The following is a 72,089-nucleotide window of genomic DNA, read 5'->3' on the forward strand; positions in this document are numbered from 1 at the left end:
AGGAGTAGGAGGAAGAGGTGATTACTACAGCCGAGTGGAAAAGCAGTCAGAAGCCAGTCAACAAGAGGAGAAGGTTTAAATTGGATAGATATTGGGATTTACGTAATTATTAGAGTAGAGTGAAATCTAAATCACACTGACCTGGAATTTTATTATCTAAGGGTCACCTGAAAAGCCATGGGTATCTGCCTGGTATGTCAGTCATGCAGGGGGAAAGAAAAATGGAATTAGTTTCATAGGGTGGAAGAATAAACTTGCTTCCTACTTGTAACTTAGTTGAGCTTCTTCTATACATTGGTTATATTGCCATGAACAATTGCATGCATAATGATACTTTGATGAGGAGGAGAATGATTATATGTTGTAGTTATTTATGATGAGAGTACAAATTGAGAAGGTCCAAGAGAATCTAGTTCATCTCTGAACTTAAGGAATGTTTTGCCCAGAATTTTATAATATTGTGTGCATATAAATATATATATAATGTATAATACATAATATATAATAATGTATAATATAATGCAATATTACACACATATATAGTATGACTATCGTTTCAAACCAGACATTCTGCCCAGTTCCAATGCCTACTTTCATTTCTCTCAGTGAGTACGTTAAATCCCCTATTAAACTAAATTTCTGAGTTGTTTTTGAAAAAATGTGTCAGTGAGAGGAAAAAGCTTGAGGCACAATAATGGATCTCAGACTTTTAGAGTTGAATGTGTTCCTACCGAAGTTAACAACCTGTTGAATAGTTACTTTGAAGTATTCTCCTGTATGGAACCGAGTTGTGTTTAAAAAAAAAAAGACCTGCATGTTTAATCTAGCTCTAAGGGCTTTATGCCTTTGTATTTTTATCTATTATAAAATCCGTTTATTTTGAATCAGTACTGCATTTGTTGTTTACCTTAACCAGATTAAATGTCATCACTTAAAATTGCTAAGACAGAATTTAGTAATATTTTTATCACTTTCCATGGTAGAAGATTTTTTTTTAAGTATGAGGCTCTCATAGCATGTTAGCTTTTATTAGCCATAACAGCAATAAGCACTAACCCTTAATGCGTAATTCCTGTGTGGCAGGCAGACCAAGTACTTTAAATGCATTGCCACATTTAATTCTCATAACTGTGGGGGTAGGCACTATTATTTTCCTCACTTTACAGATGAGAAAATTATGATTTGTAGAAGTTCAGAAACCGGTCCAAGGTCACATAGCTATTTACTGCTTGAGCTGGGATACTAATTGAGTTCTCTCTCATTCTAGAATATATTATCTTACCCACTACAAATTAGTTGCTTCTCATTCTAAGTGGGCAGAGAAGTACTCTTCTTAAGATTCTGTTTCAACTGTAATAATTCCTATGCTTGGTTTATTTAAGGTATAATCAGTACGCAGAAATTTGAAGTCGAATTTGAATAACTCAACGGGAAACCATATTTAATTAATAAAACAAATAAAATTATCCAATGTAAGCAATTTATTTACAGTTTCATATAGAAAGTGACCTCTAGTTTTAAACTGGGCTTTTTCTTATGTATAATCAGATTAATCCAACTTTGTAACAAGCATCCCTAATATCTCAAATGGCTTAACATAACAAAGACTAGTTCAAGTTCTGGTTAAAGTCTGACAAATTGGTCCATTTTCTGTTCTATGTTTTTGTGCCACCACCATCTCCTAAGTCCTTGGAATTCTTCCCCTGTATCCTGTGCATTTGGTCAGACATTAGATGAAAAGAAGGAATGGGCAAGACCAGGCTAGAGAGATCAGGAATTGGCCTATGTAACTTCTGCCTGATGCTGTTGACCAAAAGTCAGTTATATGACCACACCCAACTGCAAATGAGAATAGGTAATGTGGCTTGGCAGTGAGTCTGGAAGCAAGCCCGGGGATATTGGTGAATAACTAAGTGGCTGGTATCTGCCATGCCTTTATAGACTTTAAGATACACTGACAGATTCAGAAAGTATGCAGGTCAAAAAACATCTTCAGATTTCATGTGTTTACTGTTTACTCTTACCTTAGATGATTTGTCCTTAACATGTTTTCTCTCAGCTGTGAGTCTGTAGACATTGCATTCCCAGTAGCTGGGCTGATAATAATCAAAGAATATTTTATAGATTTATTTTGTATTTTCTCCCTTAAAATTACAGAACTTTCCATGTCATTTATCCTTACATGTATCCTCAGTACCTGTCAGACTTTTGTTTTTGTTTTTGTTTTTGTTGTTGTGGGAGCCTGATGTATGGAGTTGAAGTTCAGTGACGTACCTGATGGCTTACTAATTGGGTGTTCGGTGGTTCAAGTTTGTGATTTTGTTTCCAAATTGAATAATGAATATTGTTTAGTATATCAATTTTACAACATACCCTTATGAAGATTTGACAGTAATTAATCAACTTTAATTAACATTAACATACATAAACATACGTTGTTCTAACAGTGAGTTAAGAAACTAGATGTTAAGAATCAAGCTTTTTTTTATTGTTTCAAGACTTAGATTATTTTTATTGTTATGTTAATCACCATACATTACATTAGTTTTTGATGTAGTGTTCCATGATTCATTGTTTGTGCATAACACCCAGTGCTACATGCAGAACATGCCCTCTTTAATACCCATCACCAGGCTAACCCATCCTCCCACCCCCCTCCCCTTTAGAACCCTCAGTTTGTTTTTCAGAGTCCATCGTCTCTCATGGTTCATCTCCCCCTCTCATTACCCCCCCTTCATTCTTCCCCTCCTGCTATCTTCTTTTTTTTTTTCCTTAACATATATTGCATTATTTGCTTCAGAGGTACAGATCTGTGATTCAACAGTCTTGCACAATTCACAGTGCTCACCATAGCACATACCCTCCCCAGCGTCTATCACCCAGCCACCCCATCCCTCCCACCCCACTCGCACTCCGGCAACCCTCAGTTTGTTTCCTGAGATTAAGAATTCCTCATATCAGTGAGGTCATATGATACATGTCTTTCTCTGATTGACTTATTTCGCTCAGCATAACACCCTCCAGTTCCATCCATGTCATTGCAAATGGCAAGATCTCATTCCTTTTGATGGCTGCATAATATTCCATTGTGTATATACCACATCTTCTTTATCCATTCATCTGTCGATGGACATCTTGGCTCTTTCCACAGTTTGGCTATTGTGGACATTGCTGCTATAAACATTGGGGCGCACATACCCCTTCAGATCCCTACATTTGTATCTTTGGGGTAAATACCCAGTAAGACTTAGATTATTTTTTATTGTATACCACAGATACTTTTCCGTCACCACTGATTTTTAATATACATTCATAAAAGACATTACTTATCATATGAAGGTAGCCAGTGTGAATACATCTACCATTTTATTTCTTCACCCTCCCTCAATATCTTTATTCTCATGGATAGTTTATTCTGCAGTTTTGATATGTTTTTGATAAAATTAATCTGTTATTCTTTTCTCAGTGGGTCATTACCATGAGACCTCATAACATTTTTCATTTGCTCTTCTTTGAAATTTTGCATTGTCTTCATTTATTAAGTTGAGACTTGATAACTTTCAACATCTCAAGTGCATAGTATACCAAATTTAGTATAATGAGAAGATGTAACCCTTTTTACCCTATGAAAGCTCTCCAAAACTCTTTGATTTCACATAATATTACCTCTTTCCTCCACAGCCTTGATGTAAAAACTTCTCGTTACTAATGATGGTTTAGTCATAGATGTATCTCTGAAAATTTGACTCTAGTGTTAAAAATTCTACTTTCTGGACTCTTTATCCATTAACCCTCTTAGTGGAAGTTTAAAATATATGCGGCCAAAAGAATAATATTGGAAAAAGTAGTGTCATGTCCTGCACAGAACCTAATGGGCACAGGAGATCATTTGCTTAATGGAATAAATAAGAATGAGGAAGTGTTACTCTGTGTATATTTTATTATCTCCACTGTATTCAAGAAACAAAGTCAATGGGCCACAATGTCCGTATTTAGAAGATGGTGGCTTGACCTTTGATTAGTCACCCAAGGCCAGTTTCTTCTTTATGGCTGTATTATGTATGCCATCAGGTTGAAAGTAATGGACCTCTTTTCTTTTTTTCTTTTTTTAAAGATTTTATTTATTTATTTGACAGAGAGAGACACAGCGAGAGAGGGAACACAAGCAGGGGGAGTGGGAGGGGGAGAAGCAGGCTTCCCGCCGAGCAGGGAGCACGATGCGGGGCTCGATCCCAGGATCCCGGGATCACGACCTGAGCTGAAGGCAGATGCTTAACCATCTGAGCCACCCAGGTGCCCCAATGGACCTCTTTTCAGCTTTTATGTATCAGATGATGCTAAATATAAGAGAAATGGCATACTGAAAATATATTAGAATTTTTTGAGTATGCTAAAATGCTTGAATGTGATGGGGAAAACATACAACCCTCTAAATATTTAAATTACAATTAGAATTTGGAAACTAAACTTAAAACAAAGATTCTCACAGGCTTTGTAGAAGTAAGGACATTGTAAACAAGTGGGGAATTTTGAGTCTACTGAAGCTTAAGTGCTGGTTTGTTTATTCCTCCAGTGATTGCTAAAGCTACCACCACTGTTCTTTACATGACAGGCTGTGAATTTGCTCTAACTAATGGTTTCCAAAGCAGTTTGGAGATGTGACCCTCCAGAGATTTTGAAGGGATTTGATTTTCGATGCCTAAGTACTATTGAGAAAGTTCAGGTATTGAGAGAGTGTATAAGAAAATCTATAGGGGAGATCAATTTCATAAGTACTTTGTAAAAGCATGAGACAAGAGTCTCACTTGACACAGAATATAGAAGTTCTGTGCCAAAAATTTGTCAACACACTTGATCTTGCAGACAAAAATATAGATTTGAATTTACAGAGGATGATGTCCTGTCAAAGCACTGATCACTCCACAACTGAGTTCAACAATAAATTCCAAGAGGCTTGTGTAACCCACCACTGATATGATTCCTGAACATGAATAAACAGTTTGTCCACAGCTCTGCTAAGGTATGAATTGGATCATGACATGGGTAATAAATTAGTATATGAACTATTCAATACAGGATTATAAACTATTAGCCAAGCACTTATGAATACTCTCTTTTGTAAACCCTTCTATAATCCAAGCAGACAGTTCTCTGTCAGTCTAAATGGATGCATTTAGGGTATAAGAAGGACCCTCTAGATCATTAGTGGTGGCAGCAATGCCTATGTTGTGGGGATGTAACGTTTATCAATAACCAGTGTTCTTCAAAGAACATGGAAACACCTGGCAATTTTCCAAATGTATAGGCGAGCAGATTTATACAGCCAATTGCAATGTGGTTATGGGTCAGGCAGAAGACATTTGGGTTAATCAGATTTTATGGCTAGTAGATACCTTGCATGCAGGGGTGATTTTCAAGGAATCAAAGTACACTAAATCCAGTTTATGCAAAAAAACGTTCTAACCATTGCTTAGTAGTTGATCATTTCAAAAGCATTTTGGGAACTTACAAAGCCTCAGGGATGTAACTATGAATCTCGATGATTATCTTACTATAAATATATTTAAGTACTGATTACTGGAGCTTTCCGTTAGATGGCACACTGGACCATCCAACCCTTGTTTACCTTCTGTCATTGATATTTCAGAGGGTGGAGTGAAGATTTTACTAAGGGTTTGATTAATTTTTCAAATTAAAGAAATAATCACAAGTCCAGTGAGTATAGATAAACAAAGTGCTTCCTAGAGAGTAGCTGGGGTAATTTTTCACAAATGACGAGGGGAAGAACATAATTTCTTCTGACTCTTTCTGGTAATATACTAAATATGCAATGATTTAATCCTGAGACAAGGAAAAAATGTTCTTTTCTTAAATAGCCCAGTAAAGAAAGTGTGCATATAGAGACCCGAAATGGCAAATTGATCCAGCGTGTGTCTTCTGACCTATTTCAAATCATGGCTTGTATTTTTTTCTAGATTTTACACAGGTATCAGCAGAGTAGTGATTAAGATAAAAAAAATGTTTCTAGAGTCGGAAAACCTAGGTTCAAATCCCAATTTTACCAATTATTATTTTTGTAACTCTGAGCAATATAATTAAAGCTGTTCCAGTCTCTGTTTCTTCATTCAAAAAATTGTAATAACATCCTTTATTTTTGTGGAGATGAATTGAGTTAGTACCACGTAAAACAGTGCCTGCATATACTAAGTGTTCCATAAGTGTTATTATTACTATATTTATGGCTATCATGGTTCTGATTCTTCAGTGGCAATCCCATCCCATGCCATTCTGTTTCATGCCTCTGTGCATTTGCTCTTGCTGTCCCCCGCCACCCCGAGCTCCTTATCAATAGTCTGCCAGCCAACCTGCTATTACATCTCAAGATGCAGCGCTGTCAAGTCTTGGTTGAGCTATTTCTAACTCTACCAAGTGTTATTTCCTGTCTCCTTTGTGCCTGTATTCTACCTCATCTAATTTTCTATTATTTTAAAAGCAACTTTGTATTCGAAATATTTCTTTACATACCCATCTCTCCCACTGGACAGTGAGCTTCTGGTAGACAGTGAGCCTAGTGTCACATAGAGGAGGCATTTAATATCCAAATGCTTCTTTTTTTTTTAATTTTATTTATTTATTTGAGACAATGAGAGAGAGAGAGAGAGAGCACATGAGAGGGGGGAGGGTCAGAGGGAGAAGCGGGCTCCCCGCCGAGCAGGGAGCCCGATGCGGGACTCGATCCCGGGACTCCAGGATCATGACCTGAGCTGAAGGCAGTCGCTCAACCGACTGAGCCACCCAGGCGCCCCTATCCAAATGCTTCTGAAGGAAGGAATGGGCAAATGGTATGCCCTCTAATTTCATTAACTTCAAGCTTTTGAATCTTAAGACATACGATTCAGATATATAATTTGTAAATGTTGTGGCCCTCATTTTTAAGGATGACAATGACATCTTTTTCTTTTGTAATGGGTATTGGATTATCATTTGCTTTTTAAAGTTTATTTTTAATGTTCTGTATGCATATAAGGGATAGTTAAACACTATAGTATACACAGTGACAGTAGACTGCTTTATCCTTTAGGTATCAGCCTCCAGTCCCCCTTCCCAGAGATATGCCTGCCATGTTCAAGCAAGTGTGTATGGCTGTGTGTCTTCCACACATACCTTTTTCTACAAATATATTCTGTTGTACCATTTTTTGGTGTCTAACAGAGGTAGATTGGAATTTTACCGTATCAACAGCACAATAGATTTGCCTAGATTGTTAACAGCTGTATAATATTCTATTGTATGAGGATTCATTCCACAGAGGGAAGGTTCTCTGATATAGGAGCCCCTGGGGAGGGCAGTGCTTTTTCTAGCCTGACGGCTTTGCTCGGGGCCATCCATGTAGATATTAGTCCATTTTCTACTCACAGTACCAGGCACAGGAAAGCAAGCCCCAACCCCCCACCACCACCTACTCGAAGTCTTAGTGGGAAAAGTAATGAGAGGGGGGAGGAAGGCTCTGACTCCCCATAAATGAATAATTTTATCCCTCAATAATAAAAAAATTCAAAAAATTTTTATGTGATTTGTAAATGTGTAGTTCAAATTTGCCCCATGTTGTGTGAAGCAAAATCTTTCTTGAGCGTGACATTAAACTTGAAATCAGGGTGGCTGTGTCATCCTACTGGGTGAGCAGATAGATTTTTCTTTTCTGATTATGAAATTGGAACATGTGAAAATCAAAGCAAACAATGGTAAAAAAATAGTTAATAATGTCAGAGCAGGGTAACTGAAAGGTAACCTTTCATAGTTTTTATACATTATTATTTAATAAGTTGCTGCTTCACTTAGTAGAATATCCTAAACACTCTCTATGACATTCTATTGTTTTAGCAACATGAATTTTACACTCTAGATATGTGCCGTGATTTACTTACACATTTTACACATAACCAACTTAAAAACTACCATTGTACTTTTTATTTCCAAGTTTTGGGCTATTATTAATAATACTGATATGAATATGTATCTTTTATTACTCTCAGATAAATTCTTTAAGATTATACTCTAAGAACAGAATTTCTGGTTTACAGAATATGAACAACACTGTAAAGCTTTTTCATAGGTAATGTCAAATAACCACCTAGGGAGATGGTGACAAATGAGCCTTCCACTCAGTGCTAGTGTTGAAGAAGATACACATTTCCCTTTGCTAATTGTGGATATCTTGTTTTCTTTTTTAAGTTTACATACTTGAAATGTGGTTCTAACTTTTGTGATGTGGTTCACTTTTCTATTTTGTTGCCATATGGAATGTATGTGTTTTTTTGTTGTTGTTGATCAAGAATACTTTATATCGTATATACACTAACATTTATCTATAATGCATTGAAAATATTACCCCAGTTTTATGTTACTTAGTTTCTTTGTTTTGATATACAAAATATTTAAATTTCTTTGTAATCAAATATAGAAACCTTGTATATTATATGTTTTTCTTTGTTTTTATGTTTAAAACATCTTCCTATTCATAGGTTTTTGGCTTTAATGTACATATAGTTCAGATAAACAATAACTTTTAATTTCATTTTGCACATTTATCTTTTTTTAACCCACTGTATTAACAAGGGACTAGGATGCACTGGTATAACAATGAGCATCCAAAATACAAGAGAAATTAATTCTTTCTCACATAATACTCTGGATGTCGACCAGTAGTCTAAAACAGGGAAGCAATTCAGTGTGTGCAGTGTTCCAGGACCTATGTATTTTCCATCATGTTCCTACTCCATTTCAACTTCATTCATTCATTCATTCATTCATTCATTCATCTATATATTTATTTGTTCTGTTGTTATGTATTTTATTATTATTTGCCCTTACTGACAGAACAGTCTTACCAGTAAAACAGCTACTTTCCAATTTTTAAGAAAGAGAAAGAAAAACAAGACAAGAGTACCTTCAATTAAAACACACACACACACACACACACACACACCGGAAGTTGCCATGATAGTGTCGCTCATGTTATGTGGTCTGGGACTTATTTCCATGACCACAGCTAGCTGCAGTGGATCCTGGGTATATTACTTTGCTAGAGCTGCTGCCATAATGAAATGCCACAAACTGGGTGGCTTAAACAACAGAAATTTATTGTCTCACAGGTTAGGAGACCAGAAGTCTGAGATCACGGTGTTAGCAGGGTTGGTTGCTTCTGAAAGCGGTGAGGAAGGCTGTGTTCCAAGGCTGTCCTCTAGCTCCCGAGGGTACTGGCAATCTTGGGCACTCTTCGGCTTTAGAAGCATCAACCTGGCCTCTCCCTTTCTCTTTGCAAGTGTTCTCCCTGGGTGCATCTCTCTGTACCCCCATTTTTCTCTTTTTATAAGGGCACTGGATATATTGGATGAGAGCCCACCCTAATGACCTTATCTTATCTGATTTTCTCTTTAGTTATCTATTTCCAAATAAGGTCGCATCTGAAGTCCTGGGGTTAGGACTTCAATATATGAATTTGAGGGATTCACAATTCAGCCTTTAACTTTGAAAATCTAGTCTTTACCTTGGCAAAGGGGAAAGTTAGGGGAATATAGAACTGGAAGCTAGTAATCATTGGAACCACATAATTTTTGCCCATTGTAACTTTACAATGTAGAAAACTATTTTAAGTAGTTCAGAGTAGACTGAATCTTTCGTTCTAATTTTAATAACACACACATTCAGGGTTTGCCAAACTCACAATTCATTTACAAAGTAGATACTATGTTTTTTCTATTTAAAGGATGAGGAGAGTGAGGCAAAGAGAGGTTGATTGACTTCCCTAAAATCACAGTTTTTAAACAAGTAGCAGAGCATGGATTGAAATCCAGAGGCATGCGATTTCAGGACCCAAGATCTTAAACACCGTATGATATATCTCATGTCTAGTGGGCTCAAGTATAAAATGAGAGCAACAATATGTATTTAAAAGTTTTCCATTAAACGATATAGATATAAATTACCACCCAGGGCGCCTGGGTGGCTCAGTTGGTTGGGCGACTGCCTTCGGCTCAGGTCATGATCCTGGAGTCCCTGGATCCAGTCCCGCATCGGGCTCCCTGCTCGGCAGGGAGTCTGCTTCTCCCTCTGACACTCCCCCCTCTCATGTGCTCTCTCTCATTCTCTCTCAAATAAATAAATAAAATCTTTAAAAAATAAATAAATAAATAAACTACCACCCAGTATTTTGCATGAATAGGATCCTCAAAAAAACAAAACAAACAAACAAACAAAAAAACCAAAAAACAAAAAATCATCCTTCTCCACTCTGTCCTTCTCAATGGTCAGATCAATTCTCTGGTATGAAAGTATAGAATGTTAATGAAAGAGTTCATAGGTAAACCCAGTCAATCACTATTTCTGACCTCCCATAATTTGCAAAATATTTTTGTATCCTTAATGAAGGCATCGATTTACATAAGCCAGAGTCTCCTGCTGTGCGAGTCATCACATTGGGCAGGTTCACCTTTAAAGTATTAATGAATCTCCACTTTTTCCTCTTTCATACCTCTGTGGGCAGCTTTGTGGCTTTTTGATCAAACTATTCTCTCAGTGAAGGAACTATCAGTGGAATTCATCAATATATGTCTTGTCCAGTGCTATATCCTTTTATCCAAGGACCGCCAAATCCTCAGGTATTACCACGACTGTATATATCATGGTAATATTTCAGCTTATTTATTTGTGCATATGTCACTTTATAACAAGAGAATTAACATATACTATTTATACTATAGCACTTCTTCAAAAGGGGGATTTTTATTATTAGTCAAATGATTCCCTAACTGGCATCCAGTTTTTTCTCGCTAAAACGGCCCTGTGATCTTCACTGGAGGGCAATCGGCAGATAGGAGAGTATGCATAACTAGGATGCACACTCTGTCCCCATTAGTCCGGGACACTGTGCATAACAATTTAAATCTATTATTGAGCAAAGTTACATGTACATATCCATAAACTCAGGCATTATAAAGAGAAACCATGTTTAGAGAATAAATTTTACTGGCTACTATATATCACGTATTATACTAAGCCTTAGTGATACACTGATGAGCCTGAGAATCCTGGCCAACAAAAAGCAAACTGTGTAGTGTGGGAAACAGGTATATAAGGTGATAGGCACAATATGATCAATATAATGATAGAAGAATACACAGGATATTATAGGGACATGGAGAATGGCACATAACAAACTCATAGGGTGCAGTTATTAGACTGACCTCCTATAGAAAGAAATGGCTGAACTAAATCTTAAAGCATGTGCTTGCTATGTATACACTTCATATCACATTTTATTTTAAATATTATCATTTTTATACTATATATTTAATATTGTCATATTTCTTAGTCTACTTTTACATTATTAGGGACAATTTCATACTAAGGATTATACTGAGAAGTAGATTTCAGTTAGTTTATTTCCTTAGACACAGAAGTCCATAATTTTAACTTGTACTGAAAAAGGGAACATGATACATTTTTTAGGAAAGATAATTATTGAAACCATTAAAAACTGCCAAGACAGCCAGATAAGACATCCCTGTTCTATCCCCACTTCAACAATAACAACAACATGATTTTCATCCATGGACAAAAGTTCTGGCACACTGCTTGAGAAAAGAAAAAATGTTAATTTGGACTCACTGGAGAGGGTAGAAGGAACAGTTTGACTTTATCCACATCACTCCTCCCCCAAGTCAGCATAGCTCAGTGCCAAGAGGGCCCTTCTTGACCCACGATTTCTCCTGCAGGGGAAAGTGAGAGCTCTTGAGTAAGTGCTCAGCTTCCCCAGCTGGGGGCGGGGGGTGAAGGGGGGGCACTGCCAAAGAGGCCCATTTCTTTCTCACCCATCTAGAGTGCTGAGTCATGAGCTGCATGACTCAGGGGATGGACAGGGTCTGGAGGGTGAGGGTAAGAGGCTGGAAGAGGGGCAGGTATGGCTGTGAATGTATCAAAGAGGTGTGGAGCCTACTCACTAAGTCATGGACTTCACGGGAAGTCTGCCCATGAGCCACTGGGACACCTTGCTCACAGATCCCCCACGTGGCCCACTGGCATCCCCAGTGCAGGTGAGCACAAGGCAGTCCTTTCACAATATATAAGGCATCAAATCATAAAATGATACAACTTGAACTTGCTCAATTTTATATGTCAATTATATCTCAGTAAGGCTGGGAGGCAGTGCTCAAGGAGTTCTCAAATTCTATGGTAAAATGTAGCACATAGTAGGAGACCACAAAATGCTGGTTAAATCAGTTCATTTAAAATGAGACAAAAATCATGGGTGCCTGGGTGGCTCAGTTGGTTAAGCGACTGCCTTCGGCTCAGGTCATGATCCTGGAGTCCCAGGATCGAGTCCCGCATCGGGCTCCCTGCTCAGCAGGAAGCCTGCTTCTCCCTCCCCCTCTCCCCCTGCTTGTGTTCCCTCTCTCGCTGTGTCTTTCTCTGTCAAATAAATAAATAAAATCTTTAAAAAAAAAAAATGAGACAAAAATCTATCATAAGCACACTGTTTTAAACCAAAGAGACAGAGATGGGAATTATATGTTATGACTGGCAGGACAGCCTTGCCAAACTTTTCTATAGAACATTAGTTCTCTCAAAGACGTTTATTGATGTTTGGCAAAAGAAAAAAATATATATATATTTTATTTATTTATTTATTTATTTATTTATTTATATGGTATTGAAATGATTTGGAGAAGATTAGTTGAAATAAAAGTGGAAATGTTTTCTTTTTGCAAGATATTTTATTTATTTATTTATTTTTCCCATTCTCATTTCTTTTATTTTACCCTAAGAAAACACAGAGCTTCAAACTGTTTAGCGTTAAGAAACTTGCTTTTTTTTTTAAATGTTCAGTGATTCATTAGTTGCCTATATGTTTTTTATTTGATTTGATTTGATTTGATTATGTTATGTTATTTATTTTTAAAGATTTTATTTATTTGACAGAGAGGGACACAGCGAGAGAGGGAACACAAGCAGGGGGAGTGGGAGAGGGTGAAGCAGGCTTCCCGCTGAGCAGGGACCCTGAGCAGGGACCCTGATGCAGGGCTCGATCCCAGGATCCCAGAACACGAACCGAAGGCAGACGCTTAACGACTGAGCCACCCAGCCACCCCTGCAAGATATTTTAGAACTTTAATATTTTACAGTATTTCCCTGAAATTAATAATCAAAGAAATTGCTGCTTTCTCTAGAACGGCTGTGGGTATGCCATAGAACTAATGTTTCACAAAAACCCTGTTTGGGAAAGAATAACTTAAAGAATGCAAGAGAAATTTTGGAAAAGTAAAGTACACAAATGCCAATGACCTCAAACTCTTCTAGACACACATTTGAAAAAAATGTACTCTTTCTTTTAAAAACTAAATTGAATCTCTATCCTGGACTTTTATTCCACTATAAGAGATTTTTATTTAGTCAAGTCCAGGTAGACTCAGTTGCAGGTTCTAATACCGTCGGTTTGAGATTTTCCTCTTCCCCAGCCTTCCTAGGGTGGCGTCAAAGTGCTGATGAGCTTATGGAGGATCTTAGCGTTGAATCTGACATCTGGTTCTCATCTGGTAACTGTCCACACAGAAGTCAGCTGCAGTTTACACAGCTCCGTCTGGTTCTCAGTTGTGTTGTTCATCTCTGAAACGTCTGTCTTTACATCTGGTTTCCCAACCACATGCCTATATCACACCCACTACAACATCACCTCCTCTTGACGGAAAGCCCCCTTCATACTAGCCAGCTCTCTCTGGGCCTTTCTAAAATCATGGGAAAATTAAACTGCTGCACCGTACCATTCTGCATCCTTGGGAAATTTGGTGAGGCTGTGTGAGACCACGTCTGCCCTAAAATTGCTCCCATATTAACTAAAACAAGGAACCACCTGTGAAGATGCTGTCTCCCAGGGCTCCAAAATAGGAAGTCTCCATCTCAGCACTCCCAAATTTACCTGGACAGAAGCCATCCTATCCTTTCAAAGGAAGCCTGGGTGTTCGGAGTGGGGATGTGAAGGGTTTTTGCAGATGATCCCACTTCAGACACCATACTCTGATCAAGAAGAGTGGCTACATATCCACTGATTTTCAACTGAAATATTGTCAGACACTATGGACCAGGTAGAGTGTTTCTAATAGGGCATCTTTACGCCATCAGCTTGAAAAATGAGTAGTAAAAATCAGTGTACTGTAAGCTTTGTGCCCTCCATACTTTATAAAGATTTAATGTATAGTTTATAAAACAATTTCTCAAAAATACAGTGGCATTTATTCTGTTAGATGCCTCTTGCAAATGTGGCAACTTTATCTTGACTTAGATACTTTTAGCAAAAAGGAGAGCCTAATTAACACCAACATAAATTATTCAATCACCACATTAGGAAGACACCATGGAATGGATAACCTTGTTAATAAGCAATGTGAGTTTCCCTCAACACTGAACATGATTTTTTTTTTAAATTTGATCTTAATGCAGAGCAAACAACAAGGCAGTGAGGCATCCTATATTTCTCAAACTATATGTCTTTAGTTAGGATTGAGAATAAAGCAGGAAAATCACAGTACATGTATGTTCATGAGCTAGTTGATAGCAACCCATCCAACAAAAGGACACTAACATGTGTTGGATGTCTGTGATGTTCCAGGCGTTTCCCACATAATAATGGATTTAGGTAGGTACTATTATTACTTATTTTCTGCATGAGGAGACAGAGAATAAGACAGATCACATAACTTGTCCAGGCTTACATCTTCATCCATTGACAAAGCTCATGATGCCTTCCTGATGTTGTTAGACATGTGTGTTCTCCAAGAGACGAAAAGGAAGACGCTATATCACACTGGAAACTAGGAATTTCATTGGGTTGGTTAAAATTGGAGTCAAGGAATTATCATGCATGCATAGTCTTGCTCATCCCTTTTCACAATTGATAGGTTTCAAAGCATATATTTGACCCAGATGAAGGGCTAAGGGTAGTCGTGGTTCCTTTTACTGCTTTTCCTCTTGTCATCTCAGGCTCCAAGCATCCTCCTGTCATCTCAGGGCCAGTGTGGTCCTCCCCTCCCCACCCAACTCCTCAGCAATTCTGGCACCTCGGGTCTTTTCCTCCCTTCTGGAACTATCTTTTTCTGACTTACTTCTCAGACAGTAGAGCCCTCACAGAAAATCTGATACCTTATTCAATTCCTTGGAGTAGCTGGCTTAATAAAGTGTCCCTCATTGGAAAATAGACCCTGATTCTCTGCTCCTTTCCAAGTTTCCGCAGATCTTACTAATCCCAAGAGCAGACTTTGTCCCCTGTTACGGAGACAGCATATCCTTGTCATGCTAAGGCATCTGGAGATTTGTAGTCCTTTGAAGAATAAGGGGAACATGAGGTCAGCTCCCCGAGGGCAGAGATTTTTGTCTCCTCTGTTCCTTGATGTGCCCTAAGAGCCTAGAACAGTGCCTGGCTTATATTTAGCACTTAAAAACATATATTTATTGAATGCATAGTAATAAAAGGGAGGAAGTAATAAAAAACGAATTTCCCTGCTGCCCAGCTCTTTCTCATTTTGCTATCTGATTCTCCAAGGTAGGAACATGGTATGACTATAGATCACCAAGTCCTTGGTTACGGGTCTTGTTGAGTTCAAGTGTACTATTTGGCCATTGTGAATCTGGGAATTAAAACCTGACTCATATCCATTTTCTAACTTCTCTTGCTGCTACACTAACAACTTACTGATTTTTTTTTCTATGTTTTGGTGTGTACATTTTTATTTTCATGGGTGGATGGAATGGGATGTCAGGATGTAGTCTCTGTGATGATAAGATTCAGCCTACTCTCTAACTTATTTACCCAGCTAGGTTGGTTAGTCATTTCTCATTGGATTTCAATCCTGCCTGCTAGAATTTATTGGAGTTCTCACTGATGAACACATAACCTGTTAAGTATCTAAAAGGGGTACTAAACCTATAAAAATTTTATACATCCTGAAGAGTAGGCCTTTTGACATTTTCTATTGTTTGGACTTTAGCCAGTCTGTGAAATTACTTCTTGTCTCAGGATAGTTTTTCCATCCTGCCACTAGATGTCAGGAACAATAAGAGTCAGCTTGTATCTGCATTATCAGAAAAGAACTTTATTCCAGAACTCTGTTCTTTGGTCTTTCTCAGATTTGACATTCATTTATTCAATAAATACTTATTGAGCACCTACTATGTGCCAGTTTTAAGCATTCAGGATATGTCAGGAAATAAAATAGACTGTAACAGACCTAAATGAGAGAGACATGATAGAGCAAGGTGGTACAGACAGATAAGAGGGGTCGAAAAACAGAAAGAGGGTGAGAAATAATCAGAAGGAAGCTTCTGGTAGGCAGTGCTAGGTAAAGCAGAGAAGGGTAGCCGGGTCCCTAATCAACAGGGTCAGCGTTAGCTGGGGTCTTCCCTGAAGCAGACTTCCAAGGCAGGATGAGGTCTGCAAGAGATTAAATGGGGGAAACACCAATGAAAGAAAAAGGTGACGAAGGCGCCTGGGTGGTTCAGTTGGTTAAGCGACTGCCTTCAGCTCAGGTCATGATCCTGGAGTCCCTGGATCGAGTCCTGCATCGGGCTCCCTGCTCAGCAAGGAGCCTGCTTCTCCCTCTGACCCTCCCCCCTCTCATGTGCTCTCTCTCTCTCATTCTTTCTGTCTCAAATAAATAAAATCTTTAAAAAAAAAAAAGAAAGAAAGAAAAAGGTGACAAAACTGAAGAAGGTGTGGTGAGCCTTTAGCCTGCAATGATTTTCTATCCCCGGGGAAGTTGAGGGGAAGGTAGAGCACTGGGGAAGGAGTGCCTTACTTTGTAGTGCATCTCTGATGGCCAGACTGAGGGGGACATTGAGCCTAAGTTGCTCTGGGGAGGAGTCTTGTGTCTTTTAGGAATCCCCTGCATTAGTAACCCTGCTGTGCTGCTGAGGGTATCCTCAGGATTTCTGTGCTCTTGCACAAAGGACATAGTGGATAGAGAGGGGCAGTAGTTGGTGCTGGTCAATTATGTTCACCACGGCAGGGTACCCAAGTGATGCATTTTCATTGTGGCCTCAAAATACAAGAAAGCTAAATGTTGGAAAGTAGAACAGGAGAGACTAGAGAGAAACTGTATGCATGTACTGGGTAAACCATTTCTGTCAGTGGACAGCATATAGTAGGCATTCATTAAATGCTGTTGAATTTTTAAATTATTTTATATTTTAGAATTTCTTTGTTATTTATCCTCAGGGAATAGAATTATATATTCTTGAATAGCAATTAAAATAATAAAATGAGGGACACCTGGGTGGCTCAGTCAGTTAAGCATCTGCCTTCGGCTTGGGTCATGATCCTGGGGTTGTGGGATAGAGTCCCACATTGGGCTCTCTGTTCAGGGGGGAGTCTGTTTCTCCCTCTCACTCTCCCTCCGTACTCTCCCCACCGACTCTCTCTCAAATAAATGAATAAAATCTTAAAAAATATTTAAAATAATAAAATGAAACAAAGCATCTGTTCCTTCTAATGCCAGTCTCTATTTTATTGGACATAAGTTGCAAAGTCTTGTGTTCCATCCTTTATATCATATGAAACCTTAACTAGATTTTTGAACTCACAGACATGCCAATAGTTCCGGTTTCTTATTGTACATATTATTGTTACCTTCCTTTTCCTTCCATAGAAAAAAAGGAGAAAACGACAATCTTTGACTACCATGATATGAGTCTTTATAGTACTTAATGGCTCAAATAAGAAGCAGGCAACTTTATGGTCGTAGCAGAGTTTATCTTCCCATATTTTATCCTTACAGATGCTGCAAGAATTTGTACGCCATAGATAAACCATCATTCTGATATACTAAGAAATTTAGACAAGTTTACAAGCATTTTTCTAGTGAGAAACTTCTATCAGTTTCACGGATTTGGCTTAGCAGTTCCCAAAGTTTGAATGCTTGAGTAAAAATCTCCTATACTCCTATAGTACTTCCTATAAACAAAAGTACTGAACAAATGGGCTGAGAGTCTCATGAGAAGTAAACAGTCGAAATTTTTAATACTTCCTACAGTAGCTCAAGGAGAAAATCCCAACAGGATATGAAATTTGTTTTTAATGTATTGCTATCTTTTTCTTTTCTTTTTGGAAAAATAGTAAAAATAAAAAGGTATACAATATATGATAAACCAAAGATTATGAAACAAGAGTATGCCTATATTCAGTTAGGAAAAGGAAAAATACTGTAAAAATGTGACTGCCTTACTATTCTGATAGAAGCAATATATTCCTTGAATACTTTTTTGTTAAAGAAATAGGAATGTTTATGTTAATTTATACAGCCAGATGACTAATCATTACCATTTCTAGTAGAAAATAATTATGTGCTGATAATATGAAACTGTCAATCCTTGCTAATAGGGTATGAATTGGTGAAAACATGAAATATAAAAAAATTATTGCTTAAGGAAGTGGACCAAGGCAAATTCAAGGCAAATTAAGTGCCACCTAGCAGATGTTATTTCTTCTCTTCTCTCTCTCCCCACCACCCTCCCCCGCCCCCTTCGTCTTAAGGCATAAAAGATTTGCTGCCAAAATTTGAACCTAGCCAATGTTAGAAAATAAATAATTCGTGGTAGGCACTTGTTGACTACTTAAAAATATTTTGTTCTATTGAAGTAGTCAAGCATCAAAATTATACTCTTACTCAGCTCCTCTTCTTGTTGAGCAAGACCCCTCCCTGGAACAAGTATATTGCTCAAAATGAGCTCATCTCAAATATCTCAAATTATAAACTGGTAGAATTCAAAGAAATATGCCTTCAGAGGCAGGAAAAAAAAAACCTTCAAGATATCATATGGGTATAGTTTGCACACTAAGAAACTCGGAGATGTATTCACAAATCCTACAGAAATTGAGGACTCAGAAAAAAGGCCATTAATAAAATTGAAATTCCCCAAAGATTTAATATTGTGAAATGCACAGTGAGTGATTCTACAGCTGTCTCTGATACCTGCTTTTAGGCTTCCATTCAGCTGAGGGAAAACTCTTCCAAAGTTCCCATCCAATCACTTTTCCTGGGGTCTTGGCTATCAAGGGAACAAATTCTCTTCACCTCCACAGTGATACCCTCTCGTTTTTTTTAATATGATGATTGATTCAGAAGTAAATGAGTTCAATAAAGGTCATAGTAGACAAACTCCACCTGAAAAGATGAAAGGAGAATGAGCTATTACACCACCACAGAAATAAAATTAATTGCTTCCCTTTATTGAAGTGAGAATTATTTTTTTTAAGATTTTATTTATTTATTTGAGAGAGAGAGAATGAGAGACAGCATGAGAGGGAGGAGGGTCAGAGGGAGAAGCAGACTCCCTGCCCAGCAGGGAGCCCGATGCGGGACTCGATCCCGGGACCCCAGGATCACGACCTGAGCCGAAGGCAGTCGCTTAACCAACTGAGCCACCCAGGCGCCCGAGCATTATTTTATTTTTAAATACAGCATCATTATATGGAAGTCATAGGGACCTAGCACTGGAGAAGGACTTAGGGACCATTTAAGTCAGGACCTTCATTTTACAAAAATGAAAATGACCTAGAGAAAGTAAATTACTAGACTAAATGTCTAGCTGCAACAGAATTGAGAGATGAGGTAACTAATTATAGAGAAGCCAATATATCTATCATTAAAGTTTCCAAAGGATTCTACATCCAGCTTTGTTTTTCCACCATTTGAAATATTATTATTACTTTTGAATTTAATGGACTTTTAAAAATTTTTTTTATTATAGAAGTAATGCATCAACTAGATTTTTTTTTAAATGCTAGCAATGCAAGGATATATGAAATGTATAGTAAAATTCTTGACCACTCCTAATTCCCCAACCCCCCAATTTCATTCTCCATAGACCATTAAGAATATAAATTTCTAGTTACTCTTGTGGTTATTATTGTAATATTTTACCACATACTTATTTTTATTTTTCTTGATTTATGAAATTTAGAAAGACTCTACTGGTCTCCAATAAAAAATTTCAAGAATTTACTTCAGCAATTGATGTATTAATTATATTCTTATTTATATTTACATTATAATTGATTGTTTTATGTTCTATCTGTTGTTTGACCTAAAATAGAATAAACAGAATTTACAGTTCTGTGATAATGTCAGTTTTTTTTTTTTTTTGGTTCTAAAAGTAAATAGAGTAATTCGACTCGTAAAATGTAAAGTGTAATCCTGTCTTTCTAGTGGTACCAATTAAAAAAGAAGTCACCATGCATCTCAGTATACTGTATCTGCTATTGCTTTCCTTCTAGCTTCTGAGTCAGCTCTACCATTTCTTACAAACCATGTTGCCTCTTTTCTTGAAATTATGTATGTTTTGTTTTTCTTTTTTAAATTGGTGAATTTGAAAAGTATTTTTTTTTCATGTAGGTTGAGTAGTGAGTAAACTTTCTGAAGAATCGTTACTCTTATACTTAATTTGATAATGGCGCTATCCATAAAATTTTGAGTTCAAATCCTTTTTGCTTCAGATATTGAAAATATGACTGTTGGGTCCTCACACCACTGTTCCCTGTCAGCAGTTGGTTGTCAGACTTTGGCTACACTGACTGTCACCTGGTAATAGAAACTGCTAGTTATTCAACAGAATCTGCTTTTCTTCTCCAAGGACACATGGGTAGATTGCATTTGCCAGCCTCCTTCACTTTAGGCCACAGTATATTCCTTTCAGGGGCCAAGGCTTTTATGAAACCACTGTGGCCTCTCCCCATTCTTTTCTTTCAACCAGCTGGATGGCAGATGGCAGAGCCACAGGGTGGACGGATCCTGATTCCCTGAATTACTGTGTGAAGGAAAGCCACCCAGAATGCTACATTAAGCTGTTAAGCACATGAGAAATAAACATCTAATTATAAGATGTTAAGTGTATTTTTACAGTAGCTAACATTCTTCTTTCCCTCTCTGGATTTTTTTAGGATTTCCTCTTTGTCCCTGGAGTTCTGAAATCTCACCAGGATGTATGTAGGTTTGAGAGTGTTTCATGCATCCTGATGAGGACATGGTGGGTACTTTTATCTGAGTACTTGGAAGGGACATTTCTGCAATTCTTTCTCTACATTTTCTTTACCAATATTATGTCTATTCTCCCCTTTCAGAATGCCAATGGGATAAATGTTGGACTTGTTAAAACTTGCCTCCACCGCATACCCTTCTCTCTACTGCCTTCCACCCTTTTGTCTTTTGCTGTACTGAGGATTGACAGATATCTCAACTTGGTCTTCAAGATCACCAACAAAGTTCAACTGTTGTATTCTGTTATACGCCTATCCATTTGGTGAGAGAGAGGGTGTGTGACCACATTGTTAATATCCAGAGCTCTTACCTTCTACTCTGACCAGTCTGTTTTCATGGCAATTTGATCTACTTTTATGTATTTTTAATGAATATACTCTCTTCTCGGATCTGTTTAAGAATTCTAACTTAAAAAAAATTATCTTCAGTTCCAAGAAATATCTCTGTTTTTCTCTAACAGAAGTTTTTCTCTTTATTCATCCTCCATCCTTTCAGTTTTTCTCAAGAGTTTGACAATCCTTCATTACTCTTTCGTGGTTATTGATGAACCAATACGCTGGCGTTTTCCGGAGTCTCAAGGTCTGTTTTAGCCACAACCCTTCCTACACACAGAAAGGCTGGGACAAAGTTCTAGATAATTAGGTAGGTCAGTGGCGTCAACCAGCAGGCTTCCATGTTGGAAAGGTGGACAGGAAACAACCAGAAGGGCCAGGGACCCTGTCAGTAGCTAAAATAAGGATAGAGTTCTTTGGTCTACATTACTTTGGGAGACAAGCCTTTTGTTTTCTGTCTTTTTCCCTCTCGGCCTAATGTGGAAGTCTTGCTTTACCCTGAAGTCTGCACTGCTTCTCGCTAAGGTCCCACACCCTCTGACTAGGCTCCTTTGCTAAGCAGTTCACCTACCTCCCGGAGAGAAGTATCCTCGGGCTTCACTGACAGCAAAAACAGCAGCTTTCCAGCCCAAACCTGAGCGTGAGCGAGAAACAGGAGTGGCAAGGGCCTGGCTCCTCTGACAAGAGTCCATGGTGTTCCAGGTGGCCTCTGTCTGCTTTCTCATCGGTCTTTTCAGTCAGCCATGGAGAGACACTTATCCCACAGGGGAGAAGGGCCAATACCCAGACTGGACTCTGCCACTTACCAGGGATGTGACCTTCACAAGGGACTCATTTCTGTGAGCTTCAGACTTTGCATCTGTGAAGCAAATAATCACAGCATCTACATCAAAGGATTGCAGCCAGGAGTACACTACTTAATACAGGTTGTGTTAGTTTGCTAGAGCTTCCATAACAAATTTACCACAGACAGGGTACCTTAAACAGTGGAATTTTATTGTCTTACGGTTCTGGAGAGTAGATGTCTAGGATTAAGGGTTGCTTTTTTTCTGAGACCTCTCTCCTTGGCTTTCAGATGGCAGCCTTCCTGCCGTGTCCTCCCATGGTTGTGCCTGTGTCCAACGATCTGGGTCCCAATCTTCTCTTCTCAGAAGGAAACCAGTCATGTTGGAATAGGACTCACCCGTATGACTTCATTTTACCTTAATTGCCTTTTTTAAGACCCTATCCCCAAATACAGTCACATTCTGAGGTACTGGGGGTTAGGACCTCAACAAAGGGATGTGAGGAGGATACAGCATATAGTTTGGTCCATAATGCCTGTAAGCCACTGGGAAAGCTCTGCACATAATAAGCTCTGCATAAGTGTGTGATAGGATTATTAATAGAAAGAAGCAGGTTCGGGACACCTGGGTGGCTCAGTCAGTTAAGCGTCTGCCTTCGGCTCAGGTCATGATCCCAGGGTCCTGGGATCGAGTCCCGCATCGGGCTCCCTGCTCCGCGGGGAGCCTGCTTCTCCCTCTGCCTCTGCCTCTCTCTCTCTCTCTCTCTCATGAATAAATAAATAAAATCTTTAAAAAAAAAAGAAAAAAAGAAAGAAGCAGGTTCTCCTTTCTTTGTTCACATCCTGATCATCTGATTTCTCTTTTCCTGATGCTTTGCTATTAGGCAGTGAGCATCAGTACTGAGGGGCTCAGCGTGCCCACCATGACCCACACAGGAGGGGATTCCCCACCTGGAAACAAGGTTCACATATGTGGAGCCTTCTACATGCTCCCCTCACATCTGTTCTCACCCCCAAAATACTCCCTAAAACTAGTCTTTGTGGAGGTAAGTAGGCAGACAGTAAGTTGAGAAGGTTGCATGTATTCCTTCTTAACTTCTAGAGAAACTCTGATAAGATATGGGTTTTTCAGTGAATCCTTATTATTATACCAAATTGGTCACTTTGAATTTTGAAATGTAAATGATCTCTAAATCTTTGCAGTAACTTTCAACTCAGCATCTTTTAACAGAAACACACAGATGGCCAGAATAATAGTAGACTTCAGATTTAAGAAATGTTTGAAGCTGAGGGGAATTCCTAAACCAACATTTCTGAGTAGCTTTTTGCTATGGGTCACCACCATGAGGAAGAACGTAGGTCTGTCAAGAGTGGGAGAGAGAGTTCTCTTGTTTCTGATTCCATCTTGGGTTATACTAAAGGTCCTCACAAACATACATTCCCATGACTGGGCCCTTTGCTGCAGGGTGAAGAAAATATTTGTGAAGCTGCAATGCTCTAAGTTTATGGATATGGAAATATCCATAAGCTTAGAGAGAGGGCAAGGTGGAGGCTTGTTCTTCCGTAGAGGCTCACAACACAGCCAGCACTCCCCACTTCACCAGCTCTAACCTCTTTGGTGGAGGCCAAGTAGCTCTTCTCCACATGTACCTTGAGAGAGAGTCTCTGTGCTAAGTCTTATTCTCTCACAGAGAGATCTTTAGTAATATATAATGTTTTCAAAGTAAAATAATTCCTATAAACAGCTCAGATGGGCATGTGAGGGGCCCCCCAGTGTCTGATGGTGGTTAGGAGTATACAGAATGTTTTCTCTAGGGGAGAGGAGAAGGGGGAAACATGGGGACCCAAGCGCCCCTGGAAGGAGAGAATATTAGGGTTATGTGGGGGGAGGGGAAATAGAGGGGGGGGGGAAGAGGGAAGCTTTACTTTCATCATTTGCCCATGCAGTGCCTGAATATAAAATAAATCAGGCTCAGAATTCACCCAGGTAGGAAATGACCCCAACTTGATACTTCCTCTTAATAAACTCTAGATTCTTGACTGAATGTGGTGGTCCGCCGTAGGTTCAGAATTTCTCCCAGTCAAGGAATGAGGAGGCTTGACCACGTCAGAGGACAAAAGTGTGCACAGGGTTAGGTTTTGTACAACAGGGAGAACCATCTGAGTAGCCAAGGTACCTTGTGTTTATTCTGTTTTCCTTAAAAACCCAGGACATGCGAACAGAGGCATACCACCATTTCTGCCGTGCTCCTCAGCTCCAGGCAGACAGGAGAATTAGTACATGCAGCAGAGAAAGGGAAGTGTAGCTCCAGAAGATAATTAGAGGAAAGAGGCACCACCGGCAAGAGAAGCCAACATGGATGGGTGCGTCAGGTATCCCGGTTTCGCTGCTGCCTTGCTTTTCGCAGTTTTGTAAGAAACACCACAGACAACCAGACTTTTCCCTATCTCAAATTCTCAAAATACCACTGTATTTATTAAAAATGTAAGGAAACAAATCATCGGCTTCTTGGTAAGGTCTGTGGAGAAGTAGTCTACCTCTTTTGGCTGTTGCGAACTTCTCCGTGTCTCTACCTCAGAAATGATGCCGTGCCTTAAATTTCCTTTTGTTAAGCGATTAATTCTCAATGAGCACAGGCTCATGTTGCAAGCACATATGCTTGCTTTTGAAATAAAGTTGTTAATGGCTAAATGTATTCATTGTTCCTGGTTTCACAAGCTCATGATGGCAGGCACCATAATGTTTTCCAAGTACTGGAGACTGTTTTTCTTTGCACGGGGCACTGGCCCGTCTCTCACATTCACAGCTGTGGTACATGCTTTGCATTTAGAAAAAGAAAAGGGAGCAGGAAGGAAAAAAAATCACTTGTGATTGGTGTGTGAACAAGAGCGAGCTTAGAGACTCCCACTCTGTCTCTGGAATGAGAATGATGCTTGATTGATATTGATGCACTTCACTAAGATGAGCTGGAGTCCATGCAGGTGCAGGTGAGCTGGGCTAATCAAGACAAAGTTTCTGTGACTTTAAACTACAGTCTCCTACGTTCAGGGGAGAGAAAGAAAACTCTTTTGCTCTCAGTGGTGAGAAGGAGCTGAAAGGACCAGCCCAGGGGCATTGCTCCTGCTGCTTAGGGACTTCCCCACACTGGTGGCCAATGTCCTCCCAGTCAGCTAAGGAAAACTGACAGCTTTTTTGATGCCATCACTGGTCTTAAAGTCAGAAAGATTTTGTTAAATTGGCTTTAATTGGTTTAATTGGTTTTATATCCTCAGCATTAACCATTCATTCTAAATATACTTATTTCTTAAGAAATATAGACTACATTATTAAATATTAAACATTAACTATACAAACATAAATAGATGTACGCATGCACACACAAACACACCACAGACACTCCCACTCCTACATATAGGCTTAGATGGATATTCAAGAAATTGTGAGCAGCAGGACCAGGGAAAAGATGGAGATTTTTACTTTTTGTTTTATACCCTTCTGTATTGTTTTAATGTTCTGTATTGTTTAAATATTATTACTTTTGGTTTTTTTTCCAAGTCACTATTTTATTTTATTTTATTTTTTAAATTAAATTTAATTTTATTATGTTAGTCACCATACAAAACATCATTAGTTGTTGATGTAGTGTTCCATGATTCATTGTTTGCATATAATACCCAGTGCTCCATGCAGTACGTGCCCTCTTTTTTTTTTATGTTTTTTTTTTTTTTAAGATTTTATTTATTTATTTGAGAGAGAGAATGAGATAGAGAGAGCATGAGAGGGGGGAGGGTCAGAGGGAGAAGCAGACTCCCTGCTGAGCAGGGAGCCCGATGCGAGACTCGATCCCGGGACTCCAGGATCATGACCTGAGCCGAAGGCAGTCGCTTAACCAACTGAGCCACCCAGGCGCCCAGTACGTGCCCTCTTTAATACCCATCACCAGGCTAACCCATCCCCCCACCCCCTCCCCTCTAGAACCCTCAGTTTGTTTCTCAGAGTCCATAGTCTCTCATGATTCGTCTCCCTCTCCGATTCCCCCCCTTCATTTTTCCCTTCCTTCTCCTAATGCCTTCCATGCTATTCTTTATGTTCCACCAATAAGTGAAACCATATGATAATTGACTTTCTCTACTCGACTTATTTCACTTAGCATAATCTCCTTCAGTCCCATCCATGTTGAGTATTCATCCTTCCTGATGGCTGAGTAATATTCCATTGTATATATGGACCACATCTTCTTTATCCATTCATCTGTCGATGGACATCTCAGCTCTTTCAACCATTTGGCTATTGCGAACATTGCTGCTATGAACATTAGGGTGCATATGGCCCTTCTTCTCACTACATCTGTGTCTTTGGGGTAATCACCTGGTAGTGCAATTGCTGGGGCATAGGGTAGCTCTATTTTTAATTTTTTGAGGAACCTCCACACTATTTTCCAAAGTGGCTGTACCAACGTGCATTCTCACCAACAGTGTAAGAGGGTTCCCCTTTCTCCACAACCTCTCCAAAATTTGTTGATTCTTGCCTTGTCAATTTTTGCCATTCTAACTGGTGTAAGGTGGTATCTCAATGTGTTTTTGATTTGAATTACCCTGATGGTTATTAATGATGAACATTTTTCCATGTGTCTGTTAGCCATTTGTGTGCCTTCTTTTGAGAAGTGTCTGTTCATGTCTTCTGCCCATTTTGTGACTTGATTATTTGTTTTTTGGGTGTTGAGTTTGAGAAGTTCTTTATAGATCTGGAAATCAGCACTTTGTCTAGAGTGTCATTGGCAAATATCTTCTCCCATTCTGTGGGTTGCCTCTTTGTTTTGTTGACTGTTTCCTTTGCTGTACAGAAGCTTTTTATTTTGATGAAGTCCCAAAAGTTCATCTTTGCTTTTGTTTCACTAGCCTTTGGAGATGTATCTTGAAAGAAGTTGCTGTGGGCGATGTCAAAGAGGTTGCTGCCTATGTTCTCCTCTAGGGTTTTGATGGATTCCTGTCTGAAATTGAGGTCTTTCATCCATTTTGAGTTTATCTTTGTGTATGGTGTTAGAGAATGGTCGAGTTTCATTTTTCTGCATATAGATGTCCAATTTTCCCAGCACCTTTTATTGAAGAGACTGTCTTTTTTCCATTGCATATTTTTTTCCTGCTTTGTCAAAGATTATTTGACCATAGAGTTGAGGGTCCATATGTGGGCTCTCTATTCTGTTCCATTGGTCTATATGTCTGTTTCTGTGCCAGGACATGCTGTCTTGGTGATCACAGCTTTGTAATATAGCTTGAAATCAGGCAACATGGTGCCCCCAGCTTTGTTTTTCTTTTTCAATATTTACTTGGCAATTAGGGGTCTTTTCTGATTCCATACAAATTTTAGGATTGTTTGTTCCAGCACTTTGAAAAATGTCATTGGAATTTTGATTGGGATGGAGTTGAAGGTATAGACTGCTCTGGGTAGCATAGACATTTTAACAATGTTTATTCTTCCGATCCATGAGCATGGAATATTTTTCTGTCCTCTTGTGTCTTCTTCAATTTCTTTCATGAGTGTTTTGTAGTTCCTAGAGTATAGATCCTTCACCTCTTTGGTTAGGTTTATTCCGAGGTATCTTATGGTTTTTGGTGTTACTGTAAATGGAATCATTTCTCTAATTTCTCTTTCTACAGTTGCATTGTTAGTGTATAAGAGAGCAACTGATTTCTGTGCATTGATTTTGTATCCTGCCACATTACTAAATTGCTATATGAGTTCTAGTAATTTGGGGGTGGAGTCTTTTGGGTTTTCCACATAAAGTATCATGTCATCTGCGAAGAGAGAGAGTTTGACTTTTTCTTTGCCAAGTTGAATATCTTTTATTTCTTTTTGTTGTCTGATTGCTGTTGCTAAGACTTCTAGTACTATGTTGAATAATAGTGGTGAGAGTGGGCATCCTTGACATGTTCCTGTTCTTAAGGGAAAGGCTCTCATCTTTTCGCCATTGAGGATGATATTCGCTGTGTTTTTTCATAGATGGATTTTATGAACTTGAGGAATGTTCCCTCTATCCCTATACTCTGAAGAGTTTTAATCAGAAAATGATGCTGTATTTTGTCAAATGCTTTTTCTGCATCAATTGAGAAGACCATATTGTTCTTCTCTCTCCTCTTATTAGTGTTCTCTCACATTGATTGATTTGCAAATGTTGAACCACCCTTGCATTCCAGGGATAAATCCCACTTGGTCATGGTGGATGATCCTTTTAATGTATTGTTGGGTCCTATTAGCTAGGATTTTGTTGAGAATTTTGGAATTCATATTCATCAGGGATATCGGTCTGAAATTCTCCTTTTTGATGGGGTCTTTGCCTGGTTTGGGGATTAAGGTAATGCTGGCTTCATAGAATGAGTCTGGAAGCTTTCCTTCTGTTTCTATCTTTTGGAACAGCTTCAGCAGAATAGGCATTATTTCTTCTTTGAATGTTTGATAGAATTCCCCAGGGAGTCCATCAGGCCCTGGACTCTTGTTTTTTGGGAGGTTTTTCATAACTGCTTCAGTCTCCTTACTGGTTATTGGTCTATTCAGGTTGTCAATTTCTTCCTCTTTCAGTCTTGGGAGTTTATAGGTTTCCAGGAAGGCATCCATTTCATCCAGGATACTGAGCTTATTGGCAAATAGTTGTTGATAATAATTTCTAATAATTGTTTCTATTTCCTTTGTGTTAGTCATGATCTCTCCCCTTTCATTCATAATTTTATTAATTTGGGTCCTTTCCCTTTTCTTTTCTTTCTTTTTTTTTTATAGCTTTTATTAATTTATTTGACAGAGAGAGAGAGAGACAGCAAGAGAGGGAACACAAGTGGGGGGAGTGGGAGAGGGAGAAGCAGGCTTCCAGCTGAGCAGGGAGCCCGATGTGGGGCTTGATCCCAGTACCCTGGAACCATGACCTGAGCCGAAGGCAGACGATTAATGACTGAGACACCCAGGCGCCCCCCCCCCCTTCTCTTTTCTTTTGGATAAGTCTGGCCAGTGGTTTATCAATCTTATTAATTGTTTCAAAGAACCAGCTTCTGGTTTCATTGATCTGATCTACTGTGTTTCTGCTTTCTAATTCATTGATCTCAGCTCTAATCTTAATTATTTTTCTTCTAATGCATGGCTTAGGCATCATTTGTTGCTTTTTCTCTAGTTCTTTAAGGTGTAAAGTTAGTTGGTGAATTCGGGATTTTTCTATTTTTTTTGAGTGAGGCTTGGATGGCTATGTATTTCCCCCTTAGGACTGCCTTTGCAGTATCCCATAGGTTTTGGACCGATGTGTTTTCATTCTCATTGGTTTCCATGAATTGTTTAAGTTCTTCTTTGATTTCCTCATTGACCCAAACATTCTTGAGCAGAGTGGTGTTTAGCTTCCAAGTGTTTGAATTTCTTCCAAATTTTTTCCTGTGATTGAGTCCCAGTTTTAAAGCATTATGGTCTGAGAATATGCAGGGAATAATCTCAATCTTTTGGTATCGGTTGAGACCTGATTTGTGATCCAGTATGTGGTCTATTCTGGAGAAAGTTCCATGTGCGCTCAAGAAGAATGAGTATTCTGTTGTTTTAGGGTGGAATGTTCTGTATATATCTATGAGGTCCATCTGGTCCAATGTGTCATTCAAAACTCTTGTATATTTGTTGATTTTCTGCTTAGATGATCTGTCCATTGCTGAGAGTGGAGTATTGAGGTCTACAATTAACGTATTATTATCAGTATAACTCTTTATTTTGGTTCACAGTTGGCTTATGTAGATGGCTGCTCCCATGTTGGGGGCATAGATACTTAGAATTGTTAGATCTTCTTGTTGGATAGACCCTTTCAGAATGATATAGTGTCCTTCTGTGTCTCTAACTACAGTCTTTAGCTTAAAATCTAATTTGTCTGATATAAGAATTGCTACCCCAGCTTTCTTTTGAGGTCCGTTGGCATGGAAGATGGATCTCCATCCCTTCACTTTCAGTCTGGATGTATCTTTAGGTTCAAAATGAGTCTCTTGTAGACAGCATATGGATGGGTCCTGTCTTTTTATCCAATCTGCAACCCTGTGCCGTTTTATGGGAGCATTTAGGCCGTTCATGTTGAAAGTGCTTATTGAAAGATATGAATTGATTGTCATCATGTTGCCTGTGAAGTCCTTGTTTCTATAGATTGTAAATTTCTGTTCTATATCACTCCTGGGGTCTTTCTCCTTTTATAGACCCCCCTTAATATTTCTTGCAGGGCCAGCTTAGTGGTCACATATTCTTTCAGTTTCTGCCAATCTTGGGAGCTCTGCATCTCTCCCTCCATTCTAAATGACAGCCTTGCTGGATAAAGTATTCTTGGCTGCATGTTCTTCTCATTTAGTACCCTGAATATGTCTTGCCAGGCTTTTCTGGCTAGCCAGGTCTCTGTGGATAGGCCTGACATTATTCTGATGTTCTTCCCTCTGTGTATAAGGAATCTCTTCCCCTTAACTGCCCTTAAGATGGTTTCCTTGGTTCTAAGATTTGCGAGTTTTACTATTGCATGCCAGGGCATTGGCCTGTTTTCCTTGATCTTGGGAGGGGTCCTCTCTGCCTCTAGGACATGAATGTTTGTTTAATTCCCCAGATTAGGGAAGTTCTCAGCTATGATTTGCTCAAATATATCTTCTAGCTCTCTCTCTCTCTCTCTCCACTCCCTCAGGGATCCCGATAATTCTGACATTGGAACATTTCATGGTGTCACTTATTTCTCTGATTCTGTTTTCATGGATTTTGAGTTTTCTCCCTGGCCTCCTCTTTATCCTTCTTTTCTATCAGTTGGTTTCTAGATCACTAATTCATTCTTCTGCATCGCTTACCCTAGCTGTTAGATTATCTAGATTAGATTGGATCTCACTGATAGCATTTTTAAGTTCTGCCAGTTCAGCTTTCATTTCTGCCCTTAGAGACTCTATGTTGCCATTCATTGATTTCTCCATTTTAGCTATTATTGTCTTCACAACTGCTACCCTGAATTCCATTTCCAACATCTTGGTTATATCTGTATCCATTTGTAAATATGGCAAAAGTCACAGTCTCTGAGTCTTTGTTATTTTGGGGGTTCCTCCTCCTAGTCATTCTATTGAGGGGTAGTTGAGGGAATGTACAGAGTCTAAATTATTGACCAGAACCCAAGCAAGATGCACCTGTTTTCCTGGGACCTTAGGGTTGCTGGCCTCTTGTTTTCCCAGCCTGTCTTCTGGGGGAGGGGCCTGCTGTGCTGTTACTCAGGCAACCCTGTTTAGGCAGAGTTGTCCTGCCCCCTGTGGGGGGGATGGGCTCAGTGAAAACCAGTTTGGGGGGGGCTTTTGTTCTCTGGCAGCTTTCCCTGGCGTCTTTCTGTGTCTCTTCTGAGAGTCAGAGCAGAAGAGACCATTTCCAACCCTCTGCCTCAGAGCAGAGAGATTGCAGTCTGTTCTTCAGTGAGCTCTCCAGGCCACACCATCTCCGTTTCTGTCTGTGCTGCTATAAACTGCAGCATCCTGGGTTGTGCGCCCCTCCGCAGGGCTCCCAGTGTTCTCCTCCAGGTCAGGGCACATCTCTGCCCTTTGTGCCTCTAAAACCACCAGCCGCCCCCATTTCACATGCGCGACTCCGCCGCTCTGGGTTTCTGTCTGGGGGGCTGCCCTAAAGTCCTTTCCCCACCACTACCGGTCTGGGAGTCTGTGCCCCGTCCCCAGCACAGGAGGCTATCATTCACCAGTGGTGTAGGATCCCCACAGCTCCCTCCCCCTTTGGTTTATCTTCCAATATCTGCCCGCGGAATCATGGGTCCCCACTTCATACCTTGAAACCAAACACCTGCGTTATTCTGTTTGTAAAGATCCAGATATATCTTCTTACATATCAGGCTGATTCTGGTGTTCAGAGTGGTCTGGTAGATAACCAGCTCAATTCCGGGGACCGGTTCGAATAGGGTCCCCTACTCCTCTGCCATCTTTTCCTCCCTAAATATTATTACTTTTGTAATAAAAGGCAAATGGTAACATCCATGAGTTTCCCTTTCTAATATCTATATACTCTAAAGTGATGCACATGATCAGAGTTGTATTTTATCAGAATATTCTAGGCAGGGTTTCACAAGCCATACTATGAAGCACAATTTTGAGGGAGTTGGCCATGCCTTGCATGTGCAGGGTGGAATGTCTGCTAATTGCTTTTGAACATCATCTCTGCTAGGCAGTGAAGGATAGACAGGGTGACCACACTTTCCAGTATACACCCTTGTTCTAATGCTTTCATGGGCTTAGAAGTCTCCTGATCTTAGGCGCGCCTGGGTGCCTCAAGCAGTTGAGCATCGGCCTCTTGGTTTTGGTTCAGGTCATGACCTTGAGGTCATGGGATTGAGCCCCATGTTGGACTCTGCACTCAGTGCAAAGTCTGCTTCAGATTCTCTTCGCCTCTCTCTCTGTCTCTCAAATAAATAAACAAAATATTTAAAAATAAGTAAACAAATTAATTAATTTTTTAAAAAGTGTCCTGATCTAGACAATTAACTTTATGAGCACTCTAGTTATGGACAATCATGTGGGCTGTTTGTTGTGCCTTTCATCCACCCTTGAAAATCATACTTTTGATTAAAAAGTCACTGTGATTGCTGCTTTATAAGCATTATTTAATTTAATTGCAAATAGATTTTTGAAGCTGATGAAATTATTTAGTGATGAAAAAATGGTTTGAGAACGTGTCCCCGATTTTGTTTTAAACAATATCATGTTGATTTTCTTACCCGCCGATTTCACAAACTCAGTCATGCCCTGTCATTGACTATGTCTGGCCTTTTAAAACATTCAGATACACACAAACTCCTAATGTTGGTGTAATACACCCCATTTACTCCTAGCTTCTTTGAATAAAACCCTACTACAATTCATAGAGCTAACGCAGATATCAGAAATAGACTTTGTCTTTGTTTTCAACTCAAAATCCATTCTTGTTGGGAAATCTTCTTGTCCCCTCAGCCTGGATCCCGTTCACTTCCTGCACACTCTCAAAGCCCCCTTTTAAACAGTTACCAGTTTATAAAGATTTATCTGAGGAAGGTCTCTTTTCCCAAATAAGCCAAGTTCCTTGCAGGTAGGCAGCACTTTGTTTTGTCTTTCAATTATTTCTCCACCAAGCATATTGCATTAGTATTGCTGTTACGTTAATATACATTCAGTAAGTATTAGTTGGGGGACACCTGGGTGGCTCAGTCGGTTAAGCATCTGACTCCTGGTTTTGGCTCAGGTCATGATCTCAGAGTCCTGGGCTTGAGTCCCATATCGGGCTCTATGCTCAGCAGGGAGTCTGCTGGAGATTCTCTCCCCCTTGTTGTCTCCTACCTGTCCCCCAGCTCGCGCTCTCTCTCCCTAAAATAAATAAATAAATCTTTAAAAAAAAAAAGTATTTGTTGGAAGACTCATTGGCAGTATCTCTCTAGAACAGTCAGAACAGGAGCTCTAGCATCTCCTGTATATTTTGAAGAATCCTGCAGAAACAAGGGAGGGTGCCTCTTTTTCTTCAGAGGGTCAAACCCCACACTCACAGAGCCAGAATACCTCTGGTTTTTGGAAGCAGGTATAAATTCCTGCTTCAGATGAACTGCAGGTATCACTCCTGAAAAAGGCTTCAGTCTATCACTTTGCTTTAGCCTAGCAACCTTGCTGTGGAGCTGAACCCCCACTGAGGTCCTTCCTCATTTCTCAGTCCCAGTACCAATGCTTAACCTTTATAGCAATGGTTTTGTAATATCATAATTATTTTAATAGCTTTATCACTGTGTGGTTTATGAATGGCCACCTGGAAAAACACACACACATTCAAAGCTCCTTTGGGAGAGCAATTATTCACATTGAATATGGGGTAGAGGTGGGCATGACGGAGAGCCATCATGAAGTAGTAAAATGCCTCCCACCCCCAAATAGCCCCTTTTAATGTCCATAGTGGTCTGAATTTAAGTGCTATTGTTATTATTCTCATTTTATAGCTGCATAAATCATCTCACATTGAAATAAAGGGAATGACACAACTAAATACCCTCAGTGGTTAGAATTTCCCTCTCCTTTGAAATAGCCAACTACCTAAGCAACTGTTTTAAATCAATGCAGAGAGTCTAATATTTCTATTTCAGTCCTGACCCTAAATGAGGGAAGTGTAGATGAGTGTTGCCTCAGGACCAAAATTCCATCCAAATTTTTCTTCCTCTAATGGTATTAGACTTACAGTTTTAAAAAATAGGATGCTTTTCAAAACTTACAGTTTTTAAATTCACAAATTTAAATTTTTAAGATTATAATTATACCTCACTTTTTCATTGTGCATACAAAGATATGCACAAACATAGTGCCTAATAAAATTTTTCCTTTGAATTAGATGGTTTTATATTTAGCGGCAGGAAGCAAGGGCATATGGCATAGGTTGCTTTGGGCATTGTTATTAGATTTGATTAATCCATAAGGATGATTTAGTGCTAAGGAGTCAGGTGACATATAGTTCAATTAAGGGAGTGATATAAAACAAATATATCCAGTGGCTAAAAGTCCTTCCTCCTTTCCATCATCCAATTATTTACGCAAACAAGAATCTCCATTATATATGATTTGGTCACTTCATATCTTTGCAGCTTTTCCTTGTGGGTAGGAAGAGGGCTGAACTTGGTAACTGAGCATGTATATTTCAATTAAAAAAATATTGCTTTAGAAGACACAGAGCACCTTGTATTTGAGTCACAGATGGACCAAATTAAAAAAAAATAAAATTCTTATTACTTACAGTTTTCAACCCACGGAGACGACATTAAGTATGCAGAGAAAACAAATGTAGCCTCTGAATTTAATTCTAGTTGCATTATCTCTTGTTTTTATTTGTATGTCACAGCCTGAAGCTTTGACATTGCTTCTGTATTCATCTATGAGGCAAAGTGTCTGGAGGAAAGGAATCACAAAGACCCATAAGAAAACTCATATTCAACTACTGAGACTTGTAGGTTAATTTAATGCAGGGAGAAAATTCTATTTTAAATGTGATGATATACTGAAAAAATGAGATGATTTAGCATTGTATTTTCCCTCCAGCAAGGCAAAAGGGCACTTGGTCCTGTGTTTTCATTTCTTTTCTTTTTTAAATTATTATTTAAACAGGACAAAAATAATGTAGTGCAGAACACATGTCATTAACTCCAGAAAACTAAATAGCAAATGAACCCATTTCAATCAAATGCCTAGGATTCTTTTAATCAAGTATTTATTGTTAGCAGGTCAGTGCTATCTGGCCTCTGTAAACTATCCTGGACCCATTACGAACCTCTATTTTACTTCTCTAAGAGATTCTGTTACTTCTGTGTACTATTTTTTTCCCTATTAATGTATACAAGAGAGAACTTGGCTTAGATTTGTGTGTGTTTCTATTTTTTGTCCTGTTTTACCACTGGATTGACAGTTTCCCAGAGAGGTTAAGTAAGTAACCTCAGGCATCTCAGGATTTGAGGGGCTGAGCAAGAATTAGAACTGAGGAAAATGTTAGCGCCCAGCTTTTCCCTCATCATGAGAATGCAGGGCTCGGGTGAAGAACGTATCAAAAGAAACTGAAAAGTAATCATGTCTTTGCTTTGAACTGTGTGAGGTGGAGGGAAGGATAACACTTGAACTCGCTCCCTGGGCCAAAGTTTCAAGCCAATATATGATCCCTGAAGATGAATGGATTTTAAAATATTTCCCTAATTGGCAAATGCCTGTGGTAAGTGTCCATTCACCTACAGCCAAAGATCACAAATCAGAACAGAAAGACCTTTAGCGTTTACAGGGGTGCATTCAGAGACTTGAGGGAATCCCCAGATCTCTTCCAATTATGATTGTGACAATGTCCTCATCTGTAAAAGAGAAATATTATTATCTACTTCACATAACAGTTGTGAGGACCAAACTAGACAATACATGGAAGGATGGCAAGAGAACCACAAGTAAGGCCCAAGCTCTGGGCAACTTGTGAGTGTAAGTCAAGGAAACCGTGATCACTCTGCCTCTATCTAAATCTAAGGCCAGATCTTGGAGTTCCCTTAAAAAAGAAGCAAAACCAAACCAACCCAAAGTGTTATTCTCATAAAGTATGCTGCGCCATATTGTTATTGGTCAATAACACATGAACTAATTTGACCCAACCACACTTTCCTTTATTCTCCTGATCCGCATTTACTAAGTGGAAACTGCCTTACCCTGCTCTCTCCCACTGTATTCTTCTTTTCTGTTCAGCCTCCAACCTGCCCATCCAGCAAACCCCACCTTTTACTTAAAAATAGATTTCTAGGCCAACATGATTTGCATCAAATTCTATTTTTCTCTCGTGTCTTTCTTTACTTCTGTGCCCTCTCCTTATTCCTATAGCTGAGAAAAAAAGATAAACAAAAACAGATCCTTGCCAATTTACCAAATTCAACCACCATTTGTTAGGCTCTGGGCATAGTGCTTGGTGCCAGGCACATCTCCCCATTGACCCATTGCCTCTGTTCACCTGACCCGGCCTCCCGTCGACATAGGCTCTGTACATAGCCACTCCTATACTGGAAAAAGACCTACTCTCTCCTCTATTTCTCTGTGCGGTCAGAAAGTCTAGGAAACATAGCCTCAATTTGCTACCACTTATCCCTAATAAATGAGCACAGCTAACACTTTCTATGCAAACACTGTGCCTGACATTTAAGCCTCACAGCCATATGTGAAGTCAGTGCTATCCTCATTGTACAGATGAAGAAACTGAGGCAGAGAAGTTGAGTGGCATGCCCAAGTCTGACCACCAGTAAGTGAAAGAGCAAGGACTCAAACTCAGTCATTCTGGCCCTGGGACCCCCTCCATTAACCGGAAGCTATACTTACGGCCCTCTAGTACTAACTTGAATGCTGAGAATTTCTGAAATTCTTGTACCTAGCTTTGTCCCCACCTTGCTTCAGTATCATCAGTAACTTCAACATAGCTTCCTAATGTCAGGGGAGAGAGACCCTAATTAGTATTCTTAAGACACCTACCTTTGTCTTTGCTTCATCGTGAGTGTTTGAACACCGGCGTCCTGGGGGAAGTTGGAAGGGATCACTCTGGGGGTCGGTGCAGTGATTTTGAATGGCAGGATGCAGCCACCTTTCCTGGCAGTCATGAGACAGAAGGAAGAATCAAGCGAGTTCATTGTCAGGGGAGGGAAGGTGTGCTGCGGGGGATGCTAGTGATGGTCTGACTGGGTGATAGGAAAGCAGGGGGCATCCGGGCGAGATGTGCTTTCTAGATGAGACAAGCCCAATTGCCCTGCGGCCACTCATTTGCAGCCAGAGGGAATGAGGGAGCTGCCTTTGGTCACCATCCCCAGAGGATGCACGGAGGTGTACTATGAACACAGCACTCCAGGAAGGCAATCCCTCCCCTCACATCAAATACATTTCAAGTTCACATACCCTAGGAAGGGATACTCCTTAAGCTGTGTCTCCTAACATTTAATCATCTCTAAATCCTTTTGAAAGGGTTTTCTGACACCTAAAAGAAATTTAGGAATAAAAATTTATGCTTAATCATAGCCCCTCAGGAGACGTCCCTTGCTGGAGGAAACATGACTATGGATTGCGAGAGATAAAATGGGACTTTTTCTTGTTGCCCTTGTTACCTCAAGTCCTAGGTTGAGGAATGGCCGGCGATGGGGAGGGCAGGCCCTCAACAGGGACCTGTAGCACTATCTGGTTAGGAATGAAATGCATAGATCCTTAAACCACAGCTATGACTAACTGAGAAATTCTATGGGATAATTAATAGATTGCACAGTTTGCTGCATTTTCTGTTGTAAACAGAGAAGAGAGGGAGAAAAGTAAATTTGGAAGAAAAAGTAGACCCTAAAAGTACAAATTCAAGGAAATTGCATTTTTAAGAAGTGAATTGAGTCTACTTTCATTAGTTTAATTTCCAAATGTCTGTAGGATATTCAGTGGACAATATCCTGTGCAAAGTAAGAATTAGAGGGTAAGAGGTCAGGGATGGAGATGTCAACCCCATACAGAGCATAATTGAACCATGTGTCTCATTGAAAAATTGTTTAGGTCTCTAGTTCTAGCAGCTGTGAGAGTTAAAATTATCCTCCTTATTCCACTCAGTGTATTTCATTATTTAGACATCATATATTAGACATAAGGAAGAACGTCTTGAGTGTAAGAGTGATTAAACACTGAAACAGAATACCAAAGGAGCTTGTGAAATTATCGACTCTAGAACATTTTAAAAATAGAGGCAGCCATCTGTCTTCAGTGATTTGGGTGGTAATCTGTCTTGGAAAAGGAGACTGGACAAAATAAACTTGATAGGGGAATATTAAGTAAATAATTTTCTGGACTTTTTTTTTCTAATTTGATGTCCTTCTATATACATGTGTTTCATGGGGTTTTTTTTATTGTGAACTATTCTGATTCATAACTCTATCATTTTTTACAGTGTTGGGTTATGTACTACTTTAGGACTAGTCCAAGCAAAACTTGTTACATCTCCTATGTTTTGTCTTTAATCTTATTGTCCAATGTCTGAATTTTTCTTAGAGAACATTGCATGCTATGTACAGTATACAGACTTTCTGGAAGTGAGTAGGTTTGTGAAATAATTGTTTCACAATTTCTTACTCAAAGTGTGGTAAGAAAAGTGCCTGGATTTGGGAGACAAAACTAAAAACACAAAGGAAGCAATGGATAAATGTTATGACTAAAAAGGAGGTATTTAATCAAACATAATTCTAACCTTGAAGTAGAACTGGAAGAGACCATTTTGATTTGTATCCCCAAATCTTTTTAGCCAACCCCCCTTTCCTCCAGGGCTCTTGAACAAGAATCCATGTACATAAGAACAGTGCCAGATGAAAGGGGATAGAAGTACCAAGTCATGAATAACTCTTCAAGGGCCTGATAACCCCCAAAAGAGAGCTCCATGGAAAAAGCATCAGTGAAAGATAGAGCTTCAGCCAAAGCACCACCTCCCCAGAAGCTACAGTTCTCAGCCTCCCAGCTGGAGAGAACAAACTCCTGTCTGATTTACCTCCCAGTTACAGATGGTCCTTATGGAACAGAAAGTGCATTGCAGATCTGTGCTTGGGGGCAGAGGGGCAGGGGGGCAGGTTGTCCCCGCCTTGGGGAACTTCTCTGAAAGGAGCAAGAAAGGACGACTGGGGTACACTGGACATAGACACTGTCCTTTAACACACAGTGACCCTTCCCACTCCAAATGTGAGCCACTAAATGTCTTGGTCTCTGACCAACTAGATTAACAGTTTCTCCTCCTTTGGGAAAAACAGAGGGATTCCCTTTCCAACAGATGAGAACATGAAAGTCTAGAGCAGGGATTTTTAAGCAGAAAATCCACAGAAGAATTTCAGATATCGAACTGGATTTTCAGGGAAACATTTCCATTTATTTCTTCCTAATACTTTAAAGATTTGTTACATGTGGGGAAACCACAAAAGAACCTCAACTCTAAAAATTAACCTTGTTCAGTTTTGCTCTTAAGAAATTGTTTTACTCCGGGGCACCTGGGTGGCTCAGTCGTTAAGCGTCTGCCTTCGGCTCAGGTCATGATCCCAGGGTGCTGGGATCGAGCCCCGCATCGGGCTCTCTGCTCTGCGGGAAGCCTGCTTCTCCCTCTCCCACTCCCCCTGCTTGTGTTCCCTCTTTCGCTGTGTTTCTCTCTGTCAGATAAATAAAATCTTAAAAAAAAAAAAAAAAAGAAATTGTTTTACTCCAAACAAGTATAGGGATACACAAGACATGCACTGGGATCACCATGTTATGCTGTCTAAAATATTTTGATAGAAATAATCCACTCTTATTATTATTGACATTTCTCTTTAGTTTACATCAAGTCTAGATTATCCAGGGCAATTGCAAGGAAAAACAAATACAATGAATCTTATGCATCCTTGGTTAATCTGCATTGACAAACATGTTGGAATACCAAAGTTTCCATGTAGCTTATGTAAAAAGATTCTTGCTAATTAAAACATAAAACCAAAAATAAAACTATAATGATTCCACTACACACATAGTATAATATCTAAAAAGATTCACCATACCAAGTGTTAGCGAGAATGTGGAATAACTGGAATTCTCATACATGGCTGATGGAAATTTAAAATGGAATATGCATTTTGGAAATAGTTGGGCAGTTAAATGAAAACTGAAAAAATAAACCTATGCTATGACCTAGCCATTCTACTAGTAATTTACCCTGGAAAAATGGGAGCAGGTGTCCATACAAAGACTTACAGAGCAAACTTCATGGCAGCTCTATTAGTAATAGCTGGAAATAACTTAAGTGCCCATCAATAAATATAGAATACTACTCAGCAATAAAAAGAAATCACTTACTGATACATAGAACAGGATAGGTGAATCTCAAATATATGTCAATTATAACTCAATAAAGTTGTTTACACACACAGCTAACAAAGCTCAAGACCCTTATATCTATCCCTCTTTCACTCCTTAAATAAAATAGCCATGGGGCTCTCTCTTTCTTTCTTTTTCTTTCTTTCTTTCTTTCTTTCTTTCTTTCTTTCTTTCTTTTCTTTCTTCCTTCCTTCCTTCCTTCCTTCCTTCCTTCCTTCCTTCCTTCCTTTCTTCCTTCCTTCCTTCCTTCCTTCCTTCCTTCCTTCCTTCCTTCCTTTCTTTTTCTTTCTTTCTTTCTTTCTTTCTTTCTTTCTTTCTTTCTTTCTTTCTCTCTCTCTCTTCCTTCCTTCCTTCTTTCCTTCTTTCTTTTCCCTTCCTTCCTCCCTTCCTTCCTTCAGGCAAGTATTTAAAGAGACTGAAACAAATTTAATTTGCCTGATTTCAAAGGCCTAATCTTGAAATACTGTACAAGGTTGCCTTCCAGAGGACAAATCTTGAAGCCCATGATTGAACAACAGGCGAAAGTTCTGTTTGCTTTTAGAGGAAAAAGAAGCCCTTTTCAGAACAGTCTGACAGGAAGGAATTTGTTCCTGACTTGGGTATTTGGCTGATATTTTCAGCTATAAGAATGAAGTGAAACTTTTGCTTCAAGTCTCTAAAGTCACTATTTTGGATACTGTTGAAAATCTACCGTCTTTTGTCCCAGCTGCCTCTCTGGAAGGAGAGATTAGAAGTGGAGAAAAATGTAAACTTTTCAGTGGTGAAGGAAGCATTTCTGGAGGCTGGTGTAAAAAGTAACCTAGCCTTTCAATTTCTCAGCAGGCAGAAATCTGCAGAACTTTTCTGAAGGTTACTTCTGCTCAGAAGGCTTTAAATTGAAACACCAAACTGTAATCCTTCTGCTGTGAACACAGACGGTTTCACTGATTCAGCCTCGACCACAAGGTCTTCTTTGCCTTGGACACAAAGGAAATGATAGGCTAGGTATTCTTACACTCCTTGACAAACCCACTCCTCATAGGACAAAGTAAGCCATGTGAGTTGGGATTCTATTTGCTACCACATTCCTTCGTGAGCACCAGTTGTCTTCACTTTTTCTCTCAAAGCCAAAATCCTCAATCAGTTGGCTTTCAAAGATTATTTACCCATTTCCAGTTATGCCACAATCACTTCTTATACAGAACCAAACAATGAACCTCTCTGTTCAAAGTTGTTTTGAGCAGAATTGAAGCGTATTTTGTTTTAGTTGCACAGTTTGGAGCCATTTCCATTTTATGATTAGTAAGTGATCATTATGAAAATCAAGAGAGAACGTGACTGATGCCTCAAAGGATTTTATAGTCTAGCTATGTGGTGGAAATGAGCATGGCATGAAGGGAGATAAACGTTCGAAAATACTTGCACATGTATTTATGTGTATTTTTTTAGAGCTCTATAGGCTTTACCAGCTTTACACTCAAACCAAAATAGTTTAAGAATCATTGGTCTAAAAGCAACATTGCTTTGTTAGGAAAAACTGATGAGTACAGTTGTACAAAAGTTGTACTTGAAGTGTTAACCAGATCCTAGAATGGAAACATGCAGTATGCATCGCTGTATTAAAAAAAAAATTAAGCATTACTGCCAAAAGAATTTTAAAAGAACATAATATTTGATATAGTCTAAGAAATATTGAAAACCAGAACTCTCTTGCTTTTGTGTATTTTAATGGATTATTTTGACTTACACTGATGGGAAGAGGACCATAAACTTTTCTTAATCCAGTTCTGCCAGTAGGCCATCAGGAGATCACGTGAACATGGGGAAAGGGATTGGCACTGGGGATAAAGACCCAGCAGTATATATTGATGTGATAATTGAAGCCATGGAAAATATTAACAGTAACTGATCATTTCTTTCCAGTTTCCTTGTTGGGTATTAGTTTAAATCCTTAAACTCTGAATTGGAGTTAATTGTGATAGAGCCACCTTCTAGTAATCGCAACACGGTGGTCATTAAAATAAATAGAAGGGTTACGGATAACTCTGCGGGAAGTTTTTGTTTTTAAGTAATGAAATTGATAATAGCTGCTTTGATTCCTCCATTTATCAGCGAATACAAAAGTGATAACCTAATATGGTAGCTGCTTCCAGGTGTAAGAAGTATCCCTTTGATTTATTCATTCTAGACTGAGAAACCATGGCACAATTTGAAAATGGGAAAACTTATTCTTTTTACAAACTGTGAATAAGCATGATGAATGCAATAAAGTGTGAATTATCTACATGCCCCAATAATTTAAGTTTTTCATAGTCACGCAGCTGAAATTTTCTAATTAGTCTTTATTTCTTCCAAAAAATAAAATCCACAATGTGCGTTTAAGAATTAAAGCTAGCACTTTTTAAGTTATGCTTGAATTGTTGAAAAAAATGGACCAATCTCCTCAAGTCAGTGGTCACTTCTTGAGTTTCCTGTTACCTAACCTCTCCTCAGGATTAGCCCTCCTTTTTCCTTCTTGAAATGTTTCCTTTTCTAGGTGTTCCATACAAAACACCCTCCTACTTTTCTTTCTACCCCTCTGGTCACTCCTTCCCATAGCCCTTTTCTGGGTCACTTCTGTCTTCCAGATCTTTCAGTGGAGGGGAGCCCCTGACCTCCCCACTTGGTCATTTTCCCTACATCATCTCCTTCTCTAATTAAGCAGCCTTATCCAGTCCATGACCAGACATGCTACCGATATGTGGGTGATTCCTAGGTCTATTTCTTAGTGCTGATCTAACTCTTCAACTAGACTCACATGTGTAACTGCCCAATAGATACTTCCATTTGCTTAACCATTAAACATCTAAAACCTAACATGGCTGAACGGAATTAATACCCCCTCCCCCCCCAACAAACTTACAAAATATGCTTCTCTGAAGCTTTTCCCCATCACAGAAACTGTTGCTTAGGCCATACATGTGCCATGCCAAACTTGATTCCTTTCTCCTTCATCTTCCAATTTAGCAGAGAGCCCCATGTCTCTGTGTTCAAAATATATACACTGCTTCTCCTCTTGAAGTCCAAGCCACCATAATCTCTCTTCTGAACTACCGAAATGTCTCACTGTTTTCTCTGCCCATTTACAGTTTCACTCCATCTACAGCTCTTTAGTCTGCATATCTAGAGTTTGATCTAACACCTCACTGTCTCACTCATTGTCTAAGCTTTGCTATTCGGAGGGTGGTGTGAGGACCAGCAACATAGGTTTCACCTGGAAGCTTGTTAGAAATGCAGGATCTCAGGCATAATGAACCAAACATGGTTTTCATAAGATTGCCCCAAGACATATGATTTGAAAAGCAATAGTTTAAAAGGCCCTATAAGATATGGACCCAGACTTCCTCTCCAAACTTACATGTTCTACTCTTTCTTCATTTCCCACGATCCCCAGCCACAATGACATTCCACCTTTTAGTCCAAGAGAACAGGTGCATTCTATCTTGAAGAATTTTTCTTTGCTCATCCTTCTGCTTGAACTCTGGTCTCCGAAATCTCAACATGACTGAATCTACCTGTCATTCAGGCCTCAGTTTAGATATCATTGCTCAGAGAGTCATTCTTGGCCACTTAGGGTAGAATGTTCCTATCACAACACTTGATCACATTGCCTATCTTTTCCTGCACTTACAAAGTATTTGAAAATTTCTCTTATTTGTTTGCTTTCATGACTTTCACTATCACTAGACTATAAGCACCTTTTTTAATGATTTATTTATTTATTTATTTGAGAGAGAGAGAGAGCGAGAGAAAGAGCACTAGTGGGGGCGGGGTATAGAGGGAGAAGCAGGCTCCCCATGGAGCAGGGAGCCCGACACAGGGCTTGATCCCAGGACCCCGGGATGATGCTTAACTGACTGAGCCACCCAGATGCCCCAAGAATGGCAAATTCTTAAACAAACTGTATTCATTTCTTTAGGAAAATAATCAGATCCAGTCTTACTATTTAATGATAGAAGTCACTTAACTGTAAAATTTACTCATATTAAGTCTTTCCTAAACTGTGTTTGCAACAGGGCATGAGCATGATGCTAGATTTAATCTTAAGAATGACTGACAACTCAGGGCTTCTAACTTTGGGAGTAGAAGAAGACATCAGCACCTCCTTTTATATTATATTCCTCTTTATCTGTTTCTGCTAACATATCTATATATTATCTTTTATTAAATTTCTGCCTGTTGAGGAAAGATATTTCTTTTTCTTTTTTTAAAGTATTAGCATAGCTAGGGCTATATTTTAATCCTATTTAAATATTCCTTAACAGTTGTCGATAAAATATTTTAGTTTGTCACATATTGCCTAATTGATATACCACTGAGTCTCCCTGGAGAAAGAGCATTGTAAAATAGCTTTCCATTGGTTCCCTCAATAAATCAGTGTTCCTGTTGTGTTGAGACACACTGGGAAGAGCTCAAGCTGTAGTTTTGATTAACATAGAGAAATCCAAAACGTTTCTCAGTTTTGAATGTTTCCATTAATCAATAATTCAGCTCCAGAGTTGCTATAGAAGGTTACAGGAAAATCCTTTTGCTTTCCAATGCCAGACGTGGGCCATTATGGAAGGCCATATTTTGCCAGCCTGCTTCTAATGTTTATCACCTTAAGAATGATATTGATAAGCTCCAGTGATAGATCAGGGGGTGACATTGGTATTTTTCTATTGGTTGTTCCCCAGCTAAGGTTCTTCTCTGGAACCTTCTGGCAGACATATGACATAGTGGGTGCATCAAAATGTTTTGCTAAGGTACTCCCAGAGATTCTTCCTCTATCATTAAATAGAAGAAATGCTAATGTTCTTCCCCTTTAAAGATTGCTTTTTTAGGAGCATTTTTTAAAAGGATAAATTTTTTTTTGTCATTTTATAGGACACAATAGAAAGATACGATGACAAAAGTGAACATATGAATTTTAGGCAAAAGGTTTCGGAAACTGCCTAAGTTATATTTATTCTTTCATCAAAGGGCCAATATTTGACATATCTTGCTTTTATTATTAAAGAAGCATAAAGAAGAAAAACTAAGAGGCCATCAAAATAGAAGAGATTATATCTTGCAATCACACAGCCATGAAATTCTGACCAGAATGAAAATATGAGTATAAAGAGAGTAATCATTTGCTTATTAATTCAAAGAAAAATTTGCCATTTTCCAAGTATTACGAAAAGAAGAGATTACAGGACTCTGTTTTTAACTATGTAGGTTTTTCAGATGTATATATAGTAATCTCATTATACCAGTGGTGCAAATTCAGATAAAAACACATTTTTTTCTGTCTGCTTTTGCATGCACTGCCCTTAAAAACAAAAACAAAAACACATATTAACCAGTGGACAATTTCACTACCTGAAAACATTCATTCATCTCTATTCTCTCAGTGACCATGGTTGAAAGGGACAAGGTAAAAGGTTATGTAAACATCCAGGCAGGGGCAAAAATAGCTAGTTATCCCCAAATCCTAATAAGCACATAGGAAGAATATTTCTACCAAGTTAAGAGAGAATGAAGGCATCACATTGAGTGGAGATGCCATATTCAAAGGCCTCATTATGTCAAGGCACCCCAGCTGAATGAGTGTACCATTATTCCCTTCATTATGAGCAAACACCAGAGATACCACACAAAGAGAGAAGGTTCCAGTGGATCACACTGTAATGCTAAGTGCCACATTCAAATATGGGACAAAAGCAACAAGAGGGCACTGTAAGCTCAATGGTTAAGGATGGAAAACAGAGAAACTTGTTCAAAAACCACAGTAAATCCCATGACCCAGTCCTTTGTCACAGGCAAATTATTAAGTGATAAATGTGGTGCTGTGGCCCAGCTTGTCACTAGTTACATAATTTGCACACATCCTCCTACCACTGAAATAGTCCTGTTTCCTACACTACTCGATTTATATACATAACCAAGAATGCTGGTTGCTTCGTGCATAATTCGTCCACCATTGTGTAAGTAACATAGCTCTCCCACCTTTTTTTTTTTTTTTTACCTCAGTATTCATTCCATTTGGGCAAGGCTGTTAGTAAGGTGTGGCAAGAAATTTCTTCTTTTCTTCTCCTTCTTCTTCTTCTTCTCTTCCTTTCTCTCTCTCTCTCTTTTTCTGTCAAAAGTGTACTCTTTAATCCCCATCATCTATTTCCCCCCATCCCTCACCCAGCTCCCCTCTGGTAACCATCAGTTTCTTTCTCTGTAGCTAAGAGTTTGTTTCTAAAACAAGATCATCTTCATGAGTAAAGAATTTGAATTATTGGACCATATGTGCACAAGATTGGGCAATGTTTTATTATACTTTCCTAGCATTTATCTACTATGAATTTGTTATTTATTCCTTTATTTACTTATCGATTGCAAAAATATATTAACTCTCATGAACACACCTCACAACTCCAGACCTAGACCACTCAGAGTAACTTGTATCTACCCAGGAGTTCCTTCCCCATCCTGAATCCTCTGCCCTCCAGACCAGAGGAACCCCTCTTCTGAATCTTATACCATCTTCCTCTTTCCTCTAACCCAGAAAATTGTGCATTAAAAATCATACATCTTTAGTTTTGGTTGTTTTAAAATGTATTGCATAGCTATGCTGAATGTCATCTCCTACAACTTTTTTCATTATTTTATTGCTAAGATGAACTCATGCAGCTCCTTGTTGCCATGATGCAATAATTTTGACTGTAGTATAATATTCTGGTGTGTGAATATACACTCAGTGAATTCATCCATTCTTCTGCTATGGGCAACTGTGTTTCCAAATTCTTGCTATTGCACATAATGCTGTAATTTACATTCTTATTTACCAGGTCTGCCTCTAAAATGTGAGGGCTCCAGAGTAATAGTACAAGTGGAATGCTATAAACTCAGCTATATACCCCCTGCCTGACTCATGTCCCCACCTAAGGACCCACAGCCTATTCCTCAGGAATGGACCTCCAATCCAGAGGCTAAAGGAAATGTACTGTCCCATAGGTCACCATGCCTTTGTGACCTGAGGGGGCAGAGTACAAAGAAGATATACCTGGGCCAGCACGCCTGGGAGGTGACAGGACCAACCTGAGCCCAAGTTGGAACAAATGCAGCTTCCCTGGCAGCAAAGGCAAGAAGTCCTCCCTCTAGCTCCTGTCTTCTCTGACTTGAGATCTCCAGACAGTTCTAATTATCTCCCCAAACTCTACCATCCCAGCAGAAGGGAGGCAGTGTATAGTTATCGGGGAACCTGACTGGCAGACCCAGGTGCTGGGGATTTGGGGAGGCAGCCACTCTTTCTCTGGTCTTCCAGGACTGTGGCTGAGATCCTCCCACTGTGACCACGTCCACACATCCACACTCTCCCTCTGACATGCACCCTTGACTTACGTGGGTCTCTCACCTCTAATTCTCATCAGGTCAGCTGTCACATTTTCAAGAAAATTTCTTATGTTACTCAAAAGAGAAAGCAAACAAATAAACAAACAAACAGCAACAACAACAACAAAATACAAAGAACACACACACAAAACACCAGCTTGTGTTTCCATGTTTGTGATCTGTAGGAACCTCTAAAGGCTGGAGCCCAGGCAGCGGTCCCTCTTGCCTCTGTCTAAGAAGAGGACGTCTGGTGTATATGTGTAAGAATTTCTCATTGGCATGATACCTACATCAACTTCCTAGGGTTGCTGTAACAAATTACCAGAAACTGGGTGACTCAAAACAACAGAAATTCATTCTCTCACAGCTCTGGAGGCCAGATGTCTGAAACCTACATGTTGGCAGGGCCTTACTCCTTCTGGAGGCTCTCAGAGGAATTCCCTTTCATACCCTTTCTTCTAGCTTCTGTTGGTTCTAGCGATCTTTGGTGTGTTCGTCTACTCGGGCTGCCACAACAAAACACCACAGACCTAACAACATGGTGGCCTAAACAATAGAAATTCATTTTCTCACGGTCCTGAAGGCTGGGATTCCAGGAACAGGTACCAGTAGGATTGGGTTCTTCTGAGTTCTCTCTCCTTGACTTAGATGTCGGTCTTCTTGCTGTTTCTCCATTAGACTATCTCTCTATGCTTGGAGGCCCCCGTCGTCTTTTTTTATGCCCTAGCCTCTCTTCTTCTTGTAAGGCCACAATTCAGATTTGATTAGGACCTACCTTAAAGGCCTCAGTTTAACTTAATGACTTCTTTAAAAGCACTATCTCCAAATACGTTCACATTCTGAGGTATTCGGGGTTGAGACTTCCAAATACTAATTTTGAAGAAACACAATTCGGTCTGTAACACTTAGCTTGTAGAACTGTCATTCCAATGTCTGCCTTGGCTCATATCGCCTTCTTCCCCATGTGTCTTCCCTTCTAAGGACATTTGTCCTTTGATTTAGGGCCCACCCAAATCCAGGATGGCCTCATCTCAAGGGTCTTAACTTAATTACATCTATAAAGATCCTTTTTCCAAATAAGGTCACATTATTTAGGTTTCTGGTAGACATATCTTTCAGGGGCCACAATTCAATCTGCTATAATACCCTTTACATAAGGTGAAAAACAACTAAAACTAAACAATATTTTTTAAATGGAATTGCTAAGTAAAAAGATACATAAATACTCAACTTTACGAGATAAAGTGTTTTCCAAAGTAGATGTACCGATTTATACTCCCACAGCAATGTAAGATTCTGTAGATCCACATTCTATCACTTGCTAAGAAGTGTTCCTTATTGAGTACTTTTGCTAATCAAATGGAGGTAAATGGCATTTTATTGTTGTCTCAATTTGCATTTTCCTGGTTCCTGCTGAGGTGATTGCTTTTGAAGAGATTTTTATTTTCATTGTAGTTAGTATTAGGTATTGCAAATCATCATTTGTACAAGTCTTTTGCCAAGATTTTTTTGAGTCATTAGTGACAAGTTTTATATTAAGTGTAACCTTGAAATGAAAATTCTACATCATCAGCAATTGAAATATCTTTAATATATGCCAAAGCCATCTTGTGAGATGCTAGGCAAGTCATCCACTCTCAAGAACTGTTCTTTTCAAAGCTTAAAAAAGGAATAAAAAAAGAGAGACAGAGAGATTGAGAGAGAGAGGTGAAGGGAAGAGGTAGCAGAATTGTACTTGCTATTCCTTGCATGGTACTTCTACAATTCAGGGTTGCATTTTTTAAAGACTACATTTCAACCTCTCTGGTCAGCTTCTGACACACAGATACCACCATAAGAGCTTGCTATTAGTCCTGAAGTAAAACTCATCTGAAGAAAACTCATGTGGCCACATGTCATTGTTATATTTCAGCTTAGTGCATGTGCCCCACAGTGCATATGCTTTTGATCACCAACCACATCTTCTGCAAACTAAAGTTAGAAATTAAAAAAAAAAAGAAGAATCGCAAGTGCACAATAGGACCAATCAGTGGTTGCTCATTCATCATGCAGCCTTCAACTATGTTGCCTAAAGGAGGATCAGAAACTGCAAATATGAGCAGTGCCACCTGCTGAAATGGCTATTTCCTGCTCCTCTCCAAACGTTTATTAGGGATATAACCAGGCTATCTGGATGACTCAACATGAAACTCCTAGGAAATGAAGAGGCTCTTAATGACAAAATGCCATGGTTGTTGAAATTATAGCAATATTCATTTACTGACTCTATATGGAGCAGTAAAACTTTCTGATTTTCAGTTGAGACAATCAGCTGATCTTGCATATATCATGACGGAATCATTGAGAGCAGAAAACGCCAATTGAAGATCCTAATACATCAATAATTGTATTGTTGGAGGGTCTATGGAAGTGATGAATATGAAAGAGAATTGTAAACCTTAAAATATAATTTAAATATTTAATATTTTATTATTAGCCATTTCAGTTAGGACTGGTTTGCTGGCACCAGAGAAATCTACACTCACATAGGAAGAAGAAAGTCAACGATGCCATCAGCATGTTCCAGTCTCTCACCATCCTGAGCAATAGTTAGGTTCAAGAAGAAAAGCAAATACAGCTCCAGTGGGCATGGAAAATTAGTCCCTAAATGCTTCCTCTAAAGTTTCAGTAAAAATGATATGAAATATCATAGAAATAATGAAATATTAAAGGGCTTCCCATCCAGCTAGCACCTACTGCGTGCAAGGAACTGTAGAAGCTGCTTTGATAAGTATAAAGGAGCATAAAGATATAATGCCTGCCTTCAAAAATCTTAAAACCCATTGGAAATAAAATCATAGAGAAAATATGCTTTCAGTACTAGCTTCAGAAGACAATCTGACATCACTAATAAATTGCATGAAAGAAGGCTAGAAATAAAGATGACTTCAACTTGCCTAAAGAAATTTCTATTGTGGTTAGTGCTTTGAGTTGCCTGCTCCTATTAGGGTTACAGTAAAATGGTAGTCTTCATTGAAAGAGGGGAAGGCCTGTATAGATATTTGAAAGATCTTTTTTTTTTAAGATTTATTTATTTATTTACTTGAGAAAGAGAGAGAGATAGTGGGGGGGGGTAGAAGGAGAGGGAGAGAGAGAATCCCAAGCAGACTCCCCACTGAGCACACAGCCTGACGTGGGGCTTGATCTCATGACTGCGAGATCATGACCTGAGCTTGAAATCAAGAGTTGTACACTTAACCAACTGAGCTATCCTATCTTTGAATGATCTCTAATGGAATACAGTGATTTCTCTACTAACAAACAAGCATTCAGAAATGGGGGGGCATGGGGCGCCTGGGTGGCTCAGTCGGTTAAGCGTCTGCTTTCGGCTCAAGTCATGATCTCAGGGTCCTGGGATTGAGTCCTGCATCAGACTTCCTGCTCAGCGGAGAGCCTGCTTCTCCCTCTACCTCTCTCCCTGCTTGTGCTCTCTCTCTCTCTCTCTGTCAAATAAATAAATAAAATCTTTAAAAGGGGGGGGAACAGTACATCAGAAATTTCACTGTATATACAGAAAAAAATTTAGGAAACATTATGCTATCTTAACAAAATATAAAAACTATCTCCTTATCATTCCTCAGGAGGGCACCTCAGTAATCCTCACCACCTCCCTTCAGATAGCAGTTTTCCTGCTTTGAGCCCCACATGGGATTTCCTGCAGGCCCCCAGAGACCTCATATAGTGGCACACCCAAAGAGTGCCCCCATTCCTAGGAGTCCAAGCAATGTGTGGTCAACCTGACCCATGTCACTACCTTCCCCACTGCCCCACCCTTCACACTAAACGTGAAATGGAAAGAGAGAAACTTGTACCCCTACCCTGGCCCTGGCTAATGTTGTTGAAAGGAAATTTTTCCCTAAGAATTTTTTAATCAATATCATGTAGTAAATGGCATATTATGATTTTATCATAGGATTTGAAATTCCATTGTAATAATATAATATAATATTATATATATATGTACATATATATATTTTTTCAAATGAAAAAATATATAAGAATAATATATTCTGGTAAGAATGATATATGCATAACATTTCATTTCCCTGCATTTTAATCAAAATTCTGGTCACGGTGGTATGGAGTTCTAGTTCTAGTCCCATGACCTAGGAAGTGGCACAGAATCAGCTTATGGCTTCTGGATACAAACTCCCTGGGTCAGACTCCCACGACCCTGCCATCATAACCTGAGCCAAAATCAAGAGTCAGTCCTTAACTAACTGAGCCACCCAGGCATCCCTGTCTAAAGTGTTTATTAAATAATGACTTATTATTACCATGGTGTAATAGAGTCATGCAATCTTAGATTCACCATTTGGCTTGGGATAACTTGAGATTAAAAATACTAGACTAATGTACAATGGTACATGAACCTATAAGATTATATGATAAGCAAAAAAATACACAAATGAATGAATAAGAAAACAAGTAATCCAGTATAGGATAAGATAATTATAGTGAAATCAACTCATCTTCTTAAGCATAAAGGAAAGAATATAAAGCAAGAGTACTAGAGAGTATTAGAATAGAATCAAACTCATCCTAGAAATGGTATTTTTGGAACGTTATTATAATCTAATAAGTGGTAGCCTAATTGTCCAAAAACAAGTTAGCAGTTAAAATCTTTTGATAGTATTGGGCCTATGGGATTTGAGCATAAGTTGAATTTTTGACTCAGTGTTTCCTCAGGGCAATTTCTCACTTGAAGAATGTAGAATTCATTTTCAGATTGCGTTTAATTTGGACAGTCCACATTATCTTTTTCATCAAATGACTCAGGTACCGTTCTGCGTGCCATTCACTCTTTTTTCTTCCTTCCTCAGTGCCTCGTCTTGGTAAATGCTTTGACCACCTACCCAGGTGTTACAACCAAAAATCTCGATTTCAAGTCCTCTTGATTCTACCCTCCAATTACATCCCACACCCCCCTTGCCATTGTCCCAGCCCCATCCACCATAGTCTTCACCTGGGTTTCCTGACGGAACGCTGTGTTGCCAGTCTCGTCTCCCTCCAGCTAATGGAGCAGTCAAAGGGATGCCACCCTCCCGAACAGTCACTTAATGCTTTCTCATTTCTTGTGAAATAAACCCCAAACTTCCCACCATGTCTCTGCCCCTTGCTGTGCCACTCCAACCAACCCAGCCTGTGACTCTTCAGCCACCCTTCTTTGGTTCCTTCAGTTTGTCAGTCTCTTCCTGCCCCAGGACTGTTGCAGATGCTCTTCCTGCTTCCAGGAATGCTTTTTTAAATCTACTCGATACAACTTGGAGGTCTCAGTTATATACTGTGTGCAGGTCTATGTGTGTGTATATATACTCACTGATGAGAGAGAATATTGTGGTCCAGATGGACACAGAAAGAATTGTATCAATCTGGTAACAATCTGATTTTGAGCATGCATGGATCCAGTGCCTTACACGTGTCCCCAGAAGCTGGTCTCTCATCTCCTCTGCTTCTGCTGTCCTCTCTAGAGCCAACAGTCACAGACAGCCCTTTGTGTAGTAAGATTGTTGCCAGTCTCAAGTGTCTTCTCCATGTTTCTGGTTTAAGGGGGGGTACATCTCCTTCCTAGTCACTCAAGGAAAAGGCCAGAAGGACCTCTAATGAGATCTGATGGGCCAAACAGTTTTAATCTATTACTGTGGCTTAGGAGTTGCAACACTCCAGTGGACCAGACCAGGGTCATTTCCTGGAGCCAGGGGTAGAATCAGTTTTACCTATAGCCCTTGGCTGAGCAGAATAGAAAGATGATTGCTGCCATTAAAAGCAAGGGTGGATACTAGTCAGCCAAAAGCACGAGTAAAATGAAATAAATCTGCCCAGGTACATACAACCAAGTGAGCTAAGATGTTCTCATCTTTCCTTTATGCTTTGTGCTAATGGAAAGGACCCACTCTCAGCACAAGTAGGAAGAATCACAAACTGATCTTTTGCATTTGTCCTGCCTGCTTTGGGGCTGTTTTCCATCTTTTATATCAAGAAGATCCCTGTGTGTAGACCGCCAGCCACCCTTCGTCTGGAACATCCCATATTCTCGAACATCAGTGTTGCCCAACAGAACTTCCTTCTGTGATGGGGAGGTTCCGTATCTGTGCTTTCTGATGAGGTAGTCACTAGCCACGTGTGACTATCGAGCACTTAAAACGTGACCAATATGATCGAGGAGACGAGTTTCTAAAGCTGCATTTAGTTTTAATTAACTTGCGTTGTGGCCAGTGGCTATCGTGTTGGCTCGCACAGCCCTAGATCTTGCCTGCCGTCTATCCTCACGTCAGAACTTCTCAAGGTAACTGCCAAACTCATCTGCCAAATCAATTCTATATAATGAGTGAAAAATGACTTAATTTATTAATACTTTCAAATTAATTGCTTATATTCTATCAGGAATTTTCAAAGCCTTAAAGGGAAAGAGTGACAAACGGTGGCATTTGGAAGGTGTTTCTTTGATGCGAGAGTCTTCTTGGTACCTCTCAAATAATATCAGATGTTTTGCTGCCTAAAGATTATATTCCCAAGTTAATGACTGGGCAGCTGCAAGTGGGCGTGTAGGGTATGAACACATCTAATAATTTGTCACTGCCCTTCTTTAGATTTTATAAACTCTTGTTTCTTTAAACTTTAGCCTTTATAACCTCAATTTCTACTTCTTAAGTGAGAGGGAGAGAGAGAGCATGCAAGCTGAAGAATCTTTTTAGAGGACTTTGAAAGTACCTTTTAAGAGATGAATGGGCACAACATTAAAGTAAACATGCATAATTTGAAAATAATTTGGGGAATTTGCATTGTTTTGACAAATTGAAATCTGCCCCTCTCCACAAGGTTCCAGGGAGACCAGATGGTAGTGTAGCATATTGGAGGGGGTCCAAAATTGCTTTTGTGTTAATTGATACAGTGTGCTAAGAAAGGTCTCTGGGGAAAAGTACCCCCAGGTAGTTGATTGCTTCGGAATTCCAGCCGAGATGAACTGTGTCAGATGAGAAAGGAGACAGAAGTTATTGAGGACTAATGCCTCAGATTGGACCAGCTAATTTTATCACTGGGAATTCAGGACAATGTTTCAAAAAAATATCAAAAAGATATTTCTAGACAGGGATAGGAATTGGTAAAGAACTGAAGTAAATTAGCAGCATGCAGGCCCAGTTTGACTTCCCTTTGGTGTGCGGAAGATCCTTTAATGTTAGCAAGTGTGTATATAGCTGTGACAAGGGGTTCAAGGGCTTCGTTTTCTAATTTTAAAGTGCTGACCCTAATCAGCTGAGCGAAGAAAGGTAGTGGATGGAGATGGAAGCTGACATCTTAGTAGTGTCTCAGAAAGCACTTGCTATTTAATTGGAACATTCACACTTGCTAAAGAGCAGCTATTTAAAATGACACATTGAGAAAGTGATCAACCATTTTGGGGTTTCCAAAGAAGAGGAAAATTCCTGCACTGCTCAGACAACTCTGCAATTTAACCCATTGGGAAGTTGCTGTTTTGTTTCCATCTTAGGGGAAGGAATGCTCATCCTTCAGCCTGCTTTTTTTGCAAACCTTTGCAAAAAAAAAAAGGAGGAGGGCGGGCAGGTGGGGGGCAGGCGGGCTAGGAATATAGTGTGAATGAAGTCCTGAAGAAGAGGGAGGGGAAGGAGGGGACCTTTTTATGAGCTCTCATTTCTTCTCAATTTACACTTTCTATGGTTTTCCGCCTATCAGTTTATTTTCTGTCTACTTCTTTTTCCATAAGGTTGGATGGAAATGCTTATTGCTGAAAAGAAAATAAGACACTTTTTTCCCTAATAGTCAATGAAGAGGGCTTTTTTTTTCCCCACATCGCTCCACGAGCTGTTTAATGCAATTGCCTAATACACTGCCTAGGATATATTGCAGTTTTCTTGCATTTCTCCTTTAGCCCTTTTAAAAGAACAGTCGTCTGACCTTTTTTTCTAGGAGGTTAATAAAGAATGCACAGCCTCATAAGGCTGATTCAATTTCCTTTATGTGAACATGCTGCATAAGTGACCATAATGGTGTTTGTCTGGTTCGCGTTGCTTCATCTAGCAGTGACCAGCCTTTCATATGAATGACCACATATGTTGTGCATTTGGCCACATAAGGTGAGAAAAAGCAAAATAGAGTTTCCTGAGCATTCAGTCAAATTTCCACACAATGGACTCTCTAATGTGGACTTGAAATGTATCTGGTCATATATTATTTAACCGTATTGTATGTTGTGTTTTAAAATTTTCTACCACGTATTCAATTTTAACAAATGCACAAGTAGATGCAGTATTTTAGCTCTCTATCTCCAAAATTCAACACTTTCAACAGATTCTTCTGACTTCAAAGAATTTAATATTAGTATCATAAAAGGTCTTTTGAAGAATAATACTGGAACATAAGAAAAATGACTGCCTGAGCGTGCCCTATCATTTTCAAAGTGTTTTATTGCTTTAATTTCCTGTCTTAGTAAAGTAACAAGCGGCATAATAGAAGATATATTGTTACAGAGTTTGCAATTTATTAGAAGGCTTGAGCTAGTTGAAGACTTTATGTGAAGCAAAAAAGAAAACCTCTATTTAGCTGAAAAATGCAGACGAACCACAGCATCAGTGTTGCTACAGCTTTAAATGGAGTCCTATCTTTGATAAGTTATCTCTCCACGCCCTGCATGTTTGCATGAAATAAATCTGTGGACACAAGCCTCATTCTGCACTAGCTGTGTGTCATTAGGTTCCTAGAAACCTAATGTTATTGCATTTGTGAGGCGTGTATAAGATGACTGTTGCTATTTGGCTTCTATAGCACAAAGGTGCTATTAAAGCAGAAATGACCCATAACATACATTTTCATTCATTTATTACATTTTTTGCATGCGTGACTGAATTTTAATCCTGGGCTCTGTCAACCTAGTATAGTTATATTAAGCTTTTTAACCTAGTTTCATGTCCCTCACTTGGCTGTGTTTTACACAGTAGCATAAAAGCATCGAAGAGAAGGCATTTATCCCGTGGAAGAACAGAGAGACAATCCATTCCTGCTTCTAAAACTGTAGAAATGAGGGATGTGACGCTATGACTAACCTGTAAAAATACGTCACAAAATCACCTCATAAATAACTGCAGGGAAGGGAAAACAGTGAGGGTAGCAGATTTTGTTGTGTTTCGTTGTTGTTTTGTTTTTGGGGGGTTTCATACACTGTAGGGACTCGGGTATATGGACATCGAGCAGCTCCCCTGACATGGAAGCTACACGTTTAGCAGGGCAGAGCAAGAAGTGCAAAAATCAGAAGGACTCCTCAGTCCTGTCAGCGCAAGACATCTGTTCCGAAAAAGACTGTTTGGTTTTTCTGCGCAACAAAACCAAACGGGATACACTGTCATGTGGACAGCTCATTTGAAAGGACCAAAAAAGGCCAACCAATCTCATGCTTTGGTGAATGACCATAATCTTAAACAAATGTGTAGGTCTCATGAATCAGGGAATGATGTTATTGCTATTGCTCGTATTTTGGACACATCCTAACCATTGTGCTTTGCCATGTTCATCAGCTAAATTCATTGGCCGATGGCATCCTCATGTGAAACAGGTTTTATGACATTTCAACTAGTTCACTGATACAATCCTCACCCATGTTTAGGCAGCAGAGCTAGACTACCTGCAGGCTGAAAGAATAGTACAAGGGCGCGGACATTTCTGGTTTCCTCTGTTATCTGTGCTCATCTTTGAAAGAATAATGATTTCCAAGCTTTATTGCTAACTGAAACACAAAAGATTTCCTGTGGGCTTGCCACACACCATCCTCAGGCACATTAGACGAGTCAACTAGAGTTAGTTCAAAGTGAATTACTTCATTTTAATCATGGTGACTTTACCAGCTCAGTCAATATGTTGTAATGGCATATTGTCAAGCTTTTATGTTCACCCCCTTCTTTTTTTTTTTCCTTTTTCCTTTTTCCTTTCTCCTCTTTAAACGATAACCAGGTCACTTTATTTTCAGGCATATTTTTGAGTCTGTTCAAGATTTATGGATTGAACAGCACTTCAGAATGACTCATCTTGTTTTACAACATTTGAAGTTTTGTTTGGTGACTCTTTTTCCTCTTCATCCTTGGCTAAAATCTGTTGAGAATTTTTTTTTTTTTTTAAACAACCGAATGAGTCCTTAGTAAGAGGCATTGCCAATTATAGAGTTATAATGAGTGCAAACTTTAAAATGCAAATAAATAAAATGTTGCACCAAGGATTACTGGTGACTAAATATTTACTTCATCCTCATTCCCAACTAGGAAGCTGAGGTACCAGAGAAGAGGCACATATGCATATGATAGTCATTTAACTAATTACAGGAGGAATTTTATCCTTTGAAATTCGCTGTAAAGGCTGTACAAAATCCTTCTGGAAACCTCTGACTGCAGCGCTACATTTTGCCATCAGGCACCCTATAGAATGCATCTTTTTTTTTTCTTAGTTATTTCCTCATTTACTTATTCTTGTCATGAAGGTTAATGATAAGCGTGGCTCTGTTACTTGAAGGGGAAAAAAGATTTTTTTTTTTTCCTGACACTTCTCAGGGACTGGGCACTGTTTTCTGTTCCTTCTGTACAGAGCACTCATTAGTCCCCAAACCTCCAGCCTTTGTAGCACCAGGGAAGGCTCTGTGCCATGGTTTCATTCATGATTTCTGAGTGTGAGGACCCCCTCGCCCAGCACACGAAAGCACTCTAATTACTTTCATTTCTTGGTTAGCATAGGTCACGGAACTAGTGTTAATAATAATCTTTCCCTCTGGACTTCTCTGTATTTATATATCTCTGATGAAATAACCATGGGGACCGTAGAGGTGTATTTTATCTTCATTTCCGTCCTCTTGGTATTGTTTTAGCCCAGGGGGGAAATCAAATGAGGTACAGAACATGGTAAACTCACACAACTCTGAGGTCATTAACACCTAATTAGAAACAGCTTAGAGATCGAAATGGTTCTTTGGTTAAGATGTGAGGGAGAAAAAGAGAGATCAGACGGTATTTAACTTCTTCACTGCCAGCGTTGTCTTTATCACCTGTGACCATGTTGTACGTCATTGTGTTCTTTCAGACTTTAAGAGGGAGTATTTGTGTGTGTGTTTTCTTTTTCTCATTTTATTTGATAGAAGAAGCGTTCTGTTAAAATGCTGAATAGCAAGAAGACTTTGCCCAAAGGCTTAACATCCTCATTGATCTTTCCTTAACTGAACGTCATAACATTCCTTCAGCCTAGGCCTAGATAACCTAAAGATAAAGTGGTTTTTTGTTTGTTTGTTTTTTAAAGATTTTTACTTATTTATTTGAGAGAGAAAGAATGAGAGAGAGCACAAGAGGGGGGAGGGTCAGAGGGAGAAGCAGACTCCCTGCCGAGCAGGGAGCCCGATGCGGGACTCGATCCAGGGACTCCAGGATCATGACCTGAGCCGAAGGCAGTCGCTCAACCACCTGAGCTACCCAGGCGCCCTGTTTGTTTGTTTTTAATATTGTGTGACAAGAGGCATATTACTTGGCGAATAAAGAAGACACCTATTTTAGGGAAGTTAAATCACATTTTGTCAAGGTCAAGTAAATATTTATTTCTAAAAATATTACAGCCATGTATTTTTATTACATTTTTAATAGATTTTAAGTTTTGCTACAGGGCAACTTTTTTAAAAGTTTGTCACATCTTATCTTTTACAAAGGTATAGTCATTCTAATTTCTATCATGCTATTTGGTAGGTTAAAAACCAGGGACGGGATCCATGTATTCTTGTACGCTGGTCTTTGTTTTCTAGAAAGGATCAATGTTGAAAAGAGAGAAATGATATGTGGAAAACACTCCTACCTCTAGCATAGGTGGGAAACAAAGAAGAGACCGTTCCCTCTCCTTGTTCCCAGATCTGCAGCTCAGTGCTTTTAAGTATTTATGACTCGCCTCCCACCAAAGTATTCCTTCACCTCAGGACCCGAAGCCACACTGGCAAAGCTGAGTTGGTCCAGTGGAAGCCCAGGAGGTACCGGCTGGGGGAGGGGGGATGGTGAGGGAAGCCTGGCCTCTCTGTCCCCCAGTCACCTTGCAAGCCCCTGCTAATGAGTTCCATCATCACGGGCGCTCTCAGTTCCGGAAGGTTTTTGCTGCTTTACCTGAATGGGATTGTCTGCTGAGAGGACATGGCTAATTGCTCGCTAGCTGTACGAGGCAGCCAAAGATCCCCACATCAGAGTAAGTCATCCTTGTTGATAAATTGGCTCTAGACTCACCCTGTTCTGCCTGCGGGAATCATAAGGGCTGCGGTCTGTCACAGGTGTAGGTTCCTTAGATAAGGAGCCAGCTACACTCAAGAGGAAGTAGATGTCAAAACTTAAGCCAGTGACTGCAAGCTAAATTCTCATTTTGGATGTCCTGGGAATATGCCTGCCCTCAGCTTTCTAGATCTAAAAGCAGTATAGCATCAGGGGCAAGGTCTAGGGTGCTGGCCTTAGACTATTGGCAGTAAGTCCAGCTGTGACTTCTTATAATGCCTCTCGGTCCCAGTTTCCTCACTTGTGAAATAGGGATGATGGTCATAGTACGTCCTTCACAGGTTTGTTGTGGGGGTTAAATGATAAAAGGAACTCAGAACTGTGGTGGCTTCTTAATGTACACCATCTATTCTCAAACTATGGTGGAGGAGGAGGGCCTCGGGGAGGGTCCTTGAGATCCAGTCCAGTGAAAACTATTTCCATGAAAATGCTGAGATGTTATTTGACTTTTCACTCTTATTCTCTCAGGAATGGGCTGAGAGTGTACAGAAGCCACGTAACCTATGATTTCACGAGAGATTGAATATAGAAGCAGGTTGGAGAATCCAGCCAGCTTCTGTTATGGTAGACAGTAGAGATTTGCAAAACCAGAGAAGGATGCCACTCTTCTCTCTGTATTTGTGGTTTGAAAAATGTAATTATTTTTCATTAAAATCTGTTATTTTTGTTAACATATAACGGGTCTATTGTTATTTTAAATATACTCATAAATATGTGTTAAATTTCTCATTTTAAATTTCTAAGATGATAAATATTGATAGATAAAACACACATTAAAAAAAAAGCCTTTTGGAGTCTGTAAGGGTTTGTTTGTTTTGTTTTGTTTTTTGAATGTAAAGGAGTTCTGAGACCAAAGTATGTCAGAACCACTGATATGAGCTGCTATTTCTTTTTTTTTTTTTTAAGATTTTATTATTTATTTGACAGAGAGCACAAGTAGGCAGAATGGTAAGCAAAGGGAGAGGAAGAAACAGACTCCCCACTGAGCAGGGAGCCCGATGCGGGGCTCTATCCCAGAACCCTGGGATCATGACCTGAGCCGAAGGCAGATGCTTAACCAACTGAGCCACCCAAGCACCCCTATTTCTGTCAGATTCTCCCATCCTTATTTGGGGTTTTACCCTGCAAACTTGCTAGGGCCTAGTGGAGTGCTATCTTCACAGCTTTCCCTTACAAGAGGAGCTGATCCTTTTTGGAGGGGATTTTTTTTTTTAATTACCACACACAACCTATCAAATTTATTTAGAATGCTGATTCCTGGGCTCCACCCCCAGAAATTCTGGTTCCAAAGTTTAGGTGAGACCCAAAAATCTTCTAGGAGCTACTTATATTGGTTGTTTGATGTACCCATTCTGTTTTGCTTTCCTCTGAAATATTTCCCAAGGAACTCCTTTTTCATTCCCTCAGATTCAACATGGTGTCTGTGTTCAGCTTTTTCCCTCACATTATGGGTGCGTCACCTTTTGTCAGTGAAGGTCAACTGGACCTTTGGTATTCTCGGAGGAAAGATGTAATTGTTATGAGCAATTGGTGTCTCGCAGACTTCTGTGGGTGGTTTGTAATTCTGAGGATTGAAAAAAAAATATATATATATATATCAGTTTTCTGGGCCTCTGCATAGCTCAGCAGTAACTAACCTTGGGGCGGTAAGTAGCTCCTTCAATTGTGACTTTCTAGGGGCTAATTAAACTGTGGATTCCGGAGGTGAAGGAGAAGCTATGGGGAAGGATGGGCTGTGGAGAAAGGGCGAGGGAAGGGTGGGCGTGGACCAGCTAGCTGGTGGATGGAGTGAAATCATGCTGCTGGCCTGAGGTTCTCCCAGTCAGACCTTTGTTTATATTTTGGAGAAGCCATGGGGTAGAGAATACACAGTCCAAAGCTTGCTGCTGGATTTTAGGTGCCCCAGGATTGTAACTGTTGATTGCTTGTGGAAATGTATCTTTACATTCCTTACATCACTCCTCTGTGATCAGAGAGGTTTATCTGTAATGCTTATGTTTTCGAGACTTACCAGAACTGGGATGTGAGTGTCTATGACTTCAATACTGTTCTCCAGTCTCATTTTCTTTTTTTTTTTTAAAGATTTTATTTATTTATTTGACAGAGAGAGACACAGTGAGAGAGGGAACACAAGCAGGGGGAGTGGGAGAGGGAGAAGCAGGCTTCCCGCTGAGCAGGGAGCCCGATGCTGGGCTCGATCCCGGGATCCTGGGATCATGACCCAAGTGGAAGGCAGACACTTAACGACTGAGCCACCCAGGCGCCCCTCCAGTCTCATTTTCTAAATAGCAGCTCTTTACCATACTCTGAGTTGTGACTGGTTATGAAAGATTTGCGAGAGAAAGATACATTAACCCCAGATAAAACTTACAAAAAGAATCCTGACCACAACTCAGTATCTTTCAAAAGAAAAATGTCATGAAGCCAATGATCACTTAATGAATACCCCAACCCCCTCGCCAGCCCCCATGCACTACCCCCTACCTTCACTTGCTAAAATTTTCTCTGCACCAATCCTTCAGTTATAACCATGTGCCCTTGGATGTATTACCATTTTTATTAAGTATTTTCATGATTCCATTTAGGAGGCAAATGAATTATTTCAGAGGAAAGCAAAACAGAATGGGTACATCAAACATCCAATATAAGTAACTCCTAGCAGCTCAAACTATATTCTAAGGGCTTTATAGACCAGTCATGCTCCCACTGAGGCTTAGAGAGAATTTTTCTCCTAGTTTAGTATATACTATTAATTCCACAAGGTCAGAGGGCACCTCATGAACAAAATATGTTAGTTGATTGTGTTCATAGTGATTGTAGCAATGAAAAAGACCTAAGAATGTGAAACCTTTGAAAAATCTGCCTGTAGGGAAGATATTTTACCATCTAGGAGGGACTAATACTTCTTATTTTGAGAAAGTCATTTTATTATGCACATAAAGAGGGAAGTTTACTGTGAGAAAATTGAGGCAGGAAAATTTTAAGTAGTTTTCTAGTAACCAATGGTAACTAAAAGTCCCATTTCTTGTGTTAGTTTCATGGTTATTAGAGCAGGTCTTCTTGATTTTGGCTAAGAGAGAGAGAAGGAGGACTTGTCTTTTTTTTTTTTTTTTTAACTTTTTCCTTTGGCAATGAAATGTAAATAACAACATGAATAAAGATCCATAGTAACAATTATTTTCCAACTTGGTTTGGGAATTTAGGTAATTTCTACTATGATGTGAACTGATATTAAAATAAATATATATACAAGCTTAAGGGTGAATTAGTATATTTCATATGTTAATATTTCCTCAAACCTGAGAAGGTTTCTAAAAACAGGGACATATCTTTAGCGTCTTCCGTATTTCCATCATCTTTCTATTCATGTGCCCACGACCACACACATACACGCAAAATAGTGCAAACTAATCCACAGGCAGATGATGGTCAGTCCAGTGGAATTAGACTTAGGGAAATTCATTCAACAAATATGTATTTGGCAGGCACCTGGGTGCCGTAGTTGGATAAGCATCTGACTCTTGGTTTCAGCTCAAGTCATGACCTCAGGTTCATGAAATCGGGCCTCTAGTCGGGCTCTGTGCTCAGCGTGGAGTCTGCTTGAAACTCTCTCTCCCTCTGCCCCTCCCCCTGACTCTCCCTCTTTCTCTCTCTCTCAACTAAATAAATACATCTTTAAACAAATATGTATTTGGTACTATGTGTTAAGAACTGTTCTAGGAATGGGGATTCTGTAGGGAACAAAATAGAGGTGGTAGACAATAACAAATAAAATGTTTAAAAGCTTATTTCAATTTTAGTAAATTGTTATGAAGTAAACATACAGGATGACATAATAGGGAGTTACTGGAGGTCAGGGAATTTTCTAGATTAACTCTGAAGAGGTAACACTTCAGAGAGACTGGACCTGGAGAATGAGTCAGGGGGTTAGTTTCCTGTGGTGAGAACAGGAAGCACAGTGGTCCAACGTGGGGCAGAACTGTAGCTGGAGGGCAGACAGGGTGGGAGGGGAGTCAGACACAAGACATAAACTTTGTCCACCATAATTATGGGTTGGTGATTTCCTCTCTTTACAATAGAAAGCCTTTGGAAGGTTTAAGCTAGAAGTGACATGATTGTCAATGATCTAGGGAGCAATGATTAAAAACAGGAAACACCTAATTACAGTTGTGCCAATTACCCTAAAGAAGAATCTCTCCTTGTCCCCTGCAGCTCGTTTGTGGGCTTGTGGAACCATCATGAGTAAGTGACATACTCTACAAACCTCCACTAGTCAAGCCAGTCGCGCCATTGAAAGGATTCCTACAAAAACATATCCATCAGCAAATGGTAGCTCATTTGGTGGGCTAGGGAAATAAGGATTCTGCGGTTCTGTAACTAGCGGCAGCCACCAGCCGAAGGGCAGCATTTATGAGTGCACACTATGATTGAACCTGAAGTCCCGCATCAGGGTTTCCAGCTCCCTACACCTGTGCAGCATAATCACCATCAGCGGTGTCATCGTTGAAAACTAAGTACAACAATGTGAAGCTTGCAGTCACTGGCTTCGGTTTTGACATCTACTTCCTCTGAGTGTAGCTGGCTCCTCATCTAAGGAGCCTACACCTATGGCAGACCATGGCCCTTATGAGTTCCCGCAGGCAGAATAGGGTGAGTCGGGAGCCAATTTATCAACATGGTTGACTTACTCTGATTTGGGGCTGATCATGGATCTTGGCTGCCTCATCCAGCGAGCAAGCAATTAGCCATGTCCTCTCAGCAGACAATCCCATTCAGGTAAAGCAACACAAACCTTCCAAGAAAGAAAGAGTTCCATAGAGCTAGGACTCATCAACAGACATAACCACCCTATTTGCCCGATTGCTTCTGGGAAGGGGTTGGAGGGTGTTGGCCTATCAGCAGCCCACCAGAGGATGATTTAATTCTCTGGCAGTGTCTGTTTTAACTTCCTACAAGTTGCTGATGTCTGCAGCTGCTGCATTGTAGTGGGAGTCTATTTTTGACCACAGATTTTGGAGGCAATGGTAGTTTTGAAATGCCTAAGGCTTCTAAGCCAATTTGGAAAATTCAGGGATTTGAATTGAATAAAGTTCTATAGATAGAACTCATCCCACAAGTATTTTCATTGCAAAGGGAAGGCTTAAAACCCATTTCAACTGGGGTTTTCTTGTCTGGAACATGTAACGAGTTATTCATTGGTCCGACGAGTGTCCGTGGATGCAATTTTTACACGAGGGATCTCTGCAATAAGAAACTGGTTAGGAGTTTTGGGGTGAACCGGGTTCCCACTTCAGTGCCTTGCTTCTGGAAGATAGGGGAAGAGAACAAGAGAATTGATATCATTGATGGAAATCAACTCAACACAGAGAGTCAAAGCAGAGAATTCAAGGCAAGACAAACAACTACTCATGGTGATGGATGTTTTCTGGTCTCCCTTTCTGCACCCTGCTTGGTGCTGCGGAAGGCTGGCCTTTATGGATTCCATCAGCAGGCTCCCTTGATCTCTGGCTTCCAGTTGAGTTTAGCCAATGGAAAACCAGCAGGAGATCCACAGGGTTCGCATAGTTATTCCCCAGGACCCTCCCAAATGGGCTATGGGGTAGCACCCTCTGTCTGCTAAAGCCACAGCTACTTCTATACTTGCAGCTACTTTTTCCTGATGCCACTAAGGACCCCTCAACTTTTTAGGCCTAGGACGGGTTTCCCTTAACCCTGCTCATATCTTGATAAATAGTCCTTTATCAGATTCCTCAATTACCCTGCGTAATCCATTTGCATTTCTTATACATAGAGGTAATTCCCATCTAAACAATCTATGGCCAATATTTACAGAGGAACAATTTTATTTTTTTTTAAGATTTTATTTATTTATTTGAGAGAGAGAGAGAGAGAGAAGGGGGGGAGGGGCAGAGGGAGAAGCAGACTCCCTGCCAAGCAGGGAGCCCGATGCGGGGCTCGATCCCAGGACCCTGGGGTCATGACCTGAGCTGAAGGCAGACGCCCAGCAACTGAGCCACCCAGGCGCCCCTACAAAGGAACAATTTTAAACAAGTCACTGTGCAGGTAAACCTCAAATTAAACCCCAAATACAACTGGTAGACTGTAAGAGTCCTTTGGGGAGTGAGAGGAGTTCCAGCCCAGGGCATGTCCACCTTGGCTGTTGCTGGCTCTAAGAGCAGTCATGTTACTCGGTCACTGTCATCGTCAATAGCCATGTCCATTGTGTGTCGGTCTGGAAATACAACTTCATCCTAACCTGATAGTTTTTTACCTATGTCAGCATTTTACTCATTTTTGGTACCTTTTAGGAACCTGATTGGCAATTTTGATTTGATATATAGCACATTATAATTTTTATCATTTGAAATAGGTAGAAATGGGCTCTTAATGTTTCCATGCAGAAAGTCTGTTTTTCAGGAATAGATTCCTGACATCAGACAGGTAATGCTTACATGAAGATAAAAGAAACAGTTTATAGCAACGAAACATCTAAGTTTCATTTTTAAGATGTGAGTAATGATAATACTTAACTCATAAAATTATGAGAATTAAAAACAAGCAGTGTGTGCCGGGGACACATATAACACCCACAAATGTTAGTTGTCGTTTATCCTAATCAATTATTTTCCCGATTTATCAAATGGAAATTGTTATATTACCATTTATGGGAAAACAAAGTGAGGTTGCCTTAGTAACTTATGGATGGATATTGTAGAATAAATAGAATTAAACTGCCCTCTTGATTTCTGCAGTTAATTAACTCGTTTGGCATAGATGAACCTTGAATCATTTTAACCAGATTTTTTTTATGTGGGTGCATATTAAAGAGATGGAAGGAATAGGAGAGAAGGAAAAACAAAAATAGGCCCAGTTTATAATAATCAAAGAGGTCAAATTGCTAATATAGCTAAGATATTATGGTTGAACTTTAATGTGGATGAAATTAATAACAAAAGACCCAAATGTCTTTGAGTGCAATGAACTCTTTCCTAATCAGAAACCACCATTTCAAGTAAATTTGCACCCTTCAAAGTGCTTATAAAATGAACGGGCAACTATTTTGGGGGCCTTACCATACTGTTTAGGGAAAAGGCTAAGGCCAAAGTCAAGGAAAATATTTGATACCTTCATCATAAGTATATCTTTATTTCTTTCAGTTTTGATACAGAGAAGAACAATTTGACAAGTTAACAGTCATATTTTCCCCTATATTTTAATGCTACAACACAGAGAACAATAACATATCAATTAACTTTAATTGCCCTCCGGCTCACTTCCTCAGATACCTGCCATTGTAAGCAGTGTGCTTTTATGAATAGCCTCCTGGCAGTGAAAATCTCTCAAGGTCTATAACTTGTTCTACAATCTCTGTCCAGGGTCTCACAAAAAAAATCATTTAATATATTCTGTATGTTGTCTCATTTCTCCAATATTCTCAAAAGTCAGAATCTTACCATTTATAACTGGATATTAAAGATAGACTCACAGAGTCAAGACTGGAACAGATCCAACAACAGTAAAATGAACTCGCTTTGCCCACTCAAGGAACTGTGTGTTCCAACAACTCTTAAAAGTCTGTGCTTAACTAAAACAGTCCAGGGTAAGAGGTTCTGTTAGTCATGGTTATAAAGCTCAGGCAGCTGGGAGGCAACCCTAAAAACCAAGTGAGTTCTTCTCCAGTTTTCCCATTTTGGATCAAACATGCAATACCCTCCACGTTAATTCAGCTAGCGTATGTAGACACTCATTTACAGTAAAATGTGAACAGTGGATGCAGCCAGCTTAAAAATATCACATGCTTGGAATTACGTCCCCTCTAAAGTGAACTTTGATCAGTGTTAGACATGGGCTCAATTCTCCCTCCATTCCTGCCTCTGATGGGCTTTTCCAAGATGGTGATTTTTTTTTTTTTTTCCATATTAGCCTCTCTAGAGATGTCCTGTGTGGTCAACCAGCTGTCTAGAGACCAGCTGTAAAGCTGTGGTCAGCGTGGCATTGCATCCGGTGTGTGCACACCCCCTCCTTCCTATATCATCCCCTGTTCCCTCACTTCTGCTGCTCTTGGGGTGCATTTGCCAAAGAAAACATTAGCAGTCAGCCGGTCTATAAAATATCAGGTGTCAACACGTGTTCCTTGAATCCTTGTTCTTACAATAAATACTTAGACACAGGAATGATATGATACGATATGGGAAGAGATGTTTTCTTTAAATACAGAACGAGCTCTGAGGTAAAGGACATATAAATTAGATTTTGCCTTTGATGCCCACCCTCCCACACTCCCCATTCTTTGATCCTTTCCCTTTTTTGTTGAGTCTCTGGCTTTTAGACACCTTGTGACTTCATTCTGCCTCTGCCTCTCCCAGAATTCATTTGTAAGTTAGTATACCTTAATAATCTTAATCGTTTAATGCACATTAGTAATTCAGTGAGTAACCCCTTTTAGTAGCATTACATTTCTTCAAAAGAACTAATCGAAAGGACAATGATAAACCCCAGTAGTAAAATTTCAGGCACTGTGGTACATGAATCATTGTGGTTATATGTTTGGATGAAAAGAAAAAAAATGTTTTTGAGGCAACGTAAATCATACCAGATTGATGAAAAAAATTCAGGTTCCAGAACCCACCAGACCTGGGTTTGAATATTAGCTCTGCTCTTTACAGGCTGTGTGACATTAGACAAATCACTTAACCTCTCTGTGTTTCATCTATAACATGGTGAAAATAATACCTACCTCATAGGTTCATGATGTAATTAAGTGTGTTAGCAGCATAAAGACTATGTTTATACCCTGGAAAGATCCCACAGTCAAATGGAGAAACAGATTGATTTCACAGAGCAATGTTAGTACTTCCCTAATAGGAGGGGGTGCAGAAGCTAAAGGAATGAGCAAGAGGATTAGGCTAACCGTTGCCTGTGTGAAAATCAAGTATTTATTTTGTTTCCTATTTGACAAAACTCTCATGTTATCAATTTCTAAAACAGGCAGTGGTTCACAGAGACAATCAGGGTAATGACTCCTGAAACGCAGCCTCTTTATTAAGACACCTGATGTGAAAATCATTCTTAACAATCTGCAGAATCATAGTTTAAAATCACCAACTCTCAGGTTTAGGAGCCATTGTTGAAATCATTCAGTGAGATAGGCTTTCTTATGCTTTGTAAACAGTTATTTGTTATATTCCTCGGAGGTTAAATATAAAGTTACCAGCAAGAAGATTTCATGTACAAGCAGTAATTTTGATGACTCCGGGATATAGAAATCTTCATTGAGATGTTGAGCAATTTTATATTTGAGGTACGAAGTTAGCTTAAAAGTGAAATATGATGCATAGGAAAATGTCTACAGTCTTAATATTTGCATAATATTTTACAGGACAGAGTGATAGAATACCTGCAATTCAGTGTTGCTCTTTTATTCTTTTCAACAAATGAATTGCTCTGGGTCTCTTTTGAGAATAATGTTCAAAGAGGAATAAATTTGTGTCTTAAATATTCTGAGCAATTTGGGGGGGGGGGGGCAACAGTGCTTTTGGCAAAGTAAATATCCACCCCATCACCAGTCTAGAATCTACTACCTGAGCATCTTTATCTGGCAAGATAAGTGAGTTAACAGCGGAGTAACAGGCCCCAGCTCTCCAGCTGCGTGTTCATCCCAGATGAACTGGAAACTCTGTAGCTTGTCCTCCCTACAGAATACAGGCTGATGGAAGAACCACCATCTAGAGCATGGCCATCGTAGTATAAGAAAAGAGAAAGGTGAGAAGTGTCTGGTCACTCACTGACTCTTAGGGCTTCCTCTTGAATTTCAGTGGCCAAAGTAAATTCCATGGCACACCTCACTTTGAAGAAGCAGGGTTGCGATATTGAACCATGTCCTGGAAGAGAGAGAGAACTGGAAAAATTAGGGAATGTCCTCATGAATGCATTGATAACTGCTTTCTTCCATGAGCTCATTTTCTCTGATTGGGCCAAAGACGTGTAACACATCCAGGATCTTTGCTGTGATAGAAGCAAACGACACCATGTAAAGTGATTCCACGGGGCACATGGGTGGCTCAGTCGGTTAAATGTCTGTCTTCGGCTCAGGTCGTGATCCCAGGGTCCTGGGATCAAGTCCTTCATCGGGCTCCTTGCTGAGCAGGGAGTCTGCTTTTTCCTCTCCCTCTCCCTCTGTGTTGTCTCTCTCCATCTCAAATAAATAAATCTAAAAACATTTTAAAAAATGAAGTGATTCCATGAAATTAAGGGGAATATCCCACTCAAGGTTCAAAGATCTTGGTAAATATCAGATGGCATTCATATGTGCCTTTGTGTATACTTTTTCCCTAGGCATCTTCTGCTGCCTAATACACCACCCCAAAATGTGGTAATTAAAACAGATACCAATGATTTGTTTATGATTCTGCACTTCGGATTGGGCTCTAGTCTAAGATGGCCTCACTCATTTTTCTGACCAGTGGTCTTAGCTGATGGCTGGGCCTCTTTCTCCAGGATCTTTTCTTCCTCAAGGAATCTAGTGCAGTAATGCTAGACTTTAATCTCAGGGTAATAGGAGGGCAAGAGGGAAAGCTGGAAGACTTCTTGAGGAGAAGCTAGGAAGTCCTACAACAACATCACTTTCTCTGCATTCTGTTCACCAGACCACATCAAGGGGAGCAGAGAGACTCTTGACAGAGGGGGTGGGGGAGGGCAGAATCACATGGCAAAGGAGCATGACCCAGGGATGGGAGAATCTTTATGTCCATCTTTATGAACAGTCTAACCACACCTCCATGCATGGGGATGACCAGTAGCATTATGGACTGCCCAGAGAATAGGCACAGAGCCCAGAAAAGATTCTGCAATTTTCCAGAGATTTCTCGGTGGGTTTGTTTCTGTTACAAATGAACTGGAGTCTGGAAAATAACTGAAAGATGCAATTTCCATTTGTGGGAAGTGAGGAGCTTTTCACTTGATTGTTTTTATATGTCCTGCCCGTCGGAGCACTGTTGCTAACAGCAGCTCTATTTGCCGTTGAGGGTAGTGGAAGAGTCATCTGCCCTTGGCCATTTCTTTTTTTTTTTAATTTTTTTTTTTTAAGATTTTATTTATTTGCGAGAGAGACAATGAGGGACAGAGAGCATGAGAGGGAGGAGGGTCAGAGGGAGAAGCAGACTCCCTGCCGAGCAGGGAGCCCAATGCGGGACTCGATCCCAGGACTCCAGGATCATGACCTGAGCCGAAGGCAGTCGCTTAACCAACTGAGCCACCCAGGCACCCTGCCCTTGGCCATTTCTCATTCTGTTTTGCTCTTGTAATACTCTTGCATTTTTTTTTTAATGGTAAAACCTCGAAAATTTTGTAAAAGTAGAGTGTGAATAAAATTCTCTCCACCAATCCAGTGGTCAATGTCACCTATTTCAAAGATTTTTACTGTGGACATTTCTAAATTCTACATGTATAAACTTTATAACAGTTTTTAAGAGTCTGCCATCTAATCTCTGTGATCAGGTAGGAGTTGAGGAGAAAACAATTTATAAAATAATCAGGCATAATAAAATCATAGAGTTTTATAGAATAAGGGAAATCTCACTGTTACACAACTCACTTGCTCACTGTGAGGCCTGGCTCTGTTTTCATCATAAATATAGACTTGCATTCTACACAACTGCTGGAAGTTTCCAACTGTTCTTTGAACATATTAAGTAAAATATTTTTTTAGTACTCTGATTTGGCTGTATAGCAATATGAAAAAATGGGATGAGCTCTCTATTACAACAAAAAGTCAGAATCTGTCTTAAAATTATACCTGAGTAACATGATTTTCAACTGATCT

The sequence above is a fragment of the Neomonachus schauinslandi genome, chromosome 2, assembly GCF_002201575.2.
Source record: "Neomonachus schauinslandi chromosome 2, ASM220157v2, whole genome shotgun sequence".
NCBI classification, from domain to species: domain Eukaryota; kingdom Metazoa; phylum Chordata; class Mammalia; order Carnivora; family Phocidae; genus Neomonachus; species Neomonachus schauinslandi.